This window comes from Mesocricetus auratus, unplaced genomic scaffold (genome assembly GCF_017639785.1).
Source record: "Mesocricetus auratus isolate SY011 unplaced genomic scaffold, BCM_Maur_2.0 Super-Scaffold_100676, whole genome shotgun sequence".
Taxonomy (NCBI): Eukaryota; Metazoa; Chordata; class Mammalia; order Rodentia; family Cricetidae; genus Mesocricetus; species Mesocricetus auratus.
The window spans coordinates 187,278,681-187,350,769 of record NW_024429266.1 but is presented as its reverse complement, the minus strand read 5'-3'; the positions used below and the strand labels follow the sequence as shown (position 1 = coordinate 187,350,769).

Below are 72,089 nucleotides of genomic sequence, written 5' to 3'. Positions count from 1 at the left end.
TGGCGGCATTCTTTTCTTCCTCATAGGCTTATTAAAGGCCTATGACCATTTTTTTCCTTTTTAAATTTTTAGAAGCTGTTGAGTCATTAGGTGAAATCTCCTTGAATATTTGGGATATGTATGTAGCAGAGTAGGGGCCACCCCAGCTGTCAAGGTAAATTCCAAGTCATTAATAGAATGCCATAAAATTCCCAGTTGCCCTCCACAGCAAGTCCAGACCACACACAGTCCATGGTACACAGATAGATGCAAATCCTGAGCCTAACCCTGGCAAAAAATGTAAAGCTGGGATGAGATACATACTGATCCCCTGGGTTCCTTGAAGGAGGTGTTTACAGCTGAAGGATGGCAAGTGTTCTGGTAATGTGAGGAGCAATAGACAAGAACCAGTGGTGTCTACTCAGGAATCTAGGTTTGGGTAGGGCTGACCAGGTTTTGTTTGTACTAAATCTCCTCCCCTCCAGCTAGTGCCAGTGGCTAACACAATCCTTAGAACGTTTTTCTTTGAATTTGGTATTTTGATGCATCTATTATTTAGACTAAGGGACATAATCCCAGACCTCGAAACATCATAGAGTCAGCATATCAAACCTGTCATCCCCTACTGTGCACCCTCCATGCACTCAACCTTTACCTGCAGTTCGCTGCATTCTGATAGGTGATTGGCAATCAGCACTCACAGATACAGATTTTTCTGTTTATCTTCAACAACCATCTGTTAGATTTGGTTTGTTTGAGTCTTTGCTTAGTATCCAAAGGTTGGGTAACATTGGAACAAGTCAGACAGGAGCCTCAGTATCCTTGCACTTGTTTTGGCAGTACCCCTGCCAGGAATTTTAAAATCTTTTTGCTTCTACTATGGATGGAATTTTAGAAGAGGCATATGACCTGCCTGGGACATATTCACTCTTAGCCATAGTTGCTATTAGTTTGATAATCCATAGAATATCCTTTAAAAAATGGTTGGATAATAGAAGCTAAGAATGAGAAACAGAAATTAGTGCTAAGAATGAGGAACTTACAGAAATGATACAGATTTTACAGACTGGTAAGAGAGCTTAGCAACAAGGATTTGTACAATTGAAATGACAATTATAATTTGACAAACAGAATTCACAAAATGGAACATGGTAATGAACTTTTAACATAAAAAATGTATCCCATGTCCAAGAATAATGACAAGCTTAGAGATAGAACATTGTTTTTGGAAGGCAATTTTCATGCCATACAAATAATCTTGAAGGATGAAAATATTAAATCTCCAGAATCATATGTAAGTGAGGAGAACAGAAACTGACTAATTTAATTAAATTATTGGAAGTATCTACAGATTGAGTATAGATTACAGGGCATAGAAAACCTTCTTAAGACTGATACACCAGGAGTTAAGGTTCAAACTTTCAGAGTCAGGAATGACTTACCAAAGGTTGTATCATCATCATCACCTGTTATGGTCTATCCTGTTACTATGAATCAAAAGCCAGCAAATGGATAACAACCAGAAGGATATACAAAATGCAAATGGGAGCCTATATACATACATACATACATACATACATACATACATACATACACACATACATACAATACATGCGTACATACATACATACATGCTTGTGCTTGTGTGTGTGTGTGTGTGTGTGTGTGTGTGAAAGATTGGAAAGCTATTAAGGAAGCAGTAGTTTCATATAGCATACATTCCATTCATCATATGTGAGGCAGTTAGTAAAGGCATGGGCTACAAGAAATAGAATAACTGCAAATGACCAGCTTCAGTTAGTCTCAGTTATTCTAGAACTAGGCCCACAGCTACAGCAGAAGTCATATTAGAGGGAGGTGGCCAAGGCTTTGAACATCAAGGCAGAATCAAAGGTTAGGAGGCTTCCCAAGATAAAATTCTTGGTGAGGGCCATTATGCTGATGCAGATATTCAAGCTACATACAATGAACACATCTTGTCCCTATGCTGTATAACAGCCTTGAATGCTTGGTACAAGATTCAAGAACCAGGGAAACGAATTGAGTCATATATTAAGGTATACAAGGCCCAAAAGAACCCTTTAGTGACATTTTGCAAAGAATAACTAAAACTGTATAAATAGACGAGTGCTTGTTGAAACTTTGGCTTTTGAAAATGCTAATATATAATGCAAAAAAGTGCTTGTGCCCTTAAAGATAAGGTCAGCATCAATGGATGAATGGATTCTGCATGTATCCAATATGGAGTCTTTTGACTATAACACTGAGGCTTGGGTAGGAAAAGTGATCTCCAAAGGTATGAAGAACAACAAAATACCAAATGCTTTAATTGTGGAAGAATGGGATCCCTGAGAAGAAATTGTAGACAAGTAATTCCTAGAAATAATGTTCCTTCTGGGAATAACCCAAACAGAAGGCTCCGACCTTCTGGATTATGTAGAAGATTCAGCAAAGGCTAGCATTGGACCAATGAATGTAGATCAACAAGAGACAAACAAGGCAACTATTTACCATCAGGAAACTCCTTGGGGGCCTCTCAAAGACCCTCATGTCAAAATTGGTGGTATCATTCCCAGTCACTGTGGAAGACAATCCTCCCCAGAACAATTAGGAAACCCAGTGCCTATTGTAAAAAATAATGCTGCTCTGGGTGATAGAATAACTTTGGAGAATGAATCAAAAATTCAAGGATGAAACAGAAGACTTATATTTTGGCAGACTTCTATAAATGACCAAAGACAAAAAGTAATAATACAAATCAATAATGTTATACTCAAAGGATCACTGGACACAGGTATGAACATCACCATTATCACTCTAGAATCTTGGCATCCAAGTAGGTGTCTTCAGGCGGTAGATGTTCAATTGTTAGGATTGGACCCCTATCTCAGGTGAAACAAAGCACAAAATGGGTTGAATGTATAAAGACAGAAGAACAAAGAGGAAGGCTGAGCCACATGTGACTAATATAGCAGTAAATCTATGGGAATGTGATCTGTTGCAGCAATGGAACACCCAGGTTCACATTCTTCCCATATCAGAAACAAACCATAAACCAACTCATGTTTGTGAGAAAAAATGCTATAACGCGATATATAAAACAGACTCTGAACACTAGGCTGAAAGAAAACAAAATGAAATAAGTGGCCGATTTATAGAGGAACCAAAATCCCTAGCCTTAAAATGGTTAACTGACAATCCTGTCTGGGTGGGGCGGTGGCCTATGACTTCAGAGAAGCTAAAGGCCCTAGAACAACTAACTCTGGTGATATTGAACAATCTACCAGCCCTTGGAATTGTCCCATATTTGCTATTAAAAAGAAATCAGGAAAATGGAGAATGCTTATTGATCTGATGTCATTAATAAGGTAATTCAGCCAGTGTGCTCTCTACAGCTATTGCCTTCTTTATTATCTGAAGGCTGGCCTGTTATAGTTGTTGACTTAAAAGACTGTTTCTTCACTATATCTTTACAAGAAAAAGGTGGGGAAAATTTGTCTTCACAGTGCCTACTTAAAATAATCTGCAACTTGCTAAAAATATATCAGTGCAAGGTTCTCCCACAGGGAGTGTTAAATAGTTCCACCCCGTGATAATATTTTAAATAGCAGCCATTGGAAATATTACATAAGCAATTTCTCCAATCTATAATTTACCATGACATGGATGACACTTTATTATCTGACTCAATTGAAGATTATTTAGACAGAATATATGAAGAAGTAAGGAAATTTTTGCCTTATTGGGGATTATAAATTGCTCCTGAAAATGCAAAAGGGAGATTCTATTAATTAGTTAGGCTATAAAATAGGATTACAAAAAATTAGACCCCAGAAAGTACAAATAAGGAGAGACTGAATACAGACTCTTAACGAATTACAGAGATTGCTGGGAGACATTTCCCATCTATGGCACATTATTGAGATAAAACCTGATCAACTGATTCATTTAAACAAAACCTTAGATGGTAGCAATAACTTGAATAGCCCCAGGGATTTAATAGATGAAGCTGAGAAAGAATTGGCATTGGTGAAAGATGAATTACATTGCAAGAGTGGGTCATGTGGATCCAAAGCTTAAGTGCATTCTAGTCATATTATCCTCTAAGAATTCCCCTACAGGGATTTTAATGCACAGGGAAGATATTATCATAGGATTTATCTTTTTACCACATAAACTAAGGAAGAAATTAAAAATTATGTTGAAAAGATTTCTGAGTTGATTCTAAAGGAAAATTGAGACTTCATCAGTTAGCAGCAATAGATTCAGCAGAAATTATAGTACTTTTACTAATGATGAAATTGACAAATTATGAGTAGAAAGTAAACCCTCAGAGGATTCTTGTCCTGTTGTAAGCCAGGTGCTCTCACCCAAGGGAAGGGGGCCAAGATGAATTCTGTATGGATTTGAAGTTTTTATCGACCCACTCAGGACAGGCCAGAGCATACACATACTTGTGACTCCAAGTACAGGGTTGTCCCCAAGATGAGTGCACAGGGAGTAAAATGTCAAAAAAAATCACAAGTTCAGCACTTCCCCTTGGTGTATCTGTGTTGGGTGTTGGCAAGCATAGCAGGATACAATAAGAATAGAGCACAGTTGTATCACCATGGTGTTTCTGTTTGACTGGGGGACAGAAAGCTTATAGTGATAGTAGCAGACAATACAGTTCAGCAAATGTGATGTACATGCCTGAGGGTCACACTGACCTAAGGTGTGGTCAAGATTTAGCAAATATGTTTTTGTTACTTCAGTCTGACCTCTCCAGAGCTGACTGGAGTGGAGGGAGAAGCAGTCACAGCCTCAGTGGCAAGCCTGGAGCCTGAGAAAGGATCTAAAGCTTCTCAAGTCCACCTTTCACCTCAACCACGTGCATCTCTGCAGTGTCAGCACTTTCTTGGACAAGCTTAACTGCAGGCTCCTGTTGGTCAGAGTAAGATGGGGGAGGGGCAGCTCATGGGCTGCATCTCCACTCACAGGGTTATGTCCTGGAGAACCCTGTCCACATCAAATGGAACACCACAAGGGCTGCACCTCTACTCTCGGGACTCTGCGTGGGGAACCCTGTCCATATCCACTGCAGCATCACATGGACTGCATCTCCACTACCCAGATTCTGTATGGTTGCACCCTGCCCCATTCTCATACACTGAAATGTCACAAATAATAACTTGTGGTTCCCTCCACATGGTCTGTGTTGCCAGTGCCTGCTTGGACATGAGCCAGAGAAGCTAGGACAAAGCAGCTCATAGACTATAGCACCCCTCACAGGCTTAAGTGTCTAGAAACCCTTCACATTCACTGAGACAGCACAGAATCTGTGCCCCCCATCTTGTCGATGGAATCTGATGATTCAAACTTGGCTGCTGTCATGGAGAGCCTCTGTTGAGTTATCTTCTGGCAGGTGGCTGAGCTGATGGGTGAAGTTTTACAGAATCAGATACAGCCTGGGACAGAAGAAATGCCTAATGATAGGGTATTTGGGTTTGTAAATGCCACTCTCTGGGGTCCAAAAGAAACTGGTCATAAATGGATATCTGAGGTGCCTGTCAGCATACAGAAGCAACTGCTGGCCTCTAGGCTCTCTTAGAAGTGCCTGTTACAGAGTCCATGCTTGTATGCTGGTTTCTCTCACTTCTCAAGCAATGGGTCTCCCTTTCCTTCCCCAGATTCTCATTCCTTCTCATTCTTATTCCTGCCATGTCTGCTATGTACCTTCTTGGCTCTTGGCTCTACCTTTGCTTTCTGCTCCCTTCCTCTCTCACCCCCCTATTCTCCTGTCATGGTCTGATTCAGTCTGATGGTCATCATGTTCAGTCTATTACTTTCTCTCCCTGCTCTGGACTTTTTTAGAAATCTCTGGCTGTACTCTCCTCCATATCTACAATAAAACCTTCTCCTCATCCACACCTTGGGAAAAATCATGTCCTCATTTCTTTTGACCTTCAGGAAGACAGCTACAGGTCTTCCAAATCTCTTTTTACCTGTCACCTTTCCTTCTGACTCAATATACACAGGCATGCAAGTTTTCCTACAACATGACAGGCATGCTCTGTAAAGAGAAGCCTTTCCCTTGCCAGCAGCTTTGGTTTATCCCCATCAGTCACCTGGGCTCTGCCGTGTTGTAGTCCCCAAATAACACACAAGACGCTGTATTAATTATGAAGCTGTTGGCCTTGCTTGCTTCTTACTGGCTAGCTCTGACTTAAGTATTTAACCCATAATTGTTAATCTAAGTATTTTTCTTACCAGAGAAAAGTTTCCGGTCTTCTTACCCCTATGGTGGTTACATCTTGACTCCCTGTGTTTCTCCTACGAAGAGTCCTCCTCGACTCCTAGTCCCACCTATTTTGCTTTCCTATTGGCCAACAGTGCTTTATTGACATATACACAAGATTTCCCATTCAATGCTCTCCCTTTGCATTTGCTGGTCCAACTTCCTAGATGACTCATCTCTCAGATACTCAGCCTTCCTCAACAGTGTTTTTCAGTGCTGTACTCCAGCATCATCTCACAGGAAGGCCTGACTTGATCACTCTGGTTGATATGATGCCATCTCTAAAGGCAGACTCTTAATATACATTTAAATGTTTTTCTTTCTGTCATTCAACATCACATATTCTCTGAGGCACATATTCATATCTCACTGTTTGCACAGCTACAAAGTCCTAGAAACAACAAAGTCAAAGAAAAGGAGAGCTCGATTTGTTTATGGTTGCATCCTCATCATCGAGAGCTGTGATTGACACAGAGTAGGTGGTATTTTTTTCTGAATTAATGAATGAGCTCTATTGTTGATGAAAGTGTCCTTTCCTCAGCCCTTTATTCTACACGCCCCATATGCACCTGTGGTTACACCCAAAACAGGCATGGTCAACATCACAGTTACATAGAAATCTCCCTACAATTCCCCTGTTAGTCTAAAGAAAAGATTTAGAATTGAAATAAAACTTAATTGTGTAAATAAAATGTCTTAAACATATATAAGAGCATAAATACATAGAAGATGATAAGGATATTTTTGCACCAAACATCGTGAATCGAAAGAAGACCTTACACAGTATGAGAAATTGCAATATACAAATTATCCAGGAAAGGAATACAACTTGGTTGTACATAAGTTACATCATATGAAAATCTATAGCAATGTAAGTTGTCTATAGCTAATAATAACTAAGGTAAATTACAAGAAGATATAATAATCTATCTATATCCCATCCTAACAATATCTATCTTATCCAAACCTTATGCTTATCTGAAAGAGATGCCCAAGTTTGAACACCTCCTTCAAACCCAACAGTAAACAATTGAAAACTAACCCTAAGCAGGTGTAAATTATCCCTTAGTGTCAACACAAGGGAAAGGGAGCATAGTATTCCCAGAATAACTTCCTGCTGAAATGGGATGATGATAATCTCATGGGGTCCTGTAGAAAGAAAATTTTGGAGTAGTGAAATACTTGAGTAGACTAGCTACAATATTGTACCAAGTCTCTGTTTGGCAGGATATGCTTGATTGAAGTTCTGGCCAGAGTATAATAACAAGGTGCATCATATCAGCTAGCTAGTCTGGAGTTGTCTAGAGCAATGTAGTCCCAAACCAATTTTAAGGTGGCACAGGGTGAGACTATTTAACATTTCCTGTGGGAAGACCTTCCATTGATATCTTTTAACTGGCTGAGAATTGTTATAAGTAGGCACCATGAAGGCAAATTTTTCCCTATCTTTTTCTTATAAAGGTATAGTGAAGAAGCAATCTTTCACATCAATGATAATAGGCCATCCTTCAGGTATCAGAAAAGGCAAGGGCATCTCAGGTTGTAGAGTGTCCACAGGCTGAATTACTTTATTGATGGCTCTCAGGTCTGCAAGAATTCTCCATTTACCAGATTTCTTTTTGATAACAAATACAGGATAATTCCAAGGGCTTGTAGATTCTTCAGTTTGTCCAGCATTTAGCTGTTCCTGAACCAGCTTTTCTAAAGCCTGTAGCTTCTCAGAGATCATAGGCCATTGCTCTTCCCAGACAGGTTCATCTTTTAGCCATTTTAAGGGTAGGGCTTTTGGTTCCTCTGTAGGTTTGTCAGTTGGATTCTGTTTATGTACAACCTGGATGGTTGTTATCTGTTTTCAGTAGTGACTTACAATATTTTTCTACCACCAAGAGCTTGTTCATGTTTCTATATCTGATACTGGAGGAATGTTAATCAGGGTATTCCATTGCTACAATAGATCACTACCCCGGAGATTTATAGCAATGTCTGCGAAATATGGCCTCAGTCTTTCTCTTTGTCCTTCTGGCCCTATACACTCAACCCATCTTGTTCTTTGTTTACTTGAGATAGGGTTTCAATCCCTAAGAATTGAATGTTTACCTCTTGTAAGGCAATCTTGGATGCCAAGATTTTTGAGTTATAATGGTTACATCATCCCTAGTGTCCAAAATATCTATAAGCACTTTGTTAAACATTTTCACCTTTTATTTGGGCCTCTGATACTTTATAGAAGTTTGCCAAAATATACATTTTTGTTTCCTCCTGTTATGCTTGATTCATCCTCAGCAGCTAATCTATCATCAAGAGTGGTATTCTTCTTTACAATAGGTAGTAGACCTTCTAATTGTCCTGGGAGCGGTTGTCAACCACAGTGACTTGGAATGACTGGACCACTTTTGACATGGGAGCCTTTGAGAGGCACCCTGGGAGTTTCCCTATTGTAAAGGGTTTCCTTGTTTGTCTCTAGCCAATCTACATTCATTGGTCAGGTGTTGGCCTTTGCCATATTTTCTACAAAATTTAGAAGGCTGAAGCCTTCTGTTTGAGTTGTTCCCAGGAGGAGCATTATTTCTAGGAGTGCTTTGCCTACAATTTCTTCTTAGATCTCCTGTTCTACCACAGTTAATGCATCTGCCGTCTTGGTGTCTTTTTAATCCTTTGGGGATTGCTTCTCCTACCCAAGCTTCTGTGTCATAATCATTATACTAGATGCTGGCTGTATACAGAACCCATTCATCCAATGGTGCTGATCTGATCTTTAAGGGATAAAACACCTTTTTGCATTGTGGATTCACTTTCTCATATGCTAGAGATTCTTTAAGTATGTGCCTAGCTTCTCAATCTGTTATCTGTAACTCTACTGTTCTGACAATCTTTGTAAGAATTTACTATATCACTCTTATGGTCCCTGTTCTACTTTCATATAGTGTTCTATTCTCTCTCCTGGTTCATGAAACTTATCCCAAGGGTTCAAGGCTGCTTTATGACATAGAGGCAAGATGTGTTCATCATATGCAGCTTGAGTCTCTGTAGCAGCATAACGACCCTCACCAAGAATCTTACCTTGGGAAGCCTCATAAGCTTTCTTTAAGCCCTGAAGCTCAAGAGCTTTTGCCTCTTCCCCCCATAAAGCCCTCCACTGTATTTGAGATCAATTTTCAAGGACAGCTGATATTAATTGTCCCTGATCCTTAGGGGTCACTTTATTTATCCTTGTCCATGAGTCTAATATTTGGTGGACATAAGGGGAATGCATTTCATAGGAGACAATAGCGTCCTTAAAAACTTTACGGTCTTTCATCTGTATTGGCTCCCATTGATATGCAATGGAACCATTCAATGTTTTTTCGTTGCTGGTTTGTCATTCATAAACACTGGGAAAACCATAGGAGAGGGCATAACAACCATAGGAAGGTGTTCCTAGCATCTGAAAGGTATAGGTAATTTTAAACCTCTTTCATAACCTATTGTTTTTATTTGATTCTGATGTATCGGACTGAAGGTCTTCTAAGGCCTTTATTCTATTCTTCATTGTTTCTCTGAGTGTTTGAACTTCCTAGATCATATAAGTTTACAAAGATTTCATATAATTGTTCAGTTTTTTGCTTTCTTCATTTATATGATTGTAAATATTTAATATTTTCATCCTTAAATATTATCTGATTGGCATGTAAGTTCCCTTCCAGAAATAGTGTTCTATCTGATAGCTTGTTATTATCCTCAGACAGTGGCTTCTGGGGTGGGCTGAAGTGGCTTCTTGGGCAACATGGCCTGGCCAGCTCCAGTGAGGGCTCCTTCCACAGTCCTGACACCAGCTGTTGATGAAAGTATAACAGTACATGGAATAAGGGTGTTCCTGGCTATTTATTGTGGGAAATTACTTCCACAAGAACCTGAAAACCCAGAACACCAAAACAGAGTGAGTGCCCCTTTCCTAAGCCCTTTATTTTATACACCCTGTACACACCTTTTCCAATTCCATAGGCTGCCATTTTGTCTTATTGACTGTGTCCTTTGCCTTACAGAAGCTAAAAGTCTCAAAATGCAAAATAGAAAAAAGAAAACATTCAACAAATGGTGCTGGTATAACTGGCTGTCAACATGTAGAAGAATGTAAATAGATCTACATCTATCCCCATGCACAAAACTCAAGTCCAAATGGATCAAGCACCTCAATATAAATCCATCTACATTGAACCTCATAGAAGAGAAAGTGGAAAATATATTTGAACAAATAGACACAGGAGACCACTTGCTAAATAAAACACCAGTAACAGACATGGAGACCAACAATTAATAAATGGGACCTCCTGAAACTGAGAAGCTTCTGTAAAGCAAAGAACATGATCAACAAGATAAAAGAGCTCCCTACAGAATCGGAAAAGATCTTCACCAACCCCACATTTGACAGAGGGCTCATCTCTGAAATATACAAAGAATTCAAGAAGCTAAACATCACAATAACAAATTATCCAATTAAAAATGTGGTACAGACCTAAACAGAGAATTATCAACAGAAGAATCACAAATGGCTGAAGAAAACTTCAGTCCTCAACTGGACCTAGAGAAGTCATCAACTGGACCCCTATTTTACCTAGAGAAGTCCTCAACTGGACCCCTATTTTACCTAGAGAAGTCCTCAACTGGACCCCTATTTTACCTAGGTTACAGGTTTTTTTCCAACTGTCCATTGAATACCTGCCCTCAACAGGAAGTCGGGGACATCTCCTCACTTCCCCAGGCCTGGCCTTGTAGGCAAATCTGCCAAGCTCTTGTCCAGTTACCTATTACCTATTTCGCTAGCATACTTGGATTCCTAGATTAAAAGAACATGCACTTAACAGACAGACATAAAACATCTATTCACCCAGCCAGTTGAGGTTGAAACCTTCAGAGTTCTGAGTCCTGGCAGGGTCTTGGGATTCCCAGTCAGGGAACCAAATGTTGTGCCAGGTTGGCAGAGCCCAAGAGACCAACCCAAGGAGCAGACACTTCTGACACAAAAGCAAAAGGCTTCTTTTTATTGTTTAAGCTGGCCAACTTGGATCTCACTCCGTGGCGGGGAAATGAGATGCCAACAAGACAAAACAAAAAAAAAAAAAAGGGAAGCTTTTAAAGGAGCAGACCATAAGGTTGAAGGCCACACAAATCCTAGAGTTTCCATGGTTATTAAGGTCATACAAAGTACACAATAAAGCAGTAACTATATATTTTAAGTAAGGTACATTAAGTAAGATAACACAGGGCATAGAATTTTCAGGGTTGCAGGGTCACAGGGTCTGTCAGTTATTCCCTGGGCCAAGGGATCTTTACAACCTTATGACCAGCAATTAGCAGAGATAGGAATGTTGACCCAAGTGGTGGAGGGTCACCTCCCCTTCTCTGAGAGCAGGGCTCAGGTGCCAGCCACAGCATTCTCAATCACTAGAAGTTCTCTTTTCAAGACCTACGTTTTTAAACTTTTATTAATTTTAATTTTTAGTCCTTCAGTAGCACATGTGGTTACAGTGTCATGCAGGGTAAGAGACAGTTTTGCCTCTTCTTGTTAATATTTATATGTGGTAGAGTTTGGGTTCTCATGGTCAACTCACCAACCAGAGCTGGATCAATTCATTTACTGTTCTAACCCCTCTGGGAGCATACCAGGCTTTTACATTTATCCTATAGGTAACATAACCTGGAGACTTACTCTTAATAGTGGGCACTGCGCTACTCAGCCCTTGGTCTTATGTATATTTCCCTTAACTTCTTGGGGTATTGACACAGTTATTAGAAATGAGGCAGGACCAGAGCAGCTCATGGACTACAACTCCCCTCACTGGGTTTGTTGCCTGGAGCCCCATCCATATCCACTGAACCATCACAGAATCATACGCTACTGTGCCCTCCATCTGGCTGCTGGAGTCTGATGACACTAATACAACTATCATGGAGAGTATCTGTTGGATGAACTGCTGGCAGCAGGCTGGCTGGACTGATGGACAAAATTTTACAGAGTCCAGTACAAGCAGAGACAAGAGAGATGCCTGATGATGGGTTATTTCTATGCTGTGCATCCATACCTCTGGGTTCTCTTTAGGAGAGTACAGAGTACTCTGGAACACTTCCTGGCTCAGGGTCAGATTGTCAATTTCTTTTACTAGCAGGAGTGTAGCTAGCTGCACTGCCAACAAACAAGCCAGCCAACCAGCAGAAACAAGATCAGATAGGCCCCTGACCTCTTCCCAGGTCCCAGTACCTGGGCAATGACCTCCTTTATAATCTGTTCAGTGGGATGGGGAGGGGCCTCCCCACCCTATCTTCCCTGTCTATTTTGATGTTTAAGGGAGGGTGGATGGGTCCTGTGAGAATCTGCAGAGTCCCCCGTGAATGGAGACAGAGAGGGACTACTGACCCCTACAGGCAACTTGCTCTGATTTCTTTATTACATGCTATCACACTGTGACATGAGTGCTGTATCCTCCTGAGATTCACTTAACAAGTGAGTTTGAGACCAGCCACAGTTGCACAGTAAGAGCCTGTTTTCAGCACAAATAAATAAACATTTAATAAAACTAGAAGCTCTTTGCCTTGTTGAATGATACATTTTGCTGTTCTGTTTATTTCATTTACAGTACACTTTATTCCATGTCTCCTCCTATCTTGTAATATTGTGAGCGGCTCCAAAGGCTTTCATGTGCATGCGAGAGACAAAGCCTACTAGCACAGACCTCCTTCAGGACAGAGAAATGGTTATGTATTTGACGCAATAGGAATCAATAGGAACTTCACCACGTTCTTCATGAGTGGGTGTTCTGCGGTATCATGCTAAAGAGGTGAAGCTAACAAACAAGTGTGATGAACAGGGCGGAGTTACCAGTGGGCCACTTTGGAACTGCCCGAGATTGAAAGCAGTAATTCATCTCTGACTTCAGTTTCAGTCTCCCTGTAGCAGAGACTCGGCTCAGAGATGCCTGTTGCAGTGGCTCCAAAGGCTTCCACGTGCATGCGAGGGACAAAGCCCACTAGCACAGACCTCCTTCAGGAGGGAGAAATGGTGATGTATTTGATGCAATAGGAATCAAACCAAAAGGGCAGAGAGCGAGTTTCACCGGGCTTGTACAGAGGAGCAGAGCCTCCTGCCTGTTTGCCTGTCCAGGTGATGCTCTGTGGACATGAAGATGCCTGGAGGCCTCTGGTATATTAGTTACTTTATCGGCGTATATAACACTCAAGTATTTCTGGGCAAGAGACATGAATAAGGAATCAGTTGAACCTAAGGCATATTTTGTTTAGTTGGATTTTTTTGGTTTTGTTTAATTTGATTGTTTTGTTTGTTTTTGGTATGTGTGTGTAATCTGTGTATGCGTGTGCACGTGCGCGTGCTCATGGGTGTGCTTGCTAGCCCGCTATCTGGAAATCCACACTCTGGAGTTACAAGAAGTGCTGTAGAAATGCTCCTTATGCCCCAGAGTGACGAAAACTCTAACAGCACAGCTTTCAAAGTGCACAGCTAAGGAAGTTCGCTGTGGGGCTGGGGCCTGTGGTTTCCAGATCCAGTGAGATTCAAAGGACAGGTGGGGAGGAGGTGCAGTGGGAGGCTGAACCCCAACACAAGCAAATCCTCTGGCATTTCTGGTTGTGGCAAATTATGTAAATGAAGAATCTTGTAGTGTTTCTGTTAAACTGTATTCTGTATTTAGAAAATGCTTCATTCTTTTATTTTTATTCCTTCCTTCCCTCTTCCCTTATTTCGATTTTTGTTTGCTTGCTTGTTTTAGTGAAAGAATATGGGTTTCCTGAAAAACAGTGTTCATAATTACCAAAATATTCAAGATCATGAGGAATTTAGATGTTTTTTCAGCTTAGTCAAATAGTCCCATAACTGAATTCATTTTTATTCTCCACACAGAAACATATATACACCCATATTTCTGTAAGACAAGTTAGACTAGGGGCAAATTTTTGATACAATTTGTTTTTATATTTGGATATGCATAATATTTTCTATATAAACATTTAGGGTTTAATTTTAAAAAAAAGAACAAGTAAGGAAACAACAAAAGCTACATATGTAAGTAAATAAACAACTTCTAGGTCTGAAACACCCAAATGGGTTTTGGTGGGTATTTAAAAGAAAAGTTACACATTGCCTTATTGAAAAAGAAATCTCGATGCACTGAATTCAAAGAACATCTTTGTTTATGCATAACTGGAAAGAAAGAGGGTTGATAATTTTCTTTTGAGTCAAAATCCAAAGGATGTTGTATATGCTGACCCAAAGACTTTGGGGAGCCTCACATTAGGCAGACAGCTTCATGGGAGAGTCTGGTGGGTTCAGAGAAAGAGTTAAAAGTCCATGAGGGATTTTCAGAGCCTGTCATATCATCCTGGGCAGAGCCTAGGTCCTCCCCCATGTGTCCAGGCTGAAGAAAGCATCCCTTCATGTGGAATGGGCTCTGAGAGTCTATTTGTATGTCAGAGATAAATACTGCTCTACTTTATAAGGTCCCACAGATTGCCAAGGTCTCTTCTCTGACTAACTCTTATGACAGAACACAATAGTGTGTCATGTCTACCTAAGACAAGAAACAGATTCTGTTCATTTGACAAGAGGAATTGGCCTTCAAGGGAGCCCTGATATCTCCAATGGCTTCAAAAGTTATTGTAACATTCTCTGCTCAAGATACCCAAAAATTATTTAAGTTATGGGCTAAAAGTGAGGAACTGATGCAATGTGTTTCTGCCACATTGTAGGGATCTATATTTAAAGCTGTCAGCAGACATGCTTAGCATCAGTTACACCCTCAGGCACAGCCTCTAGGCAGGAAGCTCACTTAGGAGAAGAGAAACAGGAAGTCAGTCACTTCTGAGTTCTGGCCTGGAAAGAACCAGAAGAGATGGAACCGCTCACCCTTGGGCACTCTGTTTCTAACTCTGCTCCGCCCATTTCTGTCTCGTGTCCTTCTCAGCGTAAACATCCAGTCCTCTCTCAGCTGAGACTCCCTGTTATTTTGGAGTTCTGTGAAAATGAACAAAATGTGGTGGTTAAAGTCAGCTGGTGCTTTTCAAAAATATCATTTATATTCAGTAAAATACTTCATTTGTTGTATATTTCCATGAATTTTTGAGAATATATAATCTCCATCACAATCAAGCTATAAACTAGCCCCCATGCCAGTACCCCTGTGCCCTTCTGCAGACACTCATTTTTTCTTCTGTACCCAGCCTATGGCATCCTTGCTTTGTCTATTCTTACATGCTTGTTTTCAAGAACACCATATAGGTGGATCCCTGCACTAACAAATGCACTGGACATTCATCCACAGTGAATTCAACAGCTGTGTGTCAAATACAAGCAGCTGGCTATAGTAGAAGAGATTCCAGAGCATGACTGATGTGAGGCTTGAGCTTTGATTTCAGTGTATGCATCTCAAACCTGAAGATAAAAACAGTTTTACAAACAAGACAGAGAAAAGTAGCAGGAAACTGGCAGACAAGAGAGTGAGCAGGAAGAGAGCAGGTAAGTGGCAGTCAGGATTCCCCAGCAGTAAACTACAGTTCTGTGGTCAGATTCTCCGAGTAAACTGCAAGGGGGCTGGGTGGGATTTTGTTGTGGTTGTGGTTGGGGATTTTGGTGGTAATGGTGGTGGTGTGGGCAGGGGATACACACGTGCCATGCAGAGGTCAGAGGATAACTATGTGTAATTGGTTCTCTGCTTTCATCTCTGTGCATGTTCCAGAAATTGAACTCAGGTCACCAGGTTTGAACTGCAAGCATCTTTACCCACAGACCCATCTTGCAGGCCCAAGAAAAATTGCTTTGGCTACAAAATGCTTTAAGGGTTACTTAAGTTGGCTAGCAAGTCCTGTAACATGTACTCTTCCCACCAGCCACCTGGGGCTGTCTCAGCCCCCAGATAACACAGGAGACACTATATTAATTATGAAGCTAATGACCGTTTGCTATGGTTTCTTAATGGCTAGCTCTGACTTAATTATTAACACATAATTACTAATATATATTTTCATAAGGACTTATCTTTCTGAAGACACCCTCCTGACGCATCCTCTCCTCCCAGGAGATAACATGGTGACTCCTCTCTTGACTACATTTCCCAGAATTCTCCTTGACTCCTACTCCCACCTACCTTGCTTCCCTATTGACCAACAGTGCTTTATTCATCAACCAATAAAAGAGACATTTTTACAGAATGATATCTCCCATCAAAGTCTTACTTTAAGGACTTCTGGATACATCAGGCTGAGGAACATTTAGCCAGCACAAGAAATGGACAAATGCAAGCATGAAGCCTAATTTTCTTTTTCAATCATTTTCCCCAGTACTGCTTGAGTTTGGTTTACATTGTCTCATGTTCAGACATATTTGAGTTGTTGCAAAATACAAGGGTTAATTCATAAAGCTACTATAAACACAGGCAGGTTTTATGTAAACACAAGTATTTCCCTTAGATCTAGGACATGAAATAAATTTAAACTCATTTTAACAAAATGCTAAGCTGTATTTCAACTATTTACCCCAAAGCTTAATAATATAAAGCATACTTAATACGTGTATTTACTATATATCATTTTATTCCATATTTTGGCTCATTTTTCTTTCTAAAATCCAATGTGTGTTTATAATATGTGTGCATGTGTAATGTAGACAATAATGGTGGGCAATTCTTAGGTAGACAAAGGATGAAAACTCATCAGCATATGATGCTTAGACAGTGGGTTTTCATAATAAGACTCACACCTCATCCTGTGTATTATAATAGACTCAAATAGATCACAGGCCCAGATATGAAGCCTACAACTTAAATCTATTTGAAGAAAAAATGAAAAATACCTTTGTGAAGAAGAGCTTGTCTTAGGCAAAGATTTCTTGCCTATAATACCAAAAACTTTACCTACACACCAGGTAGGTAGGCAAAATAAATTGGATTTAGTACAATGCTCTGCTCAGGTCCTGAAAAAGGAAGAAAAAGATATACAACGGCAGGGGTTTTATCTGCTCCCACTCCTCTCCAAGTGTGTGTGTGTGTGTGTGTGTGTGTGTGTGTGTGTGTGTGTGAGTGTGTGTGTGTGAGATGGGGAAGTCCTGGGTATATGTCAATAAAGCCCTGTTGGCCAATAGGGAAGCAAGATAGGTGGGACTAGGAGTTGAGAAGGATTCTGGGAAAGAGAGGCACAGGCAGTCATGATGTAGCTACAATAGGAATAGGAGGTCTGGACCCTTTTCTCCAGAAAGAGAAATACTTAGATTAACAATTATGAGTTAAATACTTACGTCAGAGATAGCCAGTAAGAAACAAGCAAACAGCCAACAGCTTTATAATTAATATAGTATCCTGTGTGTTTATTTGGGACTGATGCAGCTCTGGAACCAGGCTGGTGGGAAGACTTCACTCTATATATGGTGTCAGAAGTGTGATTGAATTTCCACATAGAATGACAAGAACTTAAAAGGAATTTTAGAAACAAAAAAATGGAGAGAAGCACAGCTTCTTGGTAGCAGCATTTTTCTCATGTGGGCTCTGTTTCTTGAAAAAGGAAGAAAAAGATATACAATGGCAGGGATTGTGTCCGCCCCCACTCGTCTCTAAGTGTGTGTGTGTGTGTGTGTGTGTGTGTGTGTGTGTGTGTGTGTGTGTGTATCATCGTCTCTCTCTGTTAGTCTCTGTCTCTTCTTTGGTTTTCTTTGTCTCTCTCTGTGTCGGTATCCATCTCTCATTCTCTCTTTCAAAAGAAATTGTATCCATTGTGTAAATGTACCACATTTTCTTTATCCGTTCTTCGGTTGAGGAGCATCTAGGTAGCTTCCAGGTTCTGGCTATTACAAATAATGCTGCTATGATCATAGTTGAACACAATGGAGTACTACTAAGTGGAAAAAACAATGATATCTTGAAATTCATAGGCAAATGGATGGAACTAGAAGAAACCATCCTGAGTGAGGTAACCCAGACACAGAAAAAAATCATGGAGTGTACTCATTCATAAGTGGATATTAGACATATAGAGAAAAGGATAACCAGGCTACAACCCTAGAGAACCTAGGAAACTAGGAATATAAGAGAGACATACATAACCCCCTCAGAGAAGGGGAAAGAGACAAGACCTCCTGAGTAAATTGGGAGGACAGGGGAGGGGGTCAGGAGAAAGAGGAGAGGAAAAGGGGAGAGGGGGAGAACACAAGGGATCAGGAAGGCCGAGTTGAGGAATGCTATCCTAGAGCCTTCATCTAGTAGCTGATGGAAGGAGAAGCAGAGATTCACAGCTAAGCACTGAACGAAACTTCTGGAATCCAGTTGTAGAGAGGGAGGAGTGATGAGCAAAGGGGTCAAGGCCATGCTGGGGAAACCCACAGAAACAGCTGACATGAGCAAGTGGGAGCACACAGACCCCAGGTTGACAGCTAGGGAACTATCATTAAGAACAAACCAGGTCCCATGCATGTGGGTGTCTGTTGGGAGGCTTGGGCAGTCTATAGGGTCTCTGGCAGTGGAACCAGTATTTATCCCTAGTGTATAAATGGGCTTTAGGAGCCCATTCCCTATGGAAGGATACTCTCTCAGCCTAAATACACAGAGTAGATGGGGAGTGGGATGGGGGCTGGTGGGAAGAAAGGGAGTATGGGAGGGAAAGGAAACTGGGATTATAATGTAAATTAAGATTGTTTTTAATTTAAATAAAAATTAATTTTAAAAAGAAACTGTACCTAAAATATACTGAGTGTTTTTAAAACTAATGGTAGGGAAATGATTCAATGGTTAAGAGCACTCGTTGCTCTTCCTGTAACTAATTATGAATATGTTTTAATAAATGTTTAATTGTGTGTCTGGAAGTGCTGTGGGTGCTGCCATCCTTATACATTTGTTTGTATTTGACAATTGCAAGGGTGTGAAAATGAAAATTATTCTCTTCATTGACATATTTTCTTGCAATATTACAAACCCATTCACTACTTATAGAGGCCATTTAGTAGACTTCTTAGAACTGTGTATGTAGATACATCTATGTTGTCTGAATAGCAATACTTTTATCTTGATTTATGAGGCAATGCTGTTATTTCTTTTTATTGCCCTATTGGACTGACTAGAACCTCCAGAGTCACACTAAAATAGTGAGCAGACATCATTGCCTTGGTCTGAGACACTCGAGGAGAACATTCATGCTGGTTGTGGTTGGAGTTTTGTTTGGGTTTTTTGTAGATATCTCTTGTCAGGGTGAGAAAATTCCTTCAGTTCCTAATATGCTGAGAGCTCTTACTGTGGATTTACAGTGACTTGTGCACATGCCTTGCTCACTTTACTGAAGTGCTCCTTTTTATCTTCTTATTCTATTAATATATAGGATTTCATTTAGTTCATTATAGTTAGAAAGACAGATGATAGAAGATAGATGATAGATAGATAGATAGATAGATAGATAGATAGATAGATAGATAGATGAAAGATTGGTGGGTAGAATAGAGTAAAATGTAGCCATTCTCAGCCTCAAACTCACTATTTAGTCAAGACAGGCCTTGAACTCCCAACTCTCATGCCTTAACCTCCCATGTGATAAAATCACAGTCCTGAGCTACCACACCTGGCACATTGATTTTGTTTTTCTTTTTGTCATTCTTATGCTCCACTAAGTCCTGACCAGACCTATTCCTTTTTTTTAATTACATTTTTTAATTTAAATTAGAAACAAGCTTGCTTCACATGTCAATCCCAGCTCCCTCTCTCTCCCCTCCTCCTCTGCCCCCCACCAACCCCCCAGCCCCCCACACAATCCCCACTCCACTCCCCAGGGAGGCTGAGGCCCTCCATGGGGGATCTCCAAAGTCTATCAAATCATCCAGGGCAGGGCCTAGGCCCTCCCCCATGTGTCCAGGCTGAGATAGCATCCCTGGATGTGGAATGAGCTCCCAAAGTCCATTCATACACCAGGGATAAATACTGATTTACTACCCGAGGCCCCATAGATTGCCAAGACCTCCTCACTGACACCTAAATTTAGGGAGTCTGGATCAGTCCCATGCTGGCCTCTCAGCCATCAGTATGGGGTCCAAGAGCTCCCTCTTGTTCAGGTCAGCTGTCTCTGTGGGTTTCACCAGCACGGTCTTCACCCCTTTGCTCATCACTCCTCCCTCTCTGCAACCGGATTCCAGGAGTTCAGTTCTGTGTTTAGCTGTAGATATCTGCCTCTGCTTCTGTCAGCCACTGGATGAAGGCTCTAGGATGGCATATAAGGTAGTCATCAATCCAATTAATCAAAGAAGGGCATTTAAGGTAGCCTCTCCACTATTGCTTAGATTGTCAGTTGGTGTCATCCTTGTAGATCTCTGGAAATCTCACTAGTGCCAGACCTCTCCTCAAACCTATAATGACTCCCTCTGTTATGGTATCTCTCATCCTGCTCTCCTCTTTTCTTCTCCAGACTCAACCCTCCTGCTCCCCCATGTCCTCCTCTCCCATCTTCTTCTCCCCCTCTTTCTCCTTGCTCCCTTTCCCCTCCCACCATGCTCCCAATCTGCTCAGGAGAACCTGTCACTTCCCCCTTCTCTGGGGGACCATGTGTATCTCTCTTAGGGTCCTCCCTGCCCCAGACTGTCTGGCAGTGGGATTGTAGGCTAGCACTCCCCTGTCCCATGTCTAAAATCCATTTATGAGTGAGTACATACCATGTTCATCTTTTTGTGACTGGGTTACCTCACTCAGGATGGTTTCTTCTAGTGCCATCCATTTGCCTGCAAATTTCAAGATTCCATTGTTTTTTTCCACTGATTAGTACTCCATTGTATAAATGTACCACATTTTCTCTATCCACTCTTCAGCTGAGGAGCATCTAGGGGCCAGGTCTATTCTTATGAAACTAAATCTACGGGTACTTGTTGTTGTTGCTGTTATTGTTGTTTCAACTTGACTTTCACTCTTTCTTGTTCCTTCATTGGCTCTTACTACGTTAACTGGAAGACTCCATGGGAAAAATTTTGTTTCCCTTTCCTACAGTCTTTTGTGAGCTGAGGACATCATTTACGAACTAGGAAACTCCATAAAGGGCATTTGCAGTAAAGTACAAGCCAAATCTATGGATGATTCTGAGGTAAACTTATCTTTTTCCCTAAAAGGTTCTTAAGGTTGATATTCTCATATTGATGTTTTCAGGTAAAAAGCTCCATGGAAAATATCTCAGAACCATCTCCACTGAGTCTCCTGTTAAGCTTTATTGCTGCTATGCAGTGATCATGGTCCTCTCTGTAGCTGTAGTTGCACTTTCTGTTACTTTGTCATTGTCAGGTGAGTGACTCATTCTCCAAATTCTGCAGAATTCTGTCCACATTGTCTATTATACTTATATACTTATACGGTAAGGAAGGACTCACTGTAGGAAAGGCTGTAGAGAAAACACACTAGAAATTCCTGCTCTCTGGGAAGTTAGGGTCTCGCAGGAAGATGCAGAGAAGGGACAGCACAGCCTCTGATGTGCACAGGAGGCTGGGCTCACCAACTCTAGGAAGATGGCGTTCAGTGCCCTCTAGAGCAGTAGCTCTCAACCTTTCTAATGCTGTGACCCTTTAATTAGTTCTTCATGTTGTGGTGACCCCCAAGCATAAAATTATTTTCATTGCTATTTTATAACTGTAATTTTGCTACTGTTATGAATCATAATGTAAATATCAGATATTTCCAATGGTCTAGACATATTTCCACCTGGGGTATGTATTCAAGGTAGAGAACAAGGAATGGAAAACTGGGACAGAGACTCACAAGGAGGCTGCTTTGGCTAAAGGGAAGTGTGAGCAGTGAAGAATAAAATCATTGGAGAAGGTACAGGAAAGCCCCCCTTCCGACTCATGGTTTAGTTAATATCTTCAAACACGGTCTGAAAATACTAAATAAAAAGCTCCAGAATATGTGATTCCTACGCTTTTAACTGTAGATTGTTCTGAATACTGTGATAAAATCTTGTACAACTTTGCTGCCATAGTTTCATGATATTACTCTATAAAAATCACTTCAACCCCATGAATGAATAGTGCACACAAGTCTAAACTTGTACAAGCATTTGGCAACAAGTCTTGGTCAGTGTAACCTAAACTATTTTGTAGCTCAGAAAAGAGTCAGACAAAGTGAAGTGACAGTCACTCTCACTGCCTGTTGCATTTGTCCTTCTCACAGAAGCCTCGTTGTCCTGGATCTGAGAACTGAGAACAGCTACAAAATAGTCCCCTCAATTAATGGGGAGTCATTTCTGGTGTTTAATAGTTCTTATCAAGTCACATGTTTCCTGGAACTCACTAGACCTTTGAAAGAGCAACACATTTGTCCTTACCTGTTAAAAGTAAGAAAAAGTAAAGGTATAAAAGAAGGATGTCTGTTGTTCATCCAAGCTGTCCTCTGAAACCATTCAGAGCTTCTTACACACACACATACACACACACACACCCCACATATTCATTCATGTATATACATATATAATCATTTTATTATTTTTATTTCTTTATTATAATATGCTTATTAACATAAACACTCAAAACACTTGTCAAGTTGCAGACTCTGTAACTCACCTAATTTCCATATGGATAGGATAGCCACTCTGAAGCTATGTCAGTTAAATGAACTACTGAAAAGCTTTAACTAAAAAAAAATTCCCTTTATAACTTTTCTCACAACTTAGAGGCCCTTTGCTGCATCCTGTCCTTCCTCATCACTTTATAACACTCTTCTTATTCTCCTTTCTACATGTTACATGATGCCCACACTCACAGCTGTTTACACTGTACATTACCGGTTGGGATTGCATGTGACAGAGTACATACATGGGTCTCTTTCTTTCTGAATTTGGATGACCCCATTTAATATCATACTTTCCCACTCCATACATTTTCCTATAAATTTAATTTTTCTTTAATGCTGAAATATTATTCAGTTTTGGATGAGTTCCACATATTCATTATGCATTCATCAGTTAATGGGCATCCAGGTCAGGTCCATTTCTTTCTATTGTAAATGGGGCAGCAATAAACATGGATGTACAAGACTCTCTGCAGTAAGATGTGTTCTCTCTATATATACCCAGGAGTTACTAAGTCACATAATAAGTCTATTTTTAAATTTGTTTGCGTAACCTCCATATTGGCTATATTAGTTTGTACTCCCACTGGCAGTGAAAAAGTATCACTATTTCTGTATATGGTTCTAACATCTATTGTCATATTCCTTCATGACAGCCATTCTGACCAGCTCTAACAAGAGTCAGTTTATGTTTATACATACTTAATATGTGCAATAGAATTATAAGAAGGCCTTGATCAGAGTTTTGGTACCAAAAAACCATTTTTACCATGCAATGTTTTACAAACTGTCATTTATCTACAGTAAAATCCAAACAGGTAAAAAGCTTTCTTTCATTTTTTTTCAAGAGAAAATGAGGATATGAAAGAGGATTATGGGAAAGAAATCTGTAGGATTCCAGAAATCAGGAACAGGCATAAGAGGCTGATTTTCTTGCAGGGTAGGGTGTCTTTAGTCCCAGGACTCAGGAGCCACAGTCAGGGGGATTACTACAAGCTCCAGACAAGTACAGTCCACAGAAGGCTAGGCAGGGGATGTAGCGGGCTTCTGTCTCAAAACACAAACTACAAAGAAGACAAGAAAAGCATTCCCTTAGAGCCCACTGGAAGGACTTGGAATAGGGACCATAATGTTAGGAGGGGTCTCCTAGTGATTAGTTAGGAAAGCAACTGCTCAGACACATAGCAAACAACTGAGATTTGTATAGCTAACCAAAGACAGGAGACTTAGAAATGCTTATTATATTACACGAACTGTCTAAATTTCAGTGAAAAAAGAAAAGTGGTCACTGAGAGCCCTGGACTTCGTAATGACACCTGCCCAAGAGATTGGATTGGATTTGGAGATAAATGTTTTTATTTTTCTGAAACCATGGAAGACTGGACATTCAGCCAGACCTCCTGCATGGCACTAGAGTCCCAACTAGTTCTATTTGATAGCCTGGAGGAGCTGGTAAGAAAGGATCAGGATTGGTTTGTTGTCTGTCCTATTGAATATGTTCTGCCTTGAGATGGAGACCTTAAAGTTGAAGCATGAAGAATCCCAACCCAGGCATCAGGGAATTTGGAAACATGTTATTGCTTCTGGCTGGAACCCTTAGATATTCCAGGGACATTCGATTACATGGTATTCACAGTCAATCTGTAAGGTCAGACGTACACTCTACTGAGATATCCTATAGTCAAGTAAGTCTTCACCAAAGCTATCAGGTGTTGCATACTGAAGGTAACAACTATCAGTAACTACAAGGACAGGCTTAACAATGGACATTCCCAGCCACAGGGGATGGACAGTCATCAATGTACTTTGGATTATAGATGAAAATGCATCTACTGATAACCAAAGGCTATTATGACTCCAAAATTGATGGCCCTCTATTACATCCTGATGCCTTCTCTAAAGTAGGCTGAAGGACAGACTAAAGAGTCATCTGAAGCTGATAGACACATGTATTCACTTCCAACTTTATGGCAGAATTTCCTGCAGAGATACAAGGGAGCTTCTGACCACTGGATCGGCCTTTACAAGGAGTCACCAGAGTACTCTTGAAGGTGGACAAACAATGCTGAATATAACAGCTTGTATGTTTGTAAAACACTTTTCATGTGTTCATGTGTTGTGTTTGTGTGAGGTATGACTATAAGACAGGAAAGCCTGAGTCATGCGGAGCCAAATGTACTAGAAAGGTAGAAAAATAAACACTTAGATTGGAGGAGAGCTTCAGAGGTAGGGTGTGTGCTTACAGCAATACCAATCCCCAGCAAACTCCACATCCCTATACATTTGAAGCCTTTAGATGCTCTCCCAATTATTGGCCATCATTTTCAAAGCATTTACTTAGTGTGATTGCATCCAAAATCTTTAGCATGATGATGGCATCTGGGATAGATGTTTTCTGCTCCGTTGCCAATTGAAAACTTTTCCTTGATGAGGAACACCCTTGTGAGAGGTAGACAGAACCTACAATGGGCAGTGAGGGCTCTGAAACCCCAGGAAGCCACTGCAGAACTGCTGGGGTAGGACATGTCAGACAGCTGTTTGCACAGCTGTACCTGTTCACAGAAACAGAGATTCCAGAGACATTGGGAACCTCCTCTAAAGTCTCATCATCAAAAAGCACTGAGACAGCTCCTGGATGTGAGCATTGCTACCCATTTCAAATGGAGCCATTTCACTGGAACAGTGAAGCACAGACTCAGTCAGATCCATCATTACAGACTGTTCAGAAATGTACTAAGAATTGGATTTTTCCCCACTTTCATACATGTGTAAAGTACTTCAGGACAGAATTGAAAATCACCCATGTGAGGCCATTCATGACAGCAGTTCATTTGAACATGGCAATAAGCACCAGTCAAAGCCTTGTATACACTTTACAGAGTCAACATGGAAGAATGACAAAGACATGGTGTTCAAATTGAACCCTTAGAATGTATAGATCCTAGGTCTAACTAATACGGGTGATTCCTCATGAGCTCTGTCTTTCTTTGATTCTTGTTAAAAATAAGCAGTGGAGATGGTCAAGATTTTATTGTTCGATTAAATCAGTGTCACCCTATGCAGAAATTTTGTTTGTTTGTTTGTTGTTCTAGGGTTCTTATCCAAAGAAGAGGAGAATATGCCTACCTGAGTGACAGTGGAATCAGCAGCATCAGGGGATACACACAGAGAAAGTGGATTTGTAGTACCCACAAAGCTATCCTTTACAAGGGTCAGTGATTTTAAAACCAGGGTAGAACATATGCCAAAGCATGTCTGAGAAAGAGATGCTCTGTGACCTGTTTGATGGAGGATGCCCTGTATATGTTTCTCTTATTGGTTGATGAATAAAATACTGATGGGCCAGGCAGACAGTGTAGGTGGGCTATGAGAAGAAAGAGAAGAAGAGACAGAGCTGGAAAGAGATGCCATGTCGCCACCAAAGGAGTAACAGGCCCGGCATTCTCCAGTAAACCAAGACCATGTGAAAATACATAGATTAATAGTTATGGGTTAATAACTAAGACAGAGCTAGCCAATAAGAAGCCTAGATATTGGCCAACAGTTTAATAATTAATGTAAGTCTTTGTGTGTTTATTTGGGCTTAAAGTGGCAGCAGGACCTAGAGGGAAAGAAAAACTCCTGCAACAAAATGTCACCCAACACAGGGCACACAAATTTCCTCATAAAACCTGACAAAAACTTAAAAGGAATTCTAAACAAAAGAATACAGACAGACAAGTATTCATGGTGGCAGCATTTTCTCAGGTGGGCTCTGTTTGCTAGAGACAAGGAGAGGCCTCCAGTTCCTTTAAGAGAAGCATCCTGACTCAGCATTAGTGGCAAAAAGTACACAGGTTGTTTAAGAGGCCCTGCTACCAAACAATTGAATGGTGTGTATGAGCAGCTGCCTGCAGCAGTGACCACATCTCCAAGCCACACAGCATGCTGCATGGAAGATTTAGCTTTTACTCATACAGACAAAAAGGGTTTAAGAGTCAAGGCAGTGAGCACAACTCCCAGTGCTGGTGGTAAACCTACCCCTGCCGTATTGGAAAGCCATCAGCTAAAATGCTTGCTTTAATTTTAGCCACACTGTTTAGCAGATAAAAGACTCGTGGCCAGTAAAAGATAGATATATAGTAAAGACAGATTAAAGTGAATAAAACCTCTAAAGGGTTTACAATGCATTTAAAAATATATGTAGGCTTGGGGGGGAAGGAAAAGGATAAAATGGTTAAAAAAGAAGTAGAGTAGCTGGGTGTGGTGGCACATTCCTTTAATCCCAGCACTCAGGAGACAGACACAAATAGGTCTCTGTGATTTCAAGACCAGCCTGGTGTACAGAGTGAATCCAAGGGCAGTCAAAGTTACACAGAGAATCCCTGTCTCAAAAAGCAAAAAATAAAAGTAAAAGAATTAGAGTAATAAAAAAGCCATGTAAAGATGGAAAGTATACAGAGTCCGGATACTGTACGTTATTGTGTTGTCTTTAAATTGTTTATTGTTGAGGATTATAAATGCCATTGGAGTAATCCAACATATATTTTTTTAAATGCTTTGACTTCAAAATTTAAGTCTAAGGACAGGTTACTTTGGAAAAGAAATTCAGTTTTTGTTTCCACAGAAAATGAAAAGCTGTGGATTCCTTCCAGACTGTGGTTTGATCAAGCAAGACCCCCTGAAGCAATGGCCCAAGTGAGCCAACATCCAAAAAGGCCGGGACAATGCAGCCTTGTAGACCACTACAGCCAGGATTTGGACAGGTTTCTGTGTCAATACCAGGATCCCCATGGTATTGACAGCTCCCCCTAATGGCAGGAAGCTGTTTATATATTTTTTCACTTCAATGGGATTGGTTATAAATGATTAATGATCACATCCAATGTCTTTCTAAAGGAAAAAAGTGGAATATGATATAGAAATGAATATTTTGTATTGGTATGGGTTTTGATTTATTGGTAAAAATTTAAAGTTAGTTTTGATTTATGTATATTTCTCCTGTTGTTTAGGCATTGTGTTTATACAGCTCTTTTAAAAATGTAATGTATAATTAAATACAGATTATATATAGTCACCTATAATAGTCAGAAGTTATATTTATGTTAGATTTTATAGATATACAGAGATATATTTCAAATGGACAGGCATCCTTCAAAACCTTTCAGAGACCTATAGATTATGGCATTAAAAATGGTTTATTGGGGTTTTTCATGACAATGAGACACAACTGCTCCTGGCAACACCAATTACTTCAGAGAAGTAGATGGGCACTGAAGAAACTCACTATGGGGTTTGCCTTCAACATGGCAGAAATAGCCATTTGTGCAAGAAACTACTCTTGCTTGGACTGTTTGACTGTATGCTTTATAAACTGAACATGAAGGACCCACAGGAAAGTAACTTCTAAACTTGCAAAACAAGATGGGACAGTCCTTCAGGGTTCCTGCTTCATGGAAGAGTCTGCCAGACATCCTGCAGGACACAGAGAAAAATGACTAACAAACCGCCAATACAGGTAGGACAGTTTCAAATTTCCTGCTTTACTGGGAAGTCTGCCAGACACTCTAGGCCTGTAGGCTAAAGATAGATACCCCAACATTACAGAAGAAGTTGGGTGACTATCAAGGCAACAAGATGTCTCTGTCAATTCTAGAGTTTATATATTATCCTTCTGAGGTCTTTCATGGAGTTGAAGCTACAGATGAAACTTTAGACTCACAAAAAAAGGACAGATTGAAGAATATTTTCTTTAAATATGCCAAAATTTAATGGACTAAATATTTTTAACTATAGTTTTTGCTAGTTAACTGTTTTGTTATATGCAATTTTACTGTTAAAGTTAAAACCTTTCTTTTTATTTAGACAGAAAAGAGAAGATGATGGGGGATGTCCTTCTGTATATGTTTCTCTTATTGGTTGATGAATAAAACACTGATTTTCCAGGCAGGAAATATAGGCAGGGCTACAAGAGGAAGGAGAAGAAGAGACAGGGCTGTTAAGAGATGCCATGTAGCTGCCAAAGGAGTAACAGGCCCGGCATTCTCCAGTAAGTCAACATCATGTGGGAATATATAGATTAATAGTTATGGGTTAATTATTAAGACAGAGCTATCCAATAAGAAGCATTAGCCATGAGTCAGCAGTTTAATAATTAATATAAGTCTTTGTGTGCGGGACCTGGCGGGAAAGAAAAACTCCTGCAAGTCCTGTTATCTACAGTTGCTGCTCCACTCCTCGTCTGCTAAAATCATCATCAATATCCATTTGTAATATGTGTTGGCAACAGAATAGAAAACTCACTTAGAGGGTTTTATATATGAGGGTTCTTGGAAGAGTATGGATGATTCTAAGTTGAATGGGTATTACTGTATGAGTTGGTATGCAGATCTTAAACCTAGAGTATAGTCCTAGCTGTATTACTGAACTCCACTTTTATGACCAGATGTGAAATTTATTTCTTTGGTCTCTGTTTTGAATGCAAGGACCCTAAAAATTTGGGGTGACTGAACCCATGGAAATAACTCAATAATCACAAGAAAAGTGGTACTTGGTCTGTGGACTCTTAAGTATTTTTGCATGCATGGTCAATATGCTTTCACAAAATTCAACAACAAACATGAAGTGATATCTAGACAGTATGAAGACCATTACTGCATGCTCAGTAATTAATACATCATAAACATGGTCAAAATATTTTTATACTTACTCCTCTGTGTTTGTATTTTAATTTCAGTGGACTAAGTGCATGATCCAAGCAAATTCCATTTTTCCTTCTTAATTAAACTTTTTTGAGACTTTCTTACAAGAGTATGCCATTTGAAATTTATTCTTTATTAGGTTTATTCCAGGCCAGGAGACAGTTAATTACTGAACCTCTTTAAAAGCATTTGTTGCCAAATTTTACAATCATTTACACACAGCTGCGTTTTAAAAACAAAATTTATTTTTTGATTATGTGCTATACTGTACTGATGAGTCCTAAAAAGGACAAAATAACACCTTCAGTCAACTCTGTGTTCTTACTTTATTGACGTAGGGAGTAAGCTGTATGACCTGAGTTTCACTTGAATCCACATGGTGGGAGGAGAAAACCAACCCCAGAAAATTGTCCTGTGGCCTCCAAACTTGCAAGATACACATACACACTTACAAATAAATAATTAAATGTAATAAAAATATTTAAGTTCATCTTTTATAGATATTGTGTCATTGATAGTTTTGTTGTTGTTGTTGCTGTTTTCTGTTTTTGGAGACATTATCTTACTATGTAGCCCTGGCTATTCTGGCATTTACTATGTAGACTATGCTGGCCTCAAACTCACAGAGGTCTGCCTGCCTCTGCCTATCCAGTGCTTTGATTAAAGTTATGAGCCACTATGTCAAACAATGACTATGCCTGTTTTGAGTCTATATTTTTATTATTAGATAAATGAAAGCATATCTCATTCAGGAAAACACCTTTCTCAGTGTTCTTCTGCTCCTACCTCTTTTAGCCTCTTTTGCTTTGCAATCCAATTTCTTTCCAGTAAACTAATAGAAAGGTCCTGTGTATAATTCACTTCTGTATTCTCAGAGAACAGCACAGTGTGTCAAACACAGGCGTGTTCAAGTCATATGCATAAAGAAGGTAGGTTCTCATGACAGCGAGTGTGAGATTTCTTTATGGTGTTGTATTCAATATAGTTCTGTGCAAAGAGCTCCTACAAAACTTCAGACTAACAAATAACTTTATAACATTGAACTGTGGGGTTGCCATGTGACAGACTTTCCTGAGGTGATTAAGCACACACATATCCATTCACTTAATAGGGAAGGCATGGCAGACCAGAGTACAGATATCATCAAACTCCAATTTAGTGAAGTGAGTTTTATTGGGGTCACTTACTGCAATATGGGTAAGGAATGAGAGCCTCCAAACAAGATCAGAACTGACACAAGATGATGATCACCAAAGTCCACTCCAGCATGAATGATCACTCACAATAGCTGGAACCCTGGAACATAAAAACAGGTTTCTGGCACATCACTGGATAAGAAAGTCTCTTTCTTAGTTACTTTTCTTTTTCTGTGGAGAGAGCTTCCCCACCTACTGCTTAATCTTGAGGGGGAAGTTCTAAATGTACTATAGAACAATCTTTGTACACTGTGAATATGGGTACTCAATGTGAAAAAAAGCTGGCTGGCCAATAGCGAGGCAAGATTTGGAGGTAGAGAGAATGCCATGTAGTAAAAGGATAGAGTCTTGGGAGTCCAAAGAGATGCCAAAAGGAGAAAGATGAATGTGCTGTGTTGAAAGAGGGTATCGCAAAGTGGCAAATATAGATCGGAAACATGGATTAATTTAAAATGTAAGAGTTAGTTAGTAATAAGCCTGAGCTATTGGCTGAACATTTATAATTAATAATAAGCCTCTATATGGTTATTTGGGAGTGACTGCCAGGACACAGAAAAACCGCCTACAAATGGTGCCCAAACATCCTGCACCTACGTCCACATAAAACCGGAGAAAGTTTTTAAAAGGTTCTAAGCACACAAAGTGAAGCCAAACATGGTTTCTGTCTCATGTCTCTCATGCCTGTCAGGGTACAATAACTATACACAAATGTATACGGGCAAGAATCACATTAACAGTGCCCGAGTCCATTTGCATTTGACAAATTCAGAAAAAATACTCCATTATCTATCCTATCAGGGTGAGTCCAATGTGTTGTACCTAATTCACTTTCCATCCTAACTTGTATTAACAACCCAAAACTATCTTTTTATGTCTCTCAGCCTCATAACACTTTACACCTCTTTTGTGGGTTTCTTTTCTGAATTTGATAACAAGGAAAACTATACCAATAGCTATCCAATCTTCAACTCCATCAGAAAACTGAGAAGGAAGTAATATTACCTGAGTAAATAGGAAGTGCAGAGCAAACAACTTACAAAACTATAGAAATGACAGAGACAACTGACTGCTTGGACAGTCACCCAAGGTTCCTCTGTAATACTGGGGCATCCATCTTCAGCCTTCAGGCCTAGAATATCTGATAGACATTTCTGTGAAACAGAATTTTGAAGAACTATCTCTCTTTGTTTATGCAAAGTATGGCAGTCACTTTCTTTTGTGTCCTGCTTGGACAACACACTGTCAGCAGTCAATGTTAGTGTTCAGGCATCTGTACTGGCCTGTCCTTGGGATTCTGACATTCTGACAGGATATGCCCCCAGCTGCAGCCATTAAGAGTACCACATGTGCATATTCACTATGTTCCTTTTTTAAATGGTCCTGCCTACCTCCCATTCCCTTTTCCTCTCCTCTCTCTCTCTCTCTCTCTCTCTCTCTCTCTCTCTCTCTCTCTCTCTCTCTCTCTCTCTCTCTCTCCCTCTTTCCTCTCTCCTGCTACTCCTGTCTCCAGAGGCTGGTTGCCCCCCCTTGCCTCTTTTTACAATTCTTTTACCTAATAAAAAATCCCTCTACTTGAACTCCATTGCATGGTATCTTTCTCCATCTGCTTTTGTTAAATTACAACAGTTGAGGCAAGGGCACTTTCTTGCCCAGTGGCTAACTTTTTGCCACAAAGAAAGTAAACTCTACATGGAGTTTCTTCAATGCCCATCAACTCATCTGAAGTAGATTAATGCTGTCAGTAATACAAATGGATCAAAGACCTCAACATAAATCCAATCACACTGAACCTCACAGAAGAGAATGTAGGAAGTAGCCTTGAATGCATTGGCACAGGAGACTGCTTCCTGAACATAACACCAGTAGCACAGACACTGAGATTGACAGTTAATAAATGGGACCTCCTGAAACTGAGAAGCTTCTGTAAGGCAAAGGACACAGTCAACAAGACAAAACGGCAGCCCACAGAATGGGAAAAGATATTCACTGATTCCCCCCTTTCAAGAATTCCAAGTTGTCTTGCCAAATCTGCTGACAGTGAAATGTAAGGCTGGCTGTGGCTGTGTAGTACATCTGGGCAGACAACACGGGTGGTGCACAGCCTGGCAGAGGACTCCGCCACTGCTCACATATCAGCACCCTGAGGAGGGTCCAGGGGAAGCCAATAAGCCATGGGGAAAAGCAGCCGAAGAGCCAACAGTCTGGAAGGCAGACACACCACATGGAAACGTGAGAAAGCCCCTCGTGTGACAGGAGGGAAGTGAGAGCCCAGAGCTGCAGGAAGTCAGAGCCTGAAGTCAGAGCTGGCCTGCAGGGAGGGGCTAACTCTGGCAGAGTTTGGAGCCCAGGAGCCGGTGGAGCTTGGGGCTTGTGGAGACTGCTGCAGAGAAGCTGAAGCAGGAAAGTCCCAGAGTGGATCAAAGGGCTTGAGGAAGAAACGGAAAGACGGTGGGTGGTGGGTACAGCTCCCACGTGCAGCTCCGGTGCGTGCCAGCGACTAGAAAGCCACAGCCAAGCAGCTTATCTCGTGAATTTGTGCCCCAAAAGTTGGATGCCAATGAAGCGTTAATCTAACTCATCTTTATCAATGAAAACAGTGGGAATCAGTTATGGGGTAAAAACCCAAAAGATCAGAGAAGCAGGAAGCAGCCACCAGTCATTTCCTACCTCTTCCGTTCTTCCACCCAAAAGTGGGGAGATCCACTCTTAGCCCCCCCTTACTACTTCCTGTCTCCTCTCTGTCTACAGTCCACCAAACCTCCGTGGTCAGCTAGTGGCTAGCTCTGCCCTCTATTTCCAAGCAAGTTTTGTTTGTCTGATCACAGTCAAAATATCACACAACAGCGTGTTTTCTTGCTCTTCCCAGGTATAGCAGATAGGAGAGAGTTTACTTCAAATTATTCATTACAACTAGCTACTTTTATTTGTTTATATTACTGTATGGGAAAACAAGTTTCGCCATGTGTGGTTTGTCGGCTAAGGGGGGGCTTGTCCCTGTGTTTGGACAGTTGACTCACGTTACTCCTCTTAACCCTCAGAATAAGCATTGTCTGATGCTCCGAAAAAAGTAGACTATTGCTTGAGACTCCAATTTGCCTTATTTATCAGCTCATCTATCCCAGGCACCATGGCCTTTAGAGAGGTAAACAAACCTTTACTTACGCTGGGCAGCAAGTCCTACTTTAGGAACCTGTGGGGAGCCGGGTGTTGGTGGAGCATGCCTTTAGTCCCAGCGCTAGGGAGGCAAACTCTGTGAGTTTGAGACCAGCCTGGTATACAGAGTGAGTTCCAGGACAGCCTCCAAAAGCCACAGAGAAACTCTGTCTAGAATAACAAAAAAAAAAAGGGGGGGGGTGACAGAAGGCTGAGCAACATTTAGTCAGCAGAAGATACGAACATGACTTCCAGTTTCCCCCTTTTCATTTTCCCAGTGCTGAATATTGTCAGTTTACTTTTTCACAAGCTCAGGGATATTTGTGTTTTTGCAAAATACAAGGGTTAAGTCATAATGCTGCTATAATCACACTCAAGTTTTTTATACAAACTCAGGCATTACCTGGGCTGTGCAGTAGAACTGACCCTGTTGACCGGGGTCAAGTGAACTGTTCCTAGGATTTCTTGGTTACAACCCCAAAAGCTTTATCTATACACCAGAAAAATAAATTGAATTTAGTGAAATGAACACTCTTCTCTGGTCCCTGAAAAAAGGAATAAGTAGATAAACAATAGACTGACATGTTTTTTCCCTTTTTTTCTGTCTCCCAAAAGAAATTGTACCTACAATGTATTAAGATCTTTAAAAACCTAAGGGCAGGAAGTGGAGAAATGGCTCACAGATCAAGAGAACTTGTTCTTACAACTGATTTGTGAACATGCTGTATTAGAGGTATAACTGTGTGTTTGGCAGTGCTGTGAGGGCTGCAATCCTTATACATTAACTCCCATTTGACAGTTGCTAGTGTATGAAAGTACAAATGATTTTCTGCACTGACATTGTGCCCTGCAGCATTTTAAACACATTCTTTATATTTAGGGCCATTTAGTATATTCCTTAGAACTTTATATATAATTATATCCATATTGTCTGAATGTCAACACTTTCATCTCTCTTTATGAGGCATGACTGTTATTTCATTTTCTTGCCCTATTGGCCTGGCTAGGACCTCCAGAGTCACACTAGAAAGGTGAGCAGACATCATTGTCTTGCTCTGGGTCACTGGGGAAGAGCATTAATGCCAGTTGTGGTTGGAGTTTTGTTTGGGTTTGTCATAGGTTCCTCTTGTTAAGGTGAGAAATTCCTAATTCAATTCCTAATGTGCTGAGAGTTCTTCCTATGAATTTATGTTGAAGTTTGCAAATGCTTCTGATGGTTTTACTTAAGTGTTTCTTTTTTATTCTCTTATTCAGTTAATAAATTATATTTAGTTGTTTAGTTCATTATAGTTAGAAAGAAAGATGGATGATAGATACATAAGACAAACAGAAAGACAGATACATAGATAGAATGGTCAAATGTAGCTCCTTTCGGCCTCAAATTCACTATTTAGTCAAGACAGCCTTGAACTACTGTCCCTTCTGCCTCACCCTCCCATATGTTAGAATCACAGCCCTGTGCCACCATACCTGGCACATTAATTTTTTCTTTTTGTTACTGCTATGGTCCCTTAGTCCTTATGGACTAGGACTAGGAGTAGTCCTAGTTCTTATGAAACTAAATCTATGGGTAATTTTTGGTGGTGGTAGTGGTGGTGTTTCAACCTGACCATCACTCTTTCTCTTTCTTGCTCCTTTGTTGACTTTTTGTTCATTAATTAGAAGACTCTATAGGAAAATTTGTGTTGCCCTCTCTTTTGTCTTCTGTGAGCCCAGAACATCATTTGTGGATCACAACCTTCTGAGAAGGAGGTTTCCAGCAGGAGAGTATAAGCCAAATATACAGATGATTCTGGGTAAATGTATCATTTTCCCTAAAAGGTTCTTGAGATTGATACTATTATATTTATATTTTCAGGTCAAAAGTTCCAAGGAAAATGTCTCAGATTTGTCTCCCCTAAGTCCCCTGTTAAGATTTTCTGCTGCTGTGGAGTGATCATGGTCCTCACTGTAGCTGTAATTGCACTTTCTGTTGCTTTGTCATTGTTACGTGAGTGACTTACTGTCAACATTATGTGGTATTGTGTCCACATATATGTTGTCAGTAAATGGTTATGAGCCACTGTGAGCCACGCACTCTGTGAAGCGTTGGCAGGAAAACACACTGGAAACTCCTTTTCCCTGGAAACTTAGGGTCTAGCAGGGAGATGCAGAGAAGGGACAGCACAGGCCGTGGTGAGCACAGGAGACCAGGCTCAGCATCCCTGGGACGATGGCATTCAGCAACCTCTAGAGCAGTGATTTTCAACCTTCCTGAGACTTTGACCCTGTCATACAGTTCCTCATGTCATGGTGACCCTAGCCATAAGATTATTTTTGTTGCTACTTCATGCCAGTAATTTGGCTACTGTTGTGAATTGTATTATAAATATCTGATATTTGCAATGGTCTTAGGCAGCCCCTGTGAAAGGGCCTCCCAAAGGGTCAAAACGCACAGGTTGAGAACCACTGCTCTAGGCACAGCTCTGGACACGTCCACCTGGGCAAACTGTCCAAGGCGGAGAACAAGGAAAGGAAAACTCAAAGGAGAAAGCACAGGGAAGCTCTGCAGCTAAAGGGAAGCGGGAGCAGTGAAGACTAGCATGAATGGGGAAGGTACAGACGCCTCCCCTCCCCCATGACCCTTGGTGCCACTTAACATCTTCAATCACTGTCTGAAAATATTGAATAGAAATTTCCAGAATATGTGATTCTAAGCTTTAATTATGGACTGTTCTGAATCTTCTAAAACTTTTCTAGCTGTATCTGGAGTAAATGCTTCATGATGTTGTTTTATGAAGTCAACTTTAACCATGTCAATGAATAATGCACATGTCTAAACAGGACAAACATTTGACAACAAGTCTGAGTCAGTGTAAACTAATCTCTTACATACTCAAAAAAGAGTCAGATCATAAGAAGTGATGGTCACTCCCACAGCCTGTTTCATTTGTCCCTCACTCTGAAGCCTCGTGGCACTGTGTGAACTGGGAACAGCTATAACAAAGTCCCTTACACGAAAAACAAATGGGGGGAGCCATTTCTGGTATTTAACATCTCTTATTAAATCACTTATTTCTTGGAATGCACTAGACCTTTGAAAGAGCTGTGCATTCATTGTTACCTGTTAAATAAAGGCAAAGGCTAAGTAATAACATAAAAGTTATTACTGTTATTCTTCTAAGCTGTCCTCTGAAAACTAGCTGCATTCAGAGCTTCTTACACACACACACACACACACACACACACACACACACACTCGTACTCCCACCAACAGGAAATAAATTTCCATTTTCCCCATATGATGCTAACATCTGTTGTCTGACTTCTTGATGACAGCCATTCTGAGTGGCTCTAACAAGAACCAGCATATATATACATATTATATTCTGTGTGATATAATTATAGGAAGGCCATGATCAAAATTTTGGCATCAAAAAACCAGTTTCACCAATGACAGGTTTTGCAGGGTGGCATTTCTCTATAGTAAAATCCAGACAAGTGGGTAGTTCTCCTTTTTTGTCAAGAAAAAGGCAGGATGTGAAAGAGGGCTATAGGGAAGGATTCTGTAGGATTCCAAGGATCAGGAACAGAGAGATGGATGGTCATCAATGTACTTTGGGTTGATGGACTAGAAATAATTTCCTTGCAAGGTTTGCTTCTTTAGTCCCAGCACTGAGGAGGCACAGATAGGAAGAGTATTGCAAACTCCAGACAAGTCTACATAGTGAGATCACAGCCAGGCATAAAGACAGAGTAAGATTTTTTCTCAACACACTAAATACAAAGAAAAAAACACAGCATTTCCTTCGAGCCGGACTGAAAGACTCTAGATTAAGGACCATCAGGCTAAACAGAGACTTTTAGTGATCTATTAGGAAAGTTAAAGTCCAAACACATCTCACAACTGAATTTGTGGGTGTCTATCCAAGGAAAGGAAACATGGAAATGCTTCTTTATTACATTTCATTGCACTGTTTTACATTTTAGTGTGAAAGGAAAAAACAGTCATTGAAAGCCCTGGACCTTGCTATGCTGCCTGCCCAAAAGACTGGATTGGATTCAGAAGTAAAGGCTCTTATTTTGCTGAAGACATGAGAAACTGTACATTCAGCCTGACTTGATGGCACCAGAAGCCCATCTAGCTTTATTTGACAACCTGGAGGAGCTGGTAAGAAAGGATCAGGAATTGGCCTCTTGTTTGTTATGCTGAGTATTCATTTCCTTGAAATAGGGAGCTTAAGGCTCAAACATGAAGAAGGAAATCACCTTGAGCACGGGAGGACATGGGGAACACATTAAAGTGTGCCATTTGCTGATGTTATTGCTCCTGACTGGAACCCTAAGTTATTTCAGAGACATTAACTCATGTGGTGTTCATAGTCAACCTGTAAGGTCAGACATGCACTCTACTGAGATACCTGATAGCCAAGTAAGTCTTTATCCAAACTGGCAGGTACTACAAACTGAAAGTGTTAATAACTGCAAGGACAGGCTTGACAAGGGACTTTCCCAGCCATAGTGGGATGGGTAGTCATCAATGTAATATGGATTTCAGATGTAAAATGCTTCCACTGAAAACTGAGACCTATTATGGCTCCAATGGCAATGACCTCCAGTTACAACCAGCTGCTATCCTGAAAGGAAACTATAGGGCAGAGAAGTTCAAGGGTCACCTGAAGCTGAAAGACACATGTATGTGCTTTCCATTTTTTAATGACAGAATTTCCTGAATAGATACAAGAAGGATTCTGACTACTGGATTGGCCTGCACAGAGAGTCACCACAGCACCCTTGGAGTGGGCAGACAACACTGAATGTAACAAATTGTATGTTTTCAGTGGAGATTGGGTAGGGGACTGGGGGCCTGCTGGGAAGAGTGGGGGAGGAGTAGAGGGAGAGGAAGCTGGGATTGTCTTGTGAAACAAGCTTGTTTCTAACTTAAATTTAAAAAACACAGGAAAAAAATAAATTATAAAATAGAGGAGAGAAAATAGTTGTTGAGGAGGTGGCATATATTTCAGTAAAGATTACAAACAATGATAACACTGATATATCTAAAAATTTTATCTCTTTTTGTAAATTTTAAAAATCATAAAAGTCACAAGAAGACACAACTTGGATTCCCCTGTCACTGGTCAGATAGACTCCAGGTAAATACTCCTGTCAATCAACAGGCTAAGTTTCCCTACCTACTGCTTAATCCTGAGGTGACAGTTCTAAATGTAAGATTTCCCTTTAAGTTCCTAAACTTTAACTTCTGGCCCTAGTCTGTATCTGTCCCATCAGATTTCCACTTGGCTGACAGACACCATCCAGGAGTCAGCTGCAAACCACAAAGTGCTCCAAGTGGTCACAAGCCCTGGACTCGATGAGATCTGATGTAAACCAGCTGATGTGATTGTTCCCCGTCTTTACAGCTGATGCTTCTGATGAACGTCCCCCCACCATGTCTGAACACCCAACCTTAGGCCTTTGACTAGCATTCCAGCATCCATGGGCCTTGACAACAACATCCTAATCTGAACTGAGAAACAATTATAGAAGAGAGTACATTGATCATCCTTCATCCTCAACAAAAGAATGAAATATTATGTCCAAAGGAAACTCAACCAAAATATTATTATGTGGCTTTAGAAATGGCAGGTATCCACCACAGAGTTGAATAATTGACTCAGGATATAAGTCAAGGGCGGGTGTGATGGTTAACATTGCATCTAAAAGTTTAGACTTGCTATTCTAGAGAGATCAAAAAACAAAAAAGTACTTCTCATATGTAAGCCCCGAGCTTGTTCAAGCTATAACCTGCCAACCACTTCCTTTTTTCCCCCAGACATTGAAAACTCTTCTAAACGTGACTGAATTTATAAAATTTGCTGTTCTAGCAGCATAAGAGTTCCCAAGACAAGCTGTTATTTCTGCTTTTGTAATCCACCATATTTACTCTGATCAATGATTAGGACAACTGCAAAACATATATGTTAAAATTAGACCCTGCTACACATAGACATAATATATGTAAGCTTGTGTGTTTTGACTTTGTGAGTCTTGAGCTGATACAGTTAGGTGCTACCATCTGGAAACGCCCTCATGTAGTCATGATGCCATGAGTATCCAGCACCAGTATTTAATAAAGCCTCTTCTAAATAAAATGTATGTCATAGTAAATCCCTGAGTGACTCCAGACCCATAACATAACACTGTGTGTGTGTGTATGTGTGTGTGTGTGTGTGTGTTACATCTCCCCCCAGAGAAAGTCTGTCATACAAACAGACTATAGTCATATGTCTAAGTAGATCAGGAACACTATGACTGACTGTTGTGGAATATTATTAATATGTGTTACATTTGTTTGTGCTGTGGAACATTTAATGATGCAAAGGTGTGTTGCATTCTTTTATGTTGCATTTGTTTATCTCTGTGAAATTGTGTTACTTTGTCTGTCTAAACACCTGATGGGTCTAATAAAGAACTGAATAGCCAATAGCAAGGCAGGAGAAAGGATAGGTGGGGCTGGTCATCAGAGAGAATGAATAGAAGAAGAAAGGGAGAGAAAAGGGATCAAGGAACAACAAGGAAAGGAGGATAGGAGGACTTCAGGGGCCAGCCACACAGCCACACAGCCAAACATGGAATAAGAAGTAAAGGAAATATATAGAGAAATAGAGAAAGGTAAAATGCAAGAAACAAAACGCAGATGGGATATTTCAAAATTAAGCAAAACTGTCAATGATACAATAAGTTAGGAATTTATCAGTTATATTAAGACTCTTCAAGCTGACTATGAATGTTACATGAGAGAGTACTTCTGGGATCTCTCAGGACCATAGCCAGAGGTGAAATACTAATAAACAGCATACACCCATGCCTTGTTCCTCATTCAACCTGAGAAGGGATCCTTCCTCATGCTTCAGCTTCAAGCTCCTCAACTTGGGGCAATAAACATATTCAGAAAAACAAACAAACACAGTCAGTAGACATTTCTGTAAGCATGAGTTTTCTGGCCCATCAGGTCCCATGGCTCTTGAGCCCAAAATTATAATACTGTTGGCCACTGGCTAGGGCTTCTTATTGTCTGGCTCTGTCTTAATTATTAACCCATTTCTATTAATCTATGTATTTCCACATGGTCTTATCTTACCAGATAAAAGTCCAGGGATCTGTTACTCCTCCGGCATCCTACATGGTTAGTGACTCTCTGTCTACACCTCCCAGAATCCTCCTCATCTCCTAGACCCACCTATATTGCTTCCCTATTGTCCACAGTATTTTATTTATCAACGAATAAGATAAACGTTTACAGAGTGACATCTCCCATCACATTTCTTATCTTTTCCTCGGGGCTTCCATACTGAGCAACTCCAGCCTTTAATCCCTTGCAGGGGATCTGTCTGGATGTCCAGTTTCTTATGTTCTCAGAAAAATAATGACATTTGTTTCCAAATGTATTATAAAGCATATGGAAACTCATTAACTTATAAGCTAATTTAAAGCTGATGCTTTTCTTAAAGTAGTTTGAACTGAAGAATCCTGTATGGGTGGACAATGCTCCTCCCAGAAGACATAGGTTATTAAATCAATATCTCAGATCCAGGTATGGGATAGCCTACACCATACATGTATGGGCAAACCCAGAGGTCCCCAAAACTACACAAGCTATTGCTATTGTTTTTTATTGATTGTCCACCATTACTATACTGCAAGATCCATTGCTGAAGATACCACATGGTTTCAGAAAATTAAAAAATAAAGGTCTGGAGTCAACCAGAAAACCTCCAAGCCCTGGTAAGCTTTTATAACACTGGAAGGCACTGTGCAAGCTCCTGAGGGAGAAGGTATCAATGGACTAGTCATGTAACCTACAACACCAATAAGTCCCACAAGATTGCCATTAGTGCAATGCCGGTATTAAGGTTATGGGAGATAAACAACTGGTTTCTGATTAGATTTGAGGCCTCCTATTCCATAGAAGAGAATCCATACTGGTATTGTAAACGGGTTTTAACCCATGACTATGGAGGTCATAGGCACTAAGGAAGAATCCACTATTATTTTGATAAATGGCCATGTTGCCAGATTACTTTTTAAATATGTATGTTTATCCCCATAAATTAATGATGCTGTCAGCCTTGATCAGAGAGGCTTCTTTCATGCATAGAGCCCAGGTTGAGTTAGCAGGGGACTTAGAAAGGCAAAGATCACAAATTCAGCACATTCCTTGGCATAACTGAAGTGACTGCTGACAAGCATGGCAGAATATCAACTTTTAATAAGTATATAGCTATTTCTGTTTGAAGGAAGCCTTGGGATTACAGAAACAGAACAACGCAGGTTAGCAAATTTTCCTGTGAAATACTGACCTCAGTTGTACCCTGAAGTCAGGTCAGGATATAACAAATGTTTTTCTTGCTTCGGTCTGATACCATAAGGGCTGAGAGGAAGTTTGAGAAGAAGAAGCCACAGTCACGAGGCAAGTGTCATAGCAGCCAGGCTCAGACCCTTGCTGAGGCAGGAGGTGAAAGTCTTCTAGCCCATAGTCACCCTGACTGAACGAGGTAAACTAAATTCAAAGGCTTCACTACTAATAAATCACACTTGGGAGAAATTGTATAAATTTGGCAAAGCTTTAAGTTCCCATTCAACTCTTTTTTTTTTTTTTTTGCACTTACTTTGCTTACTGGATTATTATGAGCAATAAACTTCCCTCGTGGAAAAACATCCTCTGAACTCCACATACAAAGGCATCCCAGAATACATCATCTAAAATGTTTCCAACATGCCAGAATGGAAGCAGAATGCTTGCTTTCTTCCCAATTAGTATTAGCTTTAGAACTATTGTTTTTTTTATTTTAAATAGATTGTTTTACATGTCAATCCCAGTTCCCTCTCCCTCCCCTCCTCCCGCACCCCGCCACTATCCCCCCATCCTCCCACCCTATTGCCAATTCCTTCCGCATAGGGGATATCTAGAGTCTATCATTTCATTCAGGGTAGGGTCCAGGCACTTCCCTAAGAGTCCAGGCTTATTCATACTGAAGAGAAACCATATAAATGTAAAGGTTATAGAAAAGCCTTCAAAACAAATCCAGTCCCCTAGCCCCTAGTTCTTATGTTGTGAACAAAACTCCAAGACAACCTTCCTCTTAGACTTAGATAGAACCTGGATATAGTGTTTAACAATAAAACCACCTCCAAGAGACATAGAAACCACAGAATGCTCCCTCCCAGCACCAACCAATGAGAACAGACCATCTGCAAGTAACAGACAAAGCCATAACAACCACTAATGCTCCCATCTGTAGCCAACCAATCAAAAATACTAACAAACCAGTTGCCCTGACTCTGGGAAATTCCCCTAATTGTTCCCCAAATGTCAACCAATCAGGATTCGACCCATACCTACTGATGTAACTCTGTGATTTTTTTTTCCTTTAAATTCTGGCAATAGACAAGGGACTGAGCTCCCTCTGGAGACTGCTGCTTCAATCTGCTAGACAGAGTCCCTACCAGTAGGATTAAACAATAAAGCCTTGCATTTGCAGTTTGGTGGTCTGTCTCCTTGGTAGTCTCTGGGGGTCTTCTAGATTTGGGCACAACACTGACCACTAGCATTTCCGCACTGTCAGTGCCTGCTGGGACGACATGAAATACAAGCTCATGCTGACCTTAGCCAGAGAGGCAGAGCCAGAGCAGCTCATGGACTATAACTACCCTCACAGGATTCAACGCCTGGAGACCCCATCCACATTGACTGGAACATCACAGAATCATAATTTGCTGTACCCTCCATATGGTCAGTGGAGACTGATGACCTTAGCTTGGCTGTTATCTTAGAGAGGCTCTGTTGGGTGATTTGTGGTGATATATTGTTTATGATTTATTAAAGTTTGCCTAAGGATTCAGAAAGCAAAGTCAGCCTCAAGCTATAGAGGTCAAGCAATGTTGATACACACCTTTAATCCCAGCAGCCATGGAGCTAGGCTGTGGTGTCACACACCTTTAATTCCAGGACTCAGGATTAAGAGATAGACAAATCTCTTCAAGACCACACTGATTTCACGAAATTGATCCAAGTCCTAAAAGAGAAACAGCTCACACAAAGGTGATCTCAGCACATGGGATCACATGCTTTTAATTCCAGCATTAGGGAGGTGGAGACAGGAGGAATATGACTGGGCAGAGAAAGGAAGAAATAAAAGGAGGAGACAGGACCTGAGAGCTTTTGCCTCTGAGGATTTGTGGAGGCAGGATTGCCCTTTCAGCTTGGTAGAGATTAGATCTCCTGACTAGGCTGCTTTGTTTCTCTGATCTTCGTGGCTTTAATAAGTCACAACAATGTATCACCATAGGTGATCTTCTGGCTGCAGGCTGGCTGGGCTGGTGGATGAAGTTTTAAATAGTCAGGTACAGGCTATGCCCAGAGAAATGTCTGATAGTGCATTTGTTGGGTGTTGTTGATCCACCTCTCTGGATCTCCCAGAGTGCAGAGTGGTTAGGAACAGGTCCTGGCCCAGAGTCAGCTTGTCAGACTCTTTTCCTAGCATGTCTATAGCTGCACTGCCCACAAACAAGCCAGCCAGAGTCCCAGGGTGTGGTCAAGTCCCTCCTTTGTAATCTACTCCATAAGATGGGCTGCCCCCCCCATCTTCCTCCTCTATTCTCTTTTTTGAGGAAGAAAGAATGAGTCCCATGAGGATCTGCAGTCTCCAGGGAATGGAGACAGAGAGAGAGGACTACTCCGCACAGACAGTCTCCTCGTGTTTCTTCATTATGCTCTATCACACTGTGACATGAGTGCTGTATCCTTCTGAGATTCACTTAACAAGTGAGTTTGAGACAAGCCGCGACTACACGGTGAGAGCCTGTTTCCAACACAAATAAACATTTCCTAAAACTAAAACCACTTTGCCTTGTTGAATGATACAGCATTTCACTGTTCTGATCATTTTGTTTACAGTACACTTTATCCCTTGTCTCAACCCACTCTCCTGTCTTGTAATCTTGTGAGTTTCTTTCTCCAAGAAGCAACTTGGTGTGCTGTTTGAGTGGGTGTTCTGCGGTATCATGCCAGAGAGGTGAAGTTAACAAACAAGTCTATTAAACAGGGCGGAGTTACCAATGGGCTTGTTTGGAACTGCCCGAGATTGAAAGCAGTAATTCTTCCTCTCTGACTTCAGTTTCAGTCTCCCTGTAGCAGAGACTCGGCTCAGAGATGCCTGCTGCAGCGGCTCCAAAGGCTTCCACGTGCATGCGAGAGACAAAGCCCACTAGCACAGACCTCCTTCAGGAGGGAGACATGGGTATGTATTTGATGCAATAGGAATCAAACTAAATGGGCAGAGAGCGAGTTTCACCGGGGTTGTAAGGAGGAGCAGAGTGGAGGCCTGTTAGTCTGTCCAGGAGGGGTTCTGTAAAAGTGGAGATGCCTGGAGGCTTCTAGTATATTAGTTATTCTGCCAGAGTATACAGTACTCAAGTATTTCTGGGCAAGAGAAATGAACAAGGAATCAATTATAAGAACCTAAGGCATATTTTGTTTAATTGGTTTTTTTAGGTTTTGTTTGGTTCTTCTGTTTGTCTTTGTTGCGTGCTTGCATTCAGGCCTGTGTGTATGCACACGCAACTGTGTGCGTGCGTGCCTGGGTGGGTGATGTGTTTGCTCGTGCGTGCATGCGTGGGTGGCGGGTGTGTGTACGTGCGTGCGTGGGTGGTGTGTGTGCGTGCGCGCGCACGTATGGGTGTACTTGTTAGCCCACTATCTGGTAATCCACACTCTAGTGAGTTACAAGAAGTGCTGTAGAAATGCTCCTTATGTCTCAGAGTGAAGGAAACTCTACAGCACAGCTTTCAACATGCACAGCTAAGGAAGTTCGCTGTGGGGCTGGGGCCTGTGGTTTCCAGATCCAGTGAGATTCAAAGGACAGGTGGGGAGGAGGTGCAGTGGGGGGCTGAACCCCGACACAGGCAAATCCTCTGGCATTTCTGGTTTGTGGAAAATTATAGAAACAAAGAATCTTACAGGGTTTCTTTTTAACTGTCTTCTGTGTTTGGAAAGTGCCTGTTTTGTTCTTTTCCTTTTTCCCTCTTCCTTTACTTCAATTTTTGTTTGCTTGCTTGTTTGTTTTAGTAAAAGAAAATGGGCTTTTTGGAAAACAGTGTTCATAATTACCAAAAAAGAAAAAAAATCAAAGTCATGAAGAATGTAGATGTTTTTCAGGTTAGTCAAATAGTCCCATAACTGAAACCATTTTCATTCTCCACAGAGAAATACATACACGCACCATGTTTCTTTGAGACAAGTTAACCCAGGAGAGAATTTATCATACTGTTTGGGTTATTGATGTGGTGGTGGTGGTGATGGTGATTTTTGGATCTGCATAGTATTTTCTGTAGTAAACATTTAGGATTTAGTTTCAGAAAAGAACAAGTAAGGAAAGGAAACAATAAAAGTCACATATGCAAGCAACTTACTGAAAAAGAAAGCCATTGTTGGGAATCTTGATGCACTGAATTCAAAAGACATCTCTGTTTAATGTACAAATACAAAGAAAGAGGGTTGAAGAGTTTCTATGAGCCAAAATCCAAAGGACATTGTATATGCTGTCCCAGAGACTTTGGGGATCCCACATTAGGTAGACAGTTCCATGGGAGAGTCTGGTGGCTTCAGAGAAAGAGTGAAAAGTCCAGCTTTGGCTGGTTTCCTAAAGAGAACGAGAAGCAGAACACAGAGACTCTCAGATCTTCTGATTTAGAACTCAGAAAAGCCAATAGAAGCCAGTGACCTGCACAGACTGCTTGGCTGCAGCTCCACAGGTGACCACGCAGAGTGGAGCTCAGGAAGGAAAAGTACATTATCTCAGTAAAGAAATAATTTCTCCTGCCACCTCTTTAGCATGGCTTTAGGTGGATCAGCCTTCCTGAGGGGTTGCCTCTTGGCCAGGTGAGTGACAAGCCCAGCAGGACACAGTGGTATGTCATGTCTACCCAGGACAAGAAGCAGATTCTGCTCAATTGACAAGAGGAATTGGGCTTCAGGGGAGCCCTGATATCTTCAATGATAGCCTCAAAGGCTACTGTAACATTCCCTGCTCAACATACCCTGAAATTATTTACCCTATGGGCTACAAGTGAGGAACTGATGCAATGTGTTTCAAAGCTGTTCAGCAGACATGCTTAGTGTCAGTTACACCCTCACACAGCATCTAGGCAGGAAGCTCATTTAGGAGGAAAGAAACAGGAACTCAGTCACTTCTAAACTCTGGCCTGGAAAGAACCAAAGATGTTTCCGGTTTCTACCCCAGTATAATTGGAAATGCTCTGTTTCTACATCTGCTCCACCCATTTCTGTCCCGTGTCCTCCTCAGCTTAAGCATCCAGTCCTCTCTCAGCTTTTCCTTAGTGTAAACTGAGACTCCCTGCTATCTTGGAGTTTTGTGAAAATGAACCAAATGTGGTGGTTAAAGTCAGCTGGAGGGTTTTTTCTCTGTTTTCAGAGACAGGATTTCTCTGTATAGTCCTGGTGGCCTGAAACTCTCTCTGTAGACCAGGTTAGCCTCAAACTCACTAAAATAACCCTGCCTTTGATTTGGAAAGAGTGCTGGGACCAAAGGCATGTACCACCACTGCCCAGACAGCTGAAGATTTTTAAAAATGTAACTTACATTCAGTAAATTGTATGCATTGTCGTACATGTCCATGAATCTTTAGAACACATGGAACCATGAAGTCTCCATCATAGTTAAGCTGCAGACTCAGGCCCCACCCCATTACCCCTGTGCCCTTCTGCAGACACTCCTTTCCTCTGTACCCAGCCTATGGCATCCTTGCTTTTTCTGCTCTTATACACTTGCTTTTTAAGAATACCATGTAGCTGGATCCTTTGCAGTAATAATGCATTTGAGATTCATGCACAGTGATTCAACAGCGGTCAGTCAAATCCTGAAAATGGTTTTCCTTCTTGATTGTCTTGCATATTTCCTACAAAAGGAGTTACTTCTTTATTTTATTGTCTTACTGTTTCTGTAATAGATTGGTCTGTTTCAAGTCCTGCTTACAGTTATAAATTTTGTTTAAATATTACTAGACAATATTTTGTCTGGATCGCATATGGTTCTGATGCACTCCTCCACATGCATCATTGTTTTTCAGGAGGATGGGTTATCCCCATTTTTGCTACTAGATCATTTCGTAAACATACTCCCCAAAAACATCTGTATAAATTATTTGCTGCTACTAAATACATGGTTGTTACTGGGCACCCCAGGCAGCCCCAGTTGTCTCAAGCCATGAAGCTTGTGTTGTTGCCCTTTTGCTCTATTAGCTAAAGGACATCGGGGTCCTTTTTCAGCTACTGCTCAGTCTTCCTTTTTAATACGACTTGTAGGAGTTGTGCTATTGCTGACTGTATTCCTAGTTCTCAGGGCCCTTTTTCTTTGCAGTTGTTCATCAGCCTTGTGTTTTACTTCCTGTGACTCTTACTCTGCCGTGGTATACTGATCCTGCAGTGTATGCTTGGATCAGTTATCTTCTGTATCAGTTTACTTCCTGTGAATCATACTCCGCCATGGTACACTGATCCTACAGTGTATGCTTTGGAACAGTTATCTTCTGCTCTTTCGCCATCTAAACATTTTATTGCTGCTCTCATTCTTCCTTCTTGGTTGTCTTGCATATTACTGTTTGAATAGCTTTTGTAGGTTCTGGGGTAGCTTCTGCTACTGCACTAATTCATCAAGTACATACGGCACATCCCGCAAATTCTCTTTCCACCAACGTGTCTTTGGCCTTGTTAACTCAGGAATCTACACATAAAGGATTAATATATAGAATCAATGTTTTGGAAGAGGAATACCAAACATCAAGGTTAGACTTACTGTGACATGCTATTCTAATTACACCCGGGTCTTTGCTACTCCTTTGCCATATAATGGCTCTCAATACACTTGGAATCAGATTCAGGCTCATAGTAGAGGTATTTGAAACAATACAGATGTAAATTTAAAAATATACACTTTACGTGATCAAATATCTGCTATTTCACATGCCCATAATATCATCACCAGAAAAGGTTACTTCCTGTCTTTTAAGGTCTATTACTAGTTATGTTTCTTCTGGTTGCTTTTGGAATTATAGATGTATAGATATATAGGTAGATTTATAGATGAGGTATATTTTGCTATTATTTGAGGTGTTATCCTTCTAATTATTATTTTCTTTCTAGTCCTCATCCACTGTGTACATCGATCTTCATTCTGCAACCAAGGCATTAAAAAACTACATTAAAAAAATAAAAAGTGGGAGATGGTGGAAGCCATGGCTTTGTTCCAGGGAGCAGCATCTGAGCAGCTTTGTGGATGGCTCTCCTTGTGGAAAGAACCCTAGGAGAAGCTCCTGTATGCTTGGCACGGACCAGTGTGACAGAACCTGCAGCCTCGGCTGTCTTTCCCGGGACTGGCCTGGGGTGATCCTTTGCCTCCAGTGTAACAGTGTGTGCTCTTGGTAGCTTTTTCTTTCACTTTGTCTGGGGTGTGGTAATGACATAGTAGAAATATCTTAATAACTTTAAGGTAGGTTTATAAAAATATATGATAGAATTGAAATAATGATTATTGGAGCAATTAAAAACTTTAAAGAAGAGCAGAACAGAAACCATGCAGTTTCATGAGACATGTAATTATTCTCCAAAAAGCACATAATGCACACTGACACAGAAAGTGGCACTCGCAACAATGGATTAGGGAAGTTAATAAATACATATGAACATGAAGATATTAGGTTCAGGAACTCACTAAAACCTCAATTAGTTAGAAAACAGAAAATGTTGGCCAAGAGTCAACCAGCTCTTCTACCAACAGAATAAATTTTCTTATTTTGGATGCAATTGTACAGGACATAAATAAAAATGTTGTCAGTATAGATTCAGATAAAAACTTGTAGTAGGTGATTCATTATGAAGCTATAGGTTAAATATCTTCCTAGGGAAAATAAAGGATATGAGAAAGAAAATTATAAAAAAGCTTCAGAGTTATGACTTTGAAATAAAATAAATACAGAGATGCTCAAGCCATTCAGAGCCATCTCCTGAACAACAAGCTGGTGGTCAAAGCACCAACGTTGTATCACCATCCTCCTGGTCTTTGAAACCCACTATAACAATCGTTGTTGTTTGGGAGTTTGGTGGTAATGGTGGTGTGGATGGAAGGGGTCACACACATGCCATGCAGAGGTCAGAAGACATTATGTGTACTTGGTTCTCTGCTTTCACTTTTGTGCATGTTCCAAGAATTGAACACAGGTCACCAAGCTTCAACTGCAAGCATATTTACCCACAGAGCCATCTTGCTGGCCCAAGGGAAACTGCATTGGCTGAAAAATGCTTTAAGGGATATTTAAGCTGGCCAACAAGTCCTGCTACGTGACCTCTGGGGACAGCAGGCTGAGGAACATTTAAACAGCATAAGAAATGGACAGGTGCAAGCAGGAGATCTAGTTTTCTTTTTCAGTCATTTTCCCCAGGGCTAAGTAATGTTGCTTTACTTTGTCACAAGCTCAGGGATATTTGAACTGTTGCAAAATACAGGGTTAATTCATAAAGCTGCTGTAAGCAGGGGCAGGTTTTTTATGTAAACACAGGCATGTCCCTTAGATACAGGGCATGAAGTGAATGTAGACTCATTTTACAAAAGGCTAAGCTGGATTTCAACTATTTACCCCCAAAGTTTAGTAATGTTAAGCATTTTCAGTGCATGTGTTTACTGTGTAAGCATCATTGTAGTCCATATTTGGCTCATCTTTCCTTTCAAAACCAATGTGTGTTTATAATATGTGTGCATGTGTACTGTAGATGGTAAAGGTGGACAATTCTCAGGTAGAGAAAGGATGAAAACTCATCTGCATATGATGCTTAGACAGTGAGTTTTCATGATAAGACTCACACCTCATCCTGTGTATCAACTGACTCAAAATGGATCAAAATAGATCTAGACATGAAGCCTAGAACTTAAATCTATTTTAAGAAAAAAATCTTTGTGGATGAGAGCTTGTCTCAGGCAAAGGTTTTCCTGGTTGCAATACCAAAAGCTTTACCTACACACTAGATAGGTAAATTGGATTAGTGCAATGAACACTCTGCTCTAGTCCCTAAAAAACAATAAAAATATAAACAATGAAGTGGAAGTGTGTGTGTGCCTCTCTCCCTCCCTCCCTGTCTCTCTCTCTCTCTCTCTCTCTCTCTCTCTCTCTCTCTCTCTCTCTCTCTCTCTCTCTCTCTGTATTTCAAAAGAAATTGCATCTACAATGTACTGAGAGTTTTAAAATCTCTGGAGAAATGATTCAAAGGTTACAAGCACGTGTTGCTTTTCCTGCAACCGATTGTGAACATGTTTCATTAGATGTATAATTGTGTGTTTGGCAGTGCTGTAAATATTGCTATCCTTATGCACTTGGTTACATTTGACAATTGCTTGTGTATGAAAATGAAAAGTATTTTGTTTATGGACATGTTTCTCTGCAGCATTGTAAACTCATCCGCTACTTTTAGAACCTTTTAATAGACTCCTTAGAATTTTTTAAATAGAAATATCCATATTGTCTGAATAGCAACACTTTTTCTCTCTCTATGGTGCATTACTGTCATTTCTTATTCTTGCTCTATTGTGCTAAGACCCCTGGAGTCACACTAGAGTAGTGAGAAAACATATTTGCCTTGCTCTGGGTTATTGAAAGGAAGGCATTCAAGCTGGCTGAAGTTAAAATTTTTGTTTTGGTTTATCATAGATACCTCTTTTTGTTAAAGTGAGAAAATTCCTTTAGTTCTTAATATGCTGAGAGTTCTTACTGTGAATTTACGTTGACTTGTGCACATGCCTTGCTGACTTTAAAGTACTCCTTTTTATCTTATTCTGTTAGTACATAGAATTTCATTTAGTTCATTATAGTTAGAAAGACGGATGATAGACAGACAGACAGACAGACAGACAGACAGACAGATGCTGCTGCAACGATTAACGGCACACTTGAGAGTATAGGTAACTGTTTATTGTAGAAATTACTCACAAGAGAAAAAACGAGCAGCCCTGATGAGTCAAGTAGTTTTCGGCCACCAAACTGGAAGCCGAAAAGGGTGAGCATTCTGCTGTTCATTCTTTTATTCCTTCCTCCATACACGCCCCTAGCCATGCCCAAAAATGGGCCTGGCTAGTGGCGTAGTTCCGCCACTCTGTGTCTAGTCATGCCTAAAGTGGGTGTGGTTAGCAGCACGGTTCTGCCCTTTCGTTACCACATCTGTATGCATCTTTAGAGAGCCACATGGCTAATGGCAGAGTCCTAATTTTTCCCCTACAGACAGATAGATAGGACAGAGAGACAGAGAGGTAGATAAAATAGGGTCAAATGTAGCCCCTCTCAGCCTCAAACTCACTATTTAGTCAAGACAGGCCTCACCCTCCCGTGTGTCAGAATCACAGTCCTCTGCCACCACACCTGGTACATAGGTCTTGTTTTTCTTTGTGTTACTATTATGGTCCACTAAGTCCCAACCAGGTCTATTCTTACACAACTAAATCTGTGGATAATTTTTGTTATTGTTGTTTTTTCAACTTGACTTTCACTCTGTTTCTTGTTTCTTCATTGGCTCTTAATTCGTTACCTGCAAGACTCCATAGGAAAAGTTCTGTTTCCCTTTCCTCCAGTCTTCTGTAAGCTGAGGACATAATTTATAAACCAGGAAATTCTGAAAAAGGGCATTTGCAGTAGAGTACAGGGCAAATCTATGGATGATTCTGTGGTAAATTTATCTTTTTTCCCTAAAAGGGTCTATTCTCATATTGATGTTTTCAGATAAAAAGTTCCATGGACAATGTCTCAGATTCATCTCCACTGAATGTCCTGTTAAGCTTTACTGCTGCTATGCAGTGATTGGGGTCCTCTCTGTAGCTGTGATTGTACTTTCTGTTGCGTTGTCATTGTCAGGTGAGTGACTTATTCTCCAAATTCTGCAGCATTCTGTCCACATTTACATTGTCTCTTATACTTACATGCTTATACCATGAGGAAGAACTCTCTTTAGGAAGGCTCTAGAGAAAACACACTGGAAACTGCTGTTCTCTGAGAACTTAGGGTCTCTCAGGAAGATGCAGAGAAGGGACAGCACAGGCTGGGGTGAGCACAGGAGACCAGGCTCAGCATCCCTGGGAAGATGGCATTCAGCAACCTCTAGAGCAGTGGTTTTCAACCTTTCTGATGCTGTGAACCTTTAATACAGTTCCTTGTGTTGTGGTGACACCAGCCAGCACACACATGCACTGTGTCACAGCACTTACATGTGCAGTCTCATAGCACTCACATGCAGTATCACAGACTGAAATATTATTCAATTTTGCATGTGTTCCACATAGTCATTATGCATACATCGGTATATTGGCTTCCAGGTTAGGTCCATTTCTTTCTATTGTAAATAGGGCAGCAATAAACATGGATTGCAAGACTCTCTGTGGTAGGATGTGTACTCTCCATACATATCCAGGAATGGCATCGATGGGTCACGTGATAGGTCATTTTTTTAAATTTCTTTTAAGAACCTCCATATTGGTTGTATCAGTTTGTACTCCCAACAGCAGTAAATATGTGTCCCTATTTCTGCACATGGTTCTAACATCTGTTGTCATGTTTCTTCATGACACCCATCCTGACCAGCTTTAACAAGAGCCAGCTTATGTTTATATGTATTTAATGTGTGTGCTAGAATCAAAGGAAGACCTTGATCACAGTTTTGGTATAGAAGACCGATTTTGACCATGCCATGTGTTGCAGACTGACATTTCTCTATAATAAAATCCAGGCAAGGGAGGAGTTTGCTTTCTTTTTTCAAGAGAAAAGGAGCATGTGAAAGTGGATTATGGGAAAGGAAGCTGTAGGATTACAGCAATCAGAAAGAGTCCTAATGGGTTAATGACCTATGATTTTATGCAGGGCAAGGTGTCTTTAGTCCCTGCACTCAGGAGGCACATCCAACAGGATTACTGTAAGCTCCAGAAAAATGTGTCCACTCAGTGAGATCCAGACCAGGCAGGGGATATAGCAAGATTCTGTCTCCAAACACGAAATACAAAGGTGAAAAATAAAACATTTCCCCACTGAAAGGCTCTGGATTGGGGACCTTCATGCTAGGAGGGGGTCTCCTAGTGACCAGTAAGAAAAGCTACTGCCCAAGCACACAGAAAACAGCTGAGATTTGGAGATATATATATATATATTTCATGAACTGTCTACATTTCAGTGAGAAAAGAAAAATTGGTCAATAAGAGCCCTGGACCTTGCTGTGCCACCTGCCCAAGACACTGGATTGGGTTTGGAAGTAAATGTTTCTATTTTTCTGATGACATGGGAAACTGGACATTCAGTCAGACCTCCTGCATGGCACAAGAGGCCCATCTAGCTCAATTTCAGAGCCTGGAGGAGCTGGTAAGAAAGGATCAGAAGTTAGTTTGTTGTTTGTTATGTTGGGGAGTAGTTCCTTGAAATAGAGAGCTTGAGGCTTAAACACGAGGAAGGATCCTACCTTAAGCACTGGAGACATGGGAGCACATTAGTGTGTGCTATTTGCTGATGTTATTGCCTCTGACTGGAGCTCTGAGATATTCCAGAGACATTCGATCATGTGGTGTTCATAGTCAATATGTGACAACAGACATACACTCTACTGAGATACCTGGTGGTCATGTAAGTCTTCATCCAAGCAGGTAGGTATTGCATACTGAAGGTGACAGCTGTTCATACTGTAAGCACAGGTTTAACAAGGGACTTTCCCAGGCACAGAGGATGTACAGTCACCAGTGTACTTTGGATGATAAATGAAAATGCAGCCAATGAGAACTGAGGGCCATTATGACCCCAAGGTCAGTGACCCTCTGTTATACCCTGCTGCCTTCCCAAAAGGATGCTGTAGAGCAGAGACCCAAGGATCATCTAAAGCTAAGAGACTCAAATATTTGCTTTCTATATTTTATTATGACAGAATTTCCTGAAGAGATACAAGGGGTCTTCTGACTACTGGATTGGCCTGCACAGAGACTCACCACAGCACCCTTGGATGTGGACAAACAACACTGAATATAACAACTTGTACGTTTGAAAACCACTTTTCTTTCTACTGTGTTCATGTGTTGTGTATGTGAGTTATGACTATAAGACAGAAAAGCATGAGTCATGTGGAGACAACTGTACTGGAAAGGTAGAAAAATAAACCCTTAGGGTGGAGGAGAGTCTCAGAGGTAGGGTGTCTGCTTATATGCAATAGATAATCCCCAGGAAATTCCATACCCCTAGAGATTTAAATTCTTCTGTGTGTTCCTACATATTTTCAAAGCTTTTACTTAGTGTGATTTCACATGAAAATTTAGTCATGATGATGGCACCTGATGTAGATGTTGCTCCATCACCAATTGAAAACTTTCCCTAGATGGTAATCCCCCTTGTGAGAGGTAGACAGAAGCTAAGATGGGTGGTGAGGGCTCTGAACCCCCACTGCAGAACTCCTGGGGTAGGACTTGTCAGGCGGTGGTTTGCACCCTGCACCTGTCACAGAAGCAGAGACTGCAGGGACATTAAGAACATCCTCAAAAGTCTCATCATCAAAGAGCACTGAGACAGCTCCTGGATGTGAGCATTGCTACCCATTTCAAATGGAGCCATTTCACTGGAACAGTGAAGCACAGACCCAGTCAGATCCACCATTAAAGACCATTCAGAAATTTACTAAGAATTGGATTTTTTCCCACTTCCATACATGTATAAAATACTTCAAGACAGAATTGAAAATCACCCTTTTGAGGACACCCATGGCAACAGTTCTTATGAACATGACATCAAGCACCAGGCAAATGCCTTCTACACAGTTTACAGGGTAAACATGGAGGAATAACAAAGATGTGGTGTTCAAACTGAATCGCAAAAAATATAAGGGATGCTGGGTCTAACTGGTACAGGTGATTCCTCATGGGTTCTGCCTTCCTTTGGTTCTTATAACAAATAAGCAGTGCAGATTGGCAACATTTCATTGCTGGATTGAATCAGTGTCAGCCTGTGCAGAAATTTTGTCTGTTTGTTGTTCTAGGGTTCCTATCCGAGGAGATGGAGGATATGCCTATCTGAGTGACGGTGTGATCAGCAGTGGAAGGGGCTACATGAATAGGAAGTGGATTTGTAGCAAGCTACTGCTATCCTTTACAAGGGCCAGTGATTTTAAAGCCAGGGTAGGGCATGTGCCAAAGCATGCCTGAGAAAGAGATGCTCTGCGTCCTGTTATCTACAGTTGCTGTTCCTCTCCTGATCTGCTAAAACCATCATCAAAGGCCAGTGATAATGCGTGTGGACAGTAAAGATGAAATCTCAGAGAATTATACATAAGGACTCTTGGGAAAACATGGATTCTAAATTAAATAGGTATTTGAGTAAAAACGTGAAGTATAATCATATCTGTATTAGTGAACTCCACTTTTATGGCCAGATATGGAAATTGTTTCTTTGTTCCTTGCTTTAAATGCAGGAGACCTAAAAATGCAGGGAGACTGAATCCAGGAAAATGATTCTTTTACAAATCCAATAGCCAACACAACAGAAGTGATGTCTAGATAGTATTAAAACCAATACTATCTACTCTGTGATCAATACATTATGAACATTATCAAAATGTTTTTACACTTACTCGTCAATGTTCCTATTTTAATTTCAGTGGACTAAGAGCATGATCCAAGAAAATGCCATTTTACTTTCTTATTTCAACTTTTTTGAGACTTTCATACATGAGTATGACATCCAAACTTTATTATTTATTAGGTTCATTTCAACCAGGCTGGTTTGAATTGAACCTAGTAAAGAGTAAGACAGTTAACTACTGGACCTCTTTAAAAGCATTTGGTGCCTAATTTTGCAATCATTTATATGCACTTGAGTTTTAAGAACAAAATAATTTAATTTTTGATAATATGCTATACTGTACTGATGAGTCCTAAAAAGGACGAAATAACAGATCAAAAGCCTGTCTTCAGTCAACTCTGTCTTCTTACTTTACTGATATATATACTAAGCCTGGTGACCTGAGTTCAACCTGGACTCATGATGGGAGAAAAAAACAACCCCAGCAAGTTGTCCTGTGATGTTCATAAACTTATGCTGTACCTATACGCACATGCACACAAAAATTAACAATAAAAAATTAGTTTTATAGAGACTGTGCCTGTTATGTTTGTTTTGTTGCTGCTGCTATTTGGTTTTTTGTTTCTTTGTTTTGTTTTGTTTTGTTTTTGAGGCAGTTTCTTACTATGTAGTTCTGGTTATCCTGGCAGTCACTATATAGACCACACTGACCTCAAGCTCACAGAAATATCCCTGCCTATGACTCCTAAGTCCTGGGATTCGAGGCATGGCCCACCATATCTGGCAATGACTACGCCTGTTTTGAGTCTATATTTTTATTATTAGATGAATACAAGCATATCTCATTCAGGAAAACACATTTCTCGGTGTGCTGATTCTACTTCATTTAGCCTTTTTTGCTTTGCAGTCCATTTTGTTTCAAATAAACTAACAAAAAAGTCCTATTGTTATTCAATTTTATATTCCTAGAGACCAGCACAGTGTGTCAACACAGGAGAGTTCAAATCCTATTCATAGGGAAGGTAGGGTCTCAGGACTGTGATTGTGAGATTTCTCTGTTGGGTTGTATTCAGCAAGTTCTTCATGCATAAACCTACTTTTCTTCAAAATAATCAGAAAAACAAATGACTTTATATTATTAAGCTGTGTGTGGTTGTTGTGAGACAGACTTCCTGGGGTGATGCAGGACACATGGGTACTCACCTAAGATATGGAGGGCATAACAGACCAAAAGATAGATATCATCAGACACCAACTTGTTGAACTTAGCGTTTTCTTGGGATTATTTGCAGAAATATGAGTGAGGAATGAGGGCTTCCATACAAGATCAGAACTGACACAAGATGCTGCGTAACCAAAGTCTACTCCAGCATGAATGATCACTCACAATAGCTGGAACCCTGGAACACAATGAACAGGTTTCTGGCACCTCACTGGGTAACAGAGTCTCTGTCTTAGTTACTTTCCTTTGCTGTGGAGAGACACCATGACTATAGCAACTTATGGAAGAGACTTTATTGCAAGTTTGCCTAAACTTTCAGACAGTGAGGAGCACGGCAGCAGGCAGGCAGGCACGGTGTTGGAGCAGAGGCTGGGAGCTTCCATGCTGAGATAACAACCAAGAGGCAAAAAGGGAGCTCTACCTGGGGATGATGTGGGCTTTTGGGAGACAAAAGCCATTGACACAACTACTGAAATGAGTCCACACATCCTCCAATAAGAACATACCTCCTCTAACAAGGCCATACCTCTTAATTCTCCCCAAACAGTTTCACCAATGGTAGATCAAGCATCCAAATACATGATCCTTTGGGAGCCACACCCATTCAACTCACCATAGTGTCCTTTCCTGGGCATCATTTGGTCTCTGCCTCTTCCAGGCAGCTGCACTCATCTGAAAGTGAAACCTGGCAGTCACTGCATTACCATTCGTGGTGGGGAGACACCTCAAGAATCTGGTCAGTTTGAGGGACTTCCTGAAGCTATTTTGAGAGGTTTAACATTTTGTTTTCCTTTGTGGTTGGAATGTTCTCTGAGAAAACTACAACACTACAAGATTAACTCATAAAAAGGAATTATGACTCTAGCTGGTATAATCTTCATGTACAAACTGGCTTCTAAATCACTACCAAGGAAATTATATTCTCCTATTTATAATCCAGTAACTTGAAAAATTTTGTAACCCCTATTTCAGGGTTTCTTCATATGCAAAATGGGCCAAAGGAGATAGCATTACAAGCTTATCCATGACTATGTCTCACCAGAATCAGTAAGTCTGCAAGGCCTAGTGTGTAGACAGAAGTGTCTGTCCTGCCTGGTCCCACAGCCATTTAGTCCCAAATAAACACACAGAGGAATATATTAATTATAAACTGTTGGCCAATGGCACAGGCTGCTTATTAGCTCACACTCTTCCTTGTTAACCCATTTCTTATCATCTGTGTGTCTCCACGTAGTCTTGGCATACCGGTGATGTCCGTGTTTCTTGCTTCCTGGGCAGCTACATGGCATCTCCCTGACTCCACCTATTACATTTCTCCATCCATGTTTGGATTTCCTGCCTGGCTAACTCCTGCCCACTAGTTAAACTCATCAAAACGTGCTTTGCAAAGGCGTATCTTCACAGTATACAAAAAGATTATTCCACAATAATGTCTAAACATAATATAAGCTATAGAATATTTTAGATGAGGACTGGTCCTTTTCATCCAATAACTATAGGCTACAGTCACATACTAATTAAAGAGGTTATTTTCCCTTTTATCTCTAAGTGCTAAAATTTTAAGGAAGTGTGAGTCCTCTTAACACTATTAGTAACGCCAAAGAGAAACTCATTAGTTTACCAAATTGGACATTGCTATAATCATCATGTTGGTCTGATAAGGGCTCCCTTTCTGAAGTGAGTAGAACTCTGTGTGTGTGTGTGTGTGTGTGTGTGTGTGTGTGTGTGTGTGTGTCGTATGTCTGTCTGTCTGTCTGTTGTGATGGTTAACGTTACATTTGAAGTTTAGACTTAACTATGCTTCAGGAACCAAAAAGCAAAACAGTGCTTCTAATATGTAAGCTCCTAGCTTGTACAGAGTGTATCCCCTACCAGAATATATTGTGTATGTAACTTGGATTCCACTCTTGTTTAAAGAAAAACATGGATGTTTGTAATAACAGCCATGTAATTTCTCAACGATCTTGATTAAGATTTGATTAAAATAACCACACAATATATACCAACTAAGGAGTAAAAAAGAATTGTCCAAAATATTTTGATTTAAAATAAAGTTTTATATGATAATTCTTGTCCTAAATATAAAAATAGCATATAAGTACAAAAGTCATAAAAATAAGGTTTATAAGATTTAAAAGCAACATGTGTTTAAATATGTTAAACGTATTAAAGCTACATCTGCATGCATTTAATATGTAAAAGTTTAAAGGCTTTATAGGGAAATATAAGCAATTCTCTATTTTATGTTTATAATGTTCTTTGATAAAATGCCTGAGCAACCAAAACAAATTTGGGAAACAACACTAAAAGGCTACAATACTTAAAAGAGTGAATAAAAGGCTTTAATAATTTTTATTCCTCAAAGTAAAATAAATGAAGTTTTGTTTACTATGGGTTGCTACTCTGTTGAAAAGTCTTCTGGGTATCAAGTGTATTTTAAATGTCATAGGTTAAACAAACGTGTTTATGCTTAAAGTCTCTCTTTCCTCACTTCAAAGATACTGGTTCTGGTAATGTGTACAAGCCTGTTGCTGGCTCTATAAGACTGACTCTGGTAAAACAATGACTGCTGTTATCATAGTCACAAGTTCAAAATTTAAAACTTTCCTTTGAATGTCTTCTAAACACAGATTTAAAGGTGCTTTTTATAATGCTAAATATATTTCCACCCAATACATTTAACCAGCCCTCTGGTGGAAAAATGTTCATGTTTTTACTTAGAATTATCCTTTGGGTCCTCAAGTTTTTACTGTGACTTAAAGGCATGTGTCTACTGCCTTTTTTTTACAATGTGGATTTCAGTACAGACCAGAAACAATGATAATACTAATATATCTAAAATATTATCTCTTTTTATAAATTTTAAAAATCATATAAGCCACGGGAAGACACAACTTGGAGTCCCTTGTCACTAATCAGATAGACTCCAGGTCAATCAACAGCCTAAGTTTCCCTACCTACTGCTTAATCCTGAGGGAACAGTTCTAAATGTAAGATTTCCCTTTAAGTTCCTAAACTTTAACTTCTGGCCCTAGTCTGTATCTGTCCCATCAGATTGCCCCTTGGCTGACAGACACCATCCAGGAGTCAGCTGCAAACCACAAAGTGCTCCAAGTGGCCACAAGCCCTGGACTCGATGAGATCTGATGTAAACCAGCTGATGTGATTGTTCCCCGTCTTTACAGCTGGGTTAGCAAACTAGATTCTTCTGATGAACGTCCCCCCCCCATGTCTGAACACCCAACCTTAGGCCTTTGACTAGCATTCCAGCCTCAATGGGCCTTGACAACAACATCCTAATCTGAATTGAGAAACAATTATAGAAGAGAGTACATTGATCATCCTTCATCCTCAACAAAAGAATGAAATATTATGTCCAAAGGAAACCAGTTTCTCTCAACCAAAATGTTATTATGTGGCTTTACAAATGACAGGTATCCACCACAGAGTTGAATAATTGACTCAAGATAAAAGTCAAGGGCGGATGTGATGGTTAACATTACATTTAAAGTCGAGTCTTACTATGCTAGAGAGATCAAAAAGCAAAAAATGCCTCTAACATATAAGCCCTGAGCTCATACAAGCTTTGACCTTCCTTTTCTTCCCAGACACTGAAGACTATTCTGAAACTGACTGATCTTGTAAAATTTGCTGCTCTAGTTTGTAACACAAACTGTGAGTTCTGCTTTTGTAATCAACCTTGCTTACTCTTCTTAATGACTAGACAACTGCAAGACATCTGTGTTAAAATTAGATGCTGCTATACATACACTAAATATATGTCATCTTGTGATTTTTGACTTTGTAAGCCTTGGGCTGATAGAGTCAGGTACTGCATCTGGGGACACTATCATAGTCATGATGCCATTGAATACCCAGCACCAATATTTAATAAAGCCTCTGCTTATAAAATTTATTCATGATCACGGTGACTCTCTGAGCAACTCCAGACACACAACACTGTGCGTGTGTGTGTGTGTGTGTGTGTGTGTGTTGCATATTCATAGGAAAAGTCTTTCACACAAACTTTCTATAGTCATATGTCTTAGTAGAATGGGAACACTATGTCTGACATTTCAAGCTGACTATGAACATTACATGAGAGAATGTTTATAGAATTACTCAGGGTTCTAGCCACAGGTAAAAAAAAACTGATGAATGCCACACATATACTTCTTGTCCCTCATTCTGCCTGGGATGTGATCCTTCTCATGCTTCAATTTTAAACTCCCCAACTCAGTAAAATAAACATTCAGCAAAATGTATATGTACATATACATACATACATACATACATACATACATACATACATGTTCACTAGACATTTCTTACCAGTTATTCCAGCAAGTCCACCCTTTAATGCCATGCAGGATGTGCCTAGGTGTCCATTTTCTTATGTCTTCAGAAAAATAGCAACATTTCTTTCAGAAATAGAATCCAGTTTCTTGGGCATGTGTCACAGATGAATTCTTTCTTCCCCACTGAGGTGTAGATGGCACAATGAAATACAGTAAAGCAGGATTTCCTTGTCCTGTCTTTTCCTGGCTCCTCATTCTTAGCTCAGTTTTGAGTTAGCATTGGAACTGTGGCTGCTTTTAATCTGACTGACTGAACCCTTTCTGGGAACTTCTGAGTACTTTAGGTGATGTAAATATGACTTGTTGGCAAAAGTTAACCTGATGTATTTTTTCCATCAAAACTTGGAAGTTTATTTATACTGCTTTGAAATGTGGGAAAATCCACATTGGTTTCTGTGAGGGAAATGCCAAGACATGAAATAGTTACCTACAGTAAAAAGCAATATAATAGAAGTTGTCAAGTGCCAGGCGGTGGTGGTGCATGCCTTTAATCCCAGCACTCGGGAGGCAGAGGCAGGCGGATCTCTGTGAGTTCGAGGCCGGGCTGGACCGCTAGCCTCCAAAACAATACAGAGAAACCCTGTCTCGTAAAAAAAAAAAAAGGTTGTCAAGTGTACATGCAATATTTATTGATGTGCTACAGATAATTAACCATTGCCTTATTATTGATTGATTGACATAGTCTCTCTATGTAGCATTGGTCACCCCAAAACTTGCTGTATAGACCAGGCTATTGAATTCACAAAGATCTACCTGATTCTGCCTCCCCAGTGCTGATATTAAAGGCATGAAACACAAAGTCTGGAAAAATACAATTTTTACTTAATTATTTGTAAAGCTAATGTCAATATTAAATGTACCATGTGCAGGCTTTTACTGAGAATTTCAGGAAGCTACCCGTCCAACTCCAGAGCTAATAGATCATATTTTCCACTATATACCATTGTATTTTAGTAAATAATGGAGCCTAACATAGCCATTCAATCTCAATTAATAAGACATAAATGTTCTTTTCTTTAGATAGTTATCAAATTTTATAGTACATTAAACTGCTCAAATGCAAAATATTACTACAAATTATAATTATAACTTAATTTTGTGAATGCTTTGCATTTTCTTTTGTGTGTGTGGTGCTAAAGATTAGACCTATGACCTTATACGTGCCAGGCAGGTATCTAGTCAGTTGCACCACTGACACTACAAATATTGTGTGGTTTGTCAGTATAAGATTTTTTTAATTCAAAATAAACATGCATGCTAAGTGGCTTATGATGTGGCAAAATTTTCTGTGTGTAATAGTCCTCGCTGTTCTGAAACTCACTTTGTAAACCAGGCTGGCCTGGAACTCACAGAGATCCGCCTGCCTCTGCCTCCCAAGTTCTGGGATTAAAGGCATGGGCCACCAACATCCAGCTTCAAAAAGATCTTAACTCCAACAAATCTTTAACAAAAAAGTATCCAGGAAATATGAGACACCATGAAAAGACCAAACCTAAGAATAATAGGTATAGAAGAAGGTGAAGGAGTCCAGCTCAATGGTACAGAAAATATATTCAACAAAATCATAGAAGAAAACTTTCCCAACCTAAAAAAGGACTTGCCCATGAAAGTACAAGAAGCTTTCAGAACATCAAATAGACTAGATCAAAAAAAAAAGTCCCCTCACCACATAATAATCAAAACACCAAACATACAGAATAAAGAAAGAATATTAAGGGCAGCAAAGGAAAAAGGCCAAATAACATATAAAGGCAGATCTATCAGAATCACACCTGACTTCTCCATGGAAACTCTGAATGCCAGAGGTCCTGGATAGATGTTCTACAAACACTAAGAGACTATGTAAGCCAGCACAGACAACTATAGCTAGCAAAGCTATTAATCACTATTGACAGAGAAAACAAGATGTTCCATGACAAAACCATATTTAAACAATAAATATCCACAAGTCCAGTCCTACAGAAAGTACTCAAAGAAAAACTCCAACTCAAGCAAGTTAAATACACTCACAAAAACATAGGCAATTACTAAAAGTCAAGACAAATAAAATAAGGAAATCCACACACAATACCACTAACAAAAACAGATCAAAAAGAACCAAGAATCAACAGTCAATGGTCATTAATATCCCTCAATATCAATGGCCTTAACTCACTTATAAAAAGACACAGGCTAACAAAATGGATACGAAGACAGAATCCATCCAACCTTCTGCTGCATAAAAGAAACACACCTCAACTTCAAAGACAGACATTACCTCAGAGTAAAGGGTTGGAAAAAGATTTTTCAATCAAATGGTCCTAAGAAACAAGCTGGTGTAGCTATTCTAATATCCAACAAATTAGACTTCAAATGAACAAAAGAGATGAAGAAGGTTATTTCATATTCATCACAGGAAAAATCATTCAAGATGAAGTCTCAGTTCTGAACATCTATGCCCCAAATACTAAGGCACCCACATTCATAAAAGAAACATTACTAAATCTCAAATCACACATAAAACCCCACACACTTATAGTAGGAGACCTTAACACCCTACTCTCACCACTAGACAGGACCACCAGACAGAAACTTAACAAATAAATAAAACTAACAGAAGTTATGACCCGTTCAGGTTTAACAGACATCTATAGCATATTCCATCCAAACACAAAAGAATATATCTTCTTGTCAGCGCCACATAGAACCTTCCCTAAAATCAACCACAGACTCGGCAACAAAGCAAACTGAAACAGATACAAAAAAATTTGAATAACCCCTCTGTATCTTATCAGATAGCCATGGTCAAAAGTTAAAATTCAACAACAATACAAATTGCAGAAACCTACAAACTGATGTAAATTGAATAATGATCAATTGAATAATGAAATAGAGAAAGAAGTTAATCCTAGAATTCAATCAAAATGAAGACACAGCATGCCCAAACTGATGGGACACTTTTAAAGCAGTACTAAGAGGAAAGTTCATAGCACTAAGTGCCCACATGAAGAAACTGGAGAATAGTCACACCTGAAAGCTCTAGAACAAAAAGAAACAAACTCACCCAGGAGAAGTACATGCCAGGAAATAATTAAATTGAGGACTGACATCAATGAAGTAAAAACAAAGAAAACAATACAAAGAATCAATGAAACAAAAAGTTGGTTCTTTGAGAAAATCAGCAAGATAGACATACCTTTATTCAAACTAACCAAAAGGCAGAGAGAGAGCATGCTAACTAATAAAATGAGAAATGAAAAGGGGGATATAACAACGGACACTGAGGAAATCCAGAGACTCATCAGGTCATACTTTGAAAACCTGTACTCCACAAAATTCGAAAATTTATAAGAAATGGCCAATTTTCTGGATAGATACCACCTACCAAAATTAAATAAAGAAGAGATAAGCAACTTAAATAAACCTATAATCCCTAATGAAATAGAAGCAGTCACCAAAAGTCTCCCAATCAAAAAAAGCCCAGGGCCAAATGGTCACAAAATATAAGCAGCCATCAAAATTCTCCCAACTAAAAAAAGTCCAGGGCCAGATGGTTGCACTGCAGAATTCTACCAGAAATTCAAAGAAGAGCTAATACCAATACTCCACAAATTGTTTCATACAATAGAAGCAGAAAGGTCATTGCCAAACTATTTTTACAAGTCTACCTTGGTACCCAAACCACACAAAGACACAATTAACAAAGAGAACTACAGACCAATATCCATCAGGAATATTGAGGCAAATATACTCAAAAATACTGGCAAATCAAGCCCCAGAACACATCAGAGCTATAGTCCTGAAATCATCTTGGTATTGTCACAAAAATGGACAGATACACCAAAACAAAGAGAACTACAGACCAATATCCATCAGGAATATTGAGGCAAATATACTCAAAAATACTGGCAAATCAAGCCCCAGAACACATCAGAGCTATAGTCCTGAAATCATCTTGGTATTGTCACAAAAATGGACAGATACACCAATGGATTCAATTTGAAAACCCTGATATTAACCCACACACCTACTATCACTTGATTTTTGACAAAGAAACTCAAATTATACAATGGTAAAAAGAAAACATCTTCAACAAATGGTGTTGGCATAACTGGATGCTGGCATGTAGAAGACTGCAGATAGATCCATGTCTATTGCCAAACACAAAACGTAAGTCCAAATGAATCATAGACCTCAACATGAATCCAGCCACACTGAACCTCTTAGAAGAGAAAGTGGGTGGTACCCTTGAACAAATTGGTTCAGGAGACAGCTTCCTGAACATAACACCAGTAGCACAGACACTGAGATTAACAATTAATAAATGGGACCTCCAGAAACCCAGAAGCTTCTGTAAGGCAAAGGACAGTGAACAAGACAAAATGGCAGCCCACAGAATGGGAAAAGATATTTACCAACCCCACATCTAACACAGGGCTAATTTCCAAAATATACAAAGAACTCAAGAAGATAGTCAACAAAACACCAAATAATCCAATTAAAAAGTACTGTACTGAACTAAATAGAGAATGTTCAATAGAGAAATCTAAAATGGCTGAAAGACACTTAAGAAAGTGCTCAACATCCTTAGCCATTAGGGAAATGCAAATCAAAACAGCTCTGAGATACCATCTCACACACCCATCAGAATGGCTAAAATCAAAAACACCAATGACATTTTATGCTGAAGAGGATGTGGAGAAAAGGGAACACTCCTCCATTGCTGGTGGGAGCACAAACTTGTACAGCCAGTTTGGTGGTTTCTCAGGAAAATGGGATTCAGTCTCTCTCAAGATCCAGCAATTCCACTCTTAGGAATTTACCCAAAGGATGCACATCCATACAGCAAGGACATCTGTTCAACTGTATTCATAGCAGCATTATTTGTAATAACCAGAACCTGGAAGCAACCTAGATGCCCCTCAACTGAAAAATGGATAAAGAAAATGCGATACATTTATACAATGTGGTATTACACAGTGGGAAAAAAATAAATTTTGAAGTTCTCAGGCAAATGGATGGCACTAGAAGAAACCATCCTGAGTGAGGTAACACAGTCACAAAAATACAAACATGGTATGCACTCACTCATATATGGATATTAGACATAGAGCAAAGGATTGCCAGCTTACAATCCACACCTCCAGAGAAACTAAGAAACAAGGAAGAACCTAAAAAGGCATACATAGTCCCCCAGAAAAGGGGAAATGGACAAGAGCCCTTGAATAAATTGGGAGCACAAGAGTGGGAAGTGGGGAAGGAAAGAGGGAGGAAGGTAGGAGAAAGAGGAGGGGAGAAGAGGAGGGGAAAGGAGAACATGAGGGATTAAGAAGATTGAGACAGGGGAATAACAGAGGAGAGCAAGAAAAGAGATACCTTAATAGAGAGAGCCATTATAGCTTTAAAGAGAAATCTGGCACTAGGGGAAATGTTCAAAAATCCACAAGGATTACCCCAACTAAGAATCTAAGCAATAGGGGAAGGGCTACCTTAAATGCCTTTCCCCTATAATGAGAGTGATGGCTGCCTTAAATGTCATTCTAGAGCCTTCATCCAGTAGCTGATGGAAGCACCAGACATCCACAGCTAAGCACTGAGCTGAACTCCTAGAATCCAGTTGTAGAGAAGGAGTAGTGATAAACAAATGGGTCAAGACCATTCTGGGAAACCCACAGAAACAGCTGACCTGAGCAAGTGGGAGCTCATGGACGACAGACAGACAGCTAAGGAACCAACATAGGACTGAACCAGGGCCCCTGAGCTTGGGTGACAGTTAGGAAACCTAGGCAGTCTATGGAGCCTCTTGTGGTGGAACCAGTATTTATTCCTAGAGCACGAATGAACTTTGGGAGCCCATTACCCATAGAAGGATACTCTTTCAGTCTAGACACACAGGGGAGGGCCTAGGCCCTGCCCCAAATGATATGACAGACTTTGATGATCCCCCATGGATGGCCTCACTCTCCCTGAGGAGTGGATGGTGAGTGGTGGAGGAGGTACATATGGGAGGATGGGAGGGAGAGGGAACTGGGATTGATATGTAAAACAATATTCAGAATATATTTAATGCTAAGTATGTGGCCAAATTGGACATGCAGAGAGACTACACTGAAAACAGAAATTCCTCCAGTCTGAAATAATCATAGGCAGCTCCACAGAAGACAGAATTAGATTTTTCCTAAAGATGTACATTTATTTACATGTAGACCACATGCCTGAGGGATCCCATGGAATTCAGAAGAGGGTATCAAATCCTGGGGAGTTACAGGCATTTCAGTTACCATCAAGGGTTCTGGGAACAGAACCTGTGATGGTTGTTCATGGCTGTCAATGTGACTACATCTAGAATGAACTACAAGACAGAAATGGAGGGCATACATGTGAGAGATTTTTGCTTGGTTTAAAGTGGGTGAATCCATTTCTAGTCAGGACCTTTGAATCAGGAAGACACATGCTTTTAATTTGAATCTTGGGGGAGGAAGACACACTTTTAATCTGGGCCACACCTTCTGCTGGAAACCTGTACAAAAACATGAAAACTTTTGCTCTTAGCCTACTTGCTCTATCCTTGCTAGTGATTCCATATATTCACTGGCATTAGAGCCTACTTCATCATGATTCCAGTGTCTATCAAAGACCAACTGAGACATCCAGCCTTACGGACTTTCCATTGACAGCCAGCCACTGTAGGATTTTCTGGACCGTAGCCTGTTTGTAAGTCATTCTAATAAATCCCCTTCAATATATATGTGTATATATATATTGAAGACAGACACACCCATGAGGCCACTGTTTGAAAATGATTAGGAAAGGAATGGGGAGATAACAGTATTACTAAATCAAAGTGACTAATGCATGACTGTTAATTATGACATGGAAGTCAACCCTTCAATTTCCCCAATCAAAGAAAAAAGACTGGCAGATTGGATTAAAAGATAGGACCAAGAAACACACCTCACAAAGACTGACACCACCTTAGGGTAAAAGGATGGAAAATTATAAACCTCCTTCATCCTCTAACTTTCAAAATTAACTTTTAGAACATTTCAGAATTTTTCTCAGGATATATGGACAATGAGATTGTTTGGTGGCGCAATGGATGCATTTTTTTAACTTTTAAGTAGAGGAGCCCAAATGTTGTTTTTCATGACAGCCATGTGAGTTTTCATTCCCGCCAAGGTGGGCAGTTTTCCTTTGATCCATATCCTCAAAAGAGTCATCTCTTCTCTAGCTTGGTAATTAGCAGAGGGTCATGCTTGAACACCAGACTAACATCTTCTTTTGTTGTGGTTTCTAGTAGTAGTAGTAAAGTACACCATGAAACACTGACTCAGATCTGAAAGGTGAGTGTGCACACCTGTAATAATCCCAACTAGTCCTGATATTTTTAGCCTGATGAAGTACAGTGAAACATGGATTCCTGGTGGAATTTCACCTTCATAGTTTAAATAGACCTCAGTAGGATCCAATCAAATAGTAACTTAATGCTGAAACAAAAGTGACAGATAATTTGTTTTCTTGGGGTAGGTGTCATGGGAAAACATTCCTGCTAATGTTAGGGTTACTTGATTTCAGTTCTAACATGTGTGATGAACTGACCATTAAGAAGGGCCCATCTCATCTTCAACAGCACCAGAACCCAGGTACCAACACAATCTCAAGAGGCTGCAGGCACATTGTCAATTATAAGAATATTCCCCTCTGATTTGTGTTCTGATGGTGTCAAGTCATTGTTACTAAGTGACAACTTCTCTGCTATTCATGTCTGCTGACAGAAAAAAATTGCCCAAGATGGCTTGAGCAGAAGCTTGCTTAACAAAGCAAAGAACCTCAAAATGAATGTACACTCCAGGCTGAAGATAGCAGTAGTCCACTGAGCTCTGCATGGTAGAATTTAGAGAAATTACTTATGGTCTCAATTCCATGATGCCATTTTATGCTCTCCTCTTGAGAACATCCTCTATCCTATATTAAAGAAATTGTTCCAGATACAAGACATCCCCAGGGTTTTTCCTTCCCTGATCATTGGCATATTCACTGATGATGGCAAGTATGGTCATTGGGAAAGCCCCTGGTGTCTTAATTTCTTAAATGGCAGGAGGAGCCTAACTGTAACTTCAAGGGTGTCTAACCACAAAGAGGCATTACAATATCAGAAGACACAGCCAACAGGTAAAAGCCGTAGTGTCCTTGAGTGTCTCCCTGCTCAGAAGGTATCTAACTAGAAACAGGTGGGTGAGCATGACCTTGCCTGCCTCCTGCTCATATCTGCTTAGCTATATTCTCTTAACAGTTGCAAATATCACTGTTTTAATGGTGGATTTATAGTGCTGCTTTTCTCTGAACAGCTTTCCTAGATTTTTTTAATATCCCAAGAATTTTCTCAAAATGAATTGTTCTTTAATGTTTCATACATTTGAAAGTTATGATCACCAACAATATAAATAGTTATTTCTGACAAGAAATAATATAGAGATTTTGTGATGGCTCTGTGGTTAGTAGCACTGATTGCTCTTGAAAAGGACCAAGATTTGATTCCAGTACCCACATGGCAACTTGTAACCATCTATAACTTCAGTCCCATGTAATCTAAAGTCCCCTTCTGTTTTCCAAGGGCACTGCATGCACATGGTATACACACATGTAAGCTGAACACCCATACACATAAAATAATTTTAATGTAAATATTATTTTTAAATTACATTTTATTTGGGTCATACTATATGCTTCAATTACAGTAATTAAAGTTGACATTGAGTGATTAGATGCCTGTTTAACAGAAATTTTCTTATGCCTCCTTATAAAATAAACTCAATCTTATTCTTTTATTACACTGGAAAATATGTCAGTGCTTTTTTTTATATAAAAGTAGACATCAGAGCTGGACAGAAGAGGCACATGCTTTAATCCCAGCACTCAGGAGGCAGAGGCAGGTGAATCTCTGTGAGTTCAAGACCAGCCTGGTCTAAATCAAGTTCCAGGACAGACAGAGCTGTTAGGTTACCCAGACAAACTTTGTCTCCAAACACCAGAAACAAAAAAAAAGAAAGGAACAAAAGGGAGGGAGGGAGGGAGGGAGGAATAGAGAAAGAAAGGAAGGAAGGAAGGAAGGATATTTATCAGAATAAATTTTATGTTAATTTCTCTAAATGAAGATTGAAAAGATGTTACTTATTTTATATTAAAATAACCAAGATATCAGCTGCATACTTCCTACAATTTGTTCTTGAGCAGTAAGCTATAGAGAGGTGTAGAAGAAGTGATGAGAAAAAAAAATTGGAAGGTCTTTGGAACAGTGGAAAAAGACAATCATTATATTAATTCAGTTTGTTGTTGTTTTTGCCATAACAGGAAATTGGAGGAGGAGAGACCCTCCTGTCTCACAGCTCTGTAGACTGACAAGCCCAGGTTCTGCTGGTACATCACTACAGGGTGGGAGGCATCATATGGACTGAGCTCATTTACCTGCAGTCACTCTCATTATCACAGCATTAGTCAATTGTGAATTTTGGAGGTGTCAATAAAAACAAACTCTTCCCCTGCCAACTCTGGGCCTCTGGTGTCAGTCAGGAGCAAAGACTTTAATCAAGGTTCTACAGCCCAGATATGAGATAGCTTGGAGTTGAGGGCAGAGATGAGGACTTTGCAAACAGTTTTTTGCAGTTGTCTACTATGACCTCAGGGACGGAGATCAACAAAAGTCACACAAGGCCTCCAGTGCCCCCTGCTGGCCTGGGCTTCCTCCTATAGAGCACCTCTCTTAGGATGGCATCTGTGTCTGTGTACATTTACATTTACAGAATAAAGACATTGGAAGTGAGCGTCTGTGAGTCACAGAGGTTTTATGAACCATGCTTTGTGCCACTAACTGTGCTGGGAGGGCTTGACGGTTCAGTGCAGAGATCTGGGGTGGAAGGTAAAGCAATGGAGATGAGTTTTGCAGTCAGGAGTCAGGACACAGGGTTTGAGTCATGTTTCAGCTTCTTTTGGCAGATCCAGCGGTTGTCTGCAGAACAGAAGTCAGAAAACACTTCTGTCTGTGAGATGACTGCACAGCTGTTTT

General features: G+C 40.2%; 2 protein-coding genes and 2 pseudogenes across 3 annotated transcripts in view; 3 read left to right on the top strand and 1 right to left on the bottom strand.

Moving 5' to 3' along the window:
* The first annotated feature begins 15,658 nt into the window (after positions 1–15,658).
* LOC101824212 lies at positions 15,659–26,042 on the top strand (annotated as a pseudogene).
* Positions 26,043–32,853: 6,811 nt separating this feature from the next.
* LOC101823947 lies at positions 32,854–39,196 on the top strand (annotated as a pseudogene).
* A 5,806-nt stretch (positions 39,197–45,002) lies between these two features.
* On the top strand, positions 45,003–57,041 carry LOC101823687 (C-type lectin domain family 2 member E). Its single transcript, XM_040738362.1, is given in 8 exon segments — positions 45,003–45,114; positions 45,942–46,031; positions 49,035–49,299; positions 52,652–52,783; positions 54,090–54,274; positions 54,828–54,934; positions 55,926–56,021; positions 56,023–57,041. Coding segments are annotated over 7 exon segments (912 nt in total). The 5' UTR covers positions 45,003–45,114; positions 45,942–45,950; the 3' UTR covers positions 56,069–57,041.
* Positions 57,042–70,713: 13,672 nt separating this feature from the next.
* LOC101823425 (killer cell lectin-like receptor subfamily B member 1F) overlaps positions 70,714–72,089 on the bottom strand; it is a 16,204-nt gene continuing 14,828 nt past the window's right edge. Inside the window, exon 6 of one of the 2 annotated variants that reach the window (XM_021235300.2) lies at positions 70,714–72,089. This exon is cut by the window's right edge and continues 26 nt beyond it. In XM_021235300.2, the coding sequence (XP_021090959.2) occupies positions 71,977–72,089 (113 nt within the window). In that variant the 3' untranslated portion in view covers positions 70,714–71,976. The other variant, XM_040739008.1, reaches the window with a different exon arrangement.